General features: G+C 36.7%; 3 protein-coding genes and 1 non-coding gene across 6 annotated transcripts in view; 2 read left to right on the top strand and 2 right to left on the bottom strand.

Moving 5' to 3' along the window:
• Nucleotides 1-1,172: 1,172 nt before the first annotated feature.
• LOC127935214 (paired box protein Pax-3-like) lies at nucleotides 1,173-28,613 on the bottom strand. Of its 3 annotated transcripts, none has more exons than XM_052532906.1 (9): nucleotides 28,124-28,613; nucleotides 27,036-27,271; nucleotides 26,284-26,410; nucleotides 25,889-26,044; nucleotides 12,929-13,128; nucleotides 12,140-12,305; nucleotides 11,666-11,889; nucleotides 5,019-5,264; nucleotides 1,173-2,796 (listed from the first exon to the last, which is right to left on the bottom strand). In XM_052532906.1, exons 1-9 carry the CDS (start codon nucleotides 28,206-28,208, stop codon nucleotides 2,779-2,781), a joined length of 1,458 nt encoding a protein of 485 aa, XP_052388866.1. In that variant the 5' UTR covers nucleotides 28,209-28,613; the 3' UTR covers nucleotides 1,173-2,778. The 3 variants fall into 3 exon arrangements, with proteins under 3 accessions (XP_052388866.1, XP_052388854.1, XP_052388856.1); XM_052532894.1 differs by having other exon boundaries at nucleotides 26,284-26,413; XM_052532896.1 differs by having other exon boundaries at nucleotides 11,666-11,886; nucleotides 26,284-26,413; nucleotides 28,124-28,611.
• Nucleotides 28,614-40,711: 12,098 nt separating this feature from the next.
• Nucleotides 40,712-40,782, bottom strand: trnag-ccc (transfer RNA glycine (anticodon CCC)). Its single transcript has one exon. It is a non-coding gene; the product is annotated as a tRNA-Gly (tRNA).
• A 755-nt stretch (nucleotides 40,783-41,537) lies between these two features.
• On the top strand, nucleotides 41,538-59,907 carry LOC127935224 (fatty acid CoA ligase Acsl3). Its single transcript, XM_052532910.1, has 17 exons — nucleotides 41,538-41,776; nucleotides 46,387-46,610; nucleotides 46,717-46,867; nucleotides 47,689-47,889; nucleotides 48,709-48,886; nucleotides 49,913-50,022; nucleotides 50,144-50,282; nucleotides 51,403-51,553; nucleotides 53,213-53,336; nucleotides 53,515-53,586; nucleotides 53,846-53,985; nucleotides 54,112-54,284; nucleotides 55,248-55,326; nucleotides 55,462-55,649; nucleotides 55,978-56,092; nucleotides 56,192-56,349; nucleotides 57,164-59,907. Exons 3-17 carry the CDS (start codon nucleotides 46,718-46,720, stop codon nucleotides 57,319-57,321), a joined length of 2,136 nt encoding a protein of 711 aa, XP_052388870.1. The 5' UTR covers nucleotides 41,538-41,776; nucleotides 46,387-46,610; nucleotide 46,717; the 3' UTR covers nucleotides 57,322-59,907.
• A 9,672-nt stretch (nucleotides 59,908-69,579) lies between these two features.
• The window catches only part of LOC127935228 (secretogranin-2-like), a 3,090-nt gene continuing 580 nt past the window's right edge, over nucleotides 69,580-72,089 (top strand). The window contains exons 1-2 of the mRNA XM_052532917.1: nucleotides 69,580-69,706; nucleotides 70,327-72,089. The exon at nucleotides 70,327-72,089 is cut by the window's right edge and continues 580 nt beyond it. Coding sequence (XP_052388877.1) covers nucleotides 70,332-72,089 — 1,758 coding nt within the window. The 5' untranslated portion in view covers nucleotides 69,580-69,706; nucleotides 70,327-70,331. The remainder of the gene's footprint in view (nucleotides 69,707-70,326) is intronic.

Raw genomic sequence — 72,089 nt, forward strand, 5'->3', positions numbered from 1 at the left:
CCCATGTTTGCATATGAACCGTGAGGTTCACCAAACCAAGTTCCATGTCATCTGTTACTGCGAGAAACAGTCTCATGGCTTTCATGTTTTCTCGGTTGTTTTCTTTTTTCAAGTTTCTCTCCTCTTTCAGCTGTCTGTCTCAAAATGACGAGGGGAGGTGGGGAGTAACTCCTGCCCTGTCAGCTATGCTGTGATTGTCTACTGATTTCAAAGAGTGCCAGAGGTCAGAGGTTAAGTTGTCTCCAGTATATGTTATTGTGTCTGACACCAGGCTCCATGCTGGAAAAGCGAGCAAAAGAGTGGGACATCAAGATTTTGTGGATGTGAAAAACAAATGTTAAGACATAAAGGTGTGCTACATTAAATGTAATGTCCAAAAGATTGTATAAACCAGCAATTCCGAACCCCAGGGGATCTTTAAGCAGGCTCTAGGGGGTACTCTGAAAGATTTGAACAAAGCCTATATAAAAAAAATTATGACATTAAAATACAAACATATGGGCAAAGAAAAAAAAAGTTGATCAAATCTATCAGTAATTAAATCTTTTTTTCTTTTTTAAAATTTAATTTCATTTTAAAATGTATTATATTTGACTATACTATATATGAACCTATACAAAAAATATACACTCATTTGCACACATTGATACACAAGAAAAAAAAACAGCTGAAGATACCTGATGCATTTATGAGAGAGCGAAAGAAAGAAAGAAAGAAAGAAAGAAAGAAAGAAAGAAAGAAAGAAAGAAAGAACTGACTTTGTTCTCGTTCTCAGTCATGTTTGCATGGTTTACAGTGTTCTGCTTTAGTCATTAACCCCGTCCAGAGCTCCCTGGAGAGAAGGACTTAGTCATTAAAGAGTGTTTTTATGAAACTGAATATATTTCTAAATGAATAAAAAGTGCTCTGTGAAGCTTAAGGCTGAATAAATCTGATAGTTATTGTGAACCGTCATGCTAATTCTCCTAAAACAGCATTTCATGGTTTATTATTTTATACAGGTGCAGAATGATTTTTAAAATGTTAAACACGATCCAGAAAAATAATGCAATTTGTTGTTTATTCCCACAAGCAAATGTAGAAGGCTTATTAAAGAAAGAAAGAGGAAACGAGAGCAAGCAACAAAGATGGGAAAGAAAAAATCAATTTTTTAAGTAAAAGTCACGAAACGATAACCTTGAAAGCAATTTATTTATTTATTTTCGTATAAATAGTAAATAGTGCTGCATTTTACACATTATCCATCAACCATTATATGCAGTCGAGAATCAAAAACAAAACATGAAAGTATAAAACAACAAGCTACAAAATAAGACATGAACAATGTGTTACAGAGACAGAACAAGAACTTCATCTGAAAGGTGACATCCATCCACAATATGGAATGCTTCATCATCTGGAATCTTTTCTTTGCATGAAAAACAACTTAAGTTTAAAGACAGATGATTTTTTTTTTTGAGCAAGTGAGAACAGATGAGTGTTTTTGAGGTATTGAGTGTGTATTGCACTTTCCTTGGGTTTGTTTGTGGCCTGTGTCTCTCTGAATGTTCAGAATAGCATACTACCATACTACTAATGTTTCAGTATGCAGCACTATGTATATTGAATGCAACTGTTCTGCATGCAAAACTAGCTAGACGACCTTCTACACAATATTATATTCAATATTGCAATGCATTCGACTTGACTTTCCTATTCCATTGTAACCAATAAATCTAAGTATTTTATTTTTGTTTTTTCGACACGTCATCTGCCAAATCAAATTAGATTAAAAAATGCAACAGCATTTACAAGGTAGCATGCTACAATTTGAAATCCACTGCATTATTTTAGTATATACTGTAGTATACAGTATGCAATAAGCAGTGCAATAGTATTCTATTCTGAACTTCACTTCTGTCTCATAATAACAGGATATTTTGTGTGTGCTCAGATGACTGGTAATAAAGGGGTCTGTGTTACATAGCCTGTCTGCACTTCCGAGGATCACACTCCATCGTTTAAGCAGTTGAAATGCCATCAGACACTTGAGTGCATTCCATTTAGTTCAGCCTCTTTCTCTCTATGAAGAGGACCTGAGAGCGTTGTGTCGAATGTGAGCATGTTCTTGTCTATTTATACATTTATGTATGAATGAGAAATAAGGAAAGTTGGCACATCAGTCTTTTCCGAGCCCTTATTTCCTAAATATATCAACAAAATCAGTCTCAACCAAAGAGTCACCAGCAACCAGCCACTAAAGTGCGTCCGTCAGTGGACAGCTGATATCAGAGTATGGCGCCACACTCTTCCCTGCCATTCCATGCTGTTTATAAGCACAGACTCAGTCTTTGAGTTGTTTATTTGTCCTTTTTTGTCCTTTCCCTTTGTCCTCGTCATGTCCCATGGCTTGTCGTTCTTCAGGAAGGAGGCAGTAAGTGTCATCAGAACGTGTGATACCTGCTCCAGAATGGTAATAGATATATGGAGAGGCAGTTTCGTCCAGGTCTAAACTGTCTAAAACCCGTCTTCAGTCCTGGTCCTAAACCCAACCCAACCCCACCCACAATATCCCCCTCGTAAAAACAACTCAGTTGCACTTTGGACCCACAGGCGTCAGAGAGGACCGCCGTCACCGCTGGCCTCTCCTCAGCGCTCCTCGAGCGGGAGTTTGAGGAAGCATGGTCATTTTGGTCAAACATTCAAGAGGTGAAGGAGAGCTCAAGTGCAAGAGTTTACAGTCATCCATAGATCTCTTCATCTCCTTCCTGTCTGTCTTCATTCAGTCAATGCTGGGTTTCAGATAATGAAAGGCACCTGAAAGACATTCATTTAAGGTCAGGGTTATTATCTTTATCAGATAAAACAACTTATGAAACAACATTTTAATGGATTGAAATCAAATAAATATTACCGGAAATAAAATAAAACTCATTTTATTTCAGTTAGGTGCCAAGGCAGCTTTTCTCATTTTCGTTTAGTTCAAGTACTAAAATAACTACGACTGAATGAACTAAAATAAAAAAATAAAAAATGTCTGGACATATTTAAATCAAAATGACAGAAACACACACAAAAAAAACACTAAAACTTTCAAATTCAAAATAAAGCTTCATGTAATATATGGTTACACATTTTTATTGAATATATAAATCAAAACACATTTTAATAATAAATAAAAGACATATTTAAGAACTATATATATTTAGCAGATTTAGCATTTTTTTTAATGTTTTTCTTTTATATATATATATATATATATATATATATATATATATATATATATATATATATATATATACACACACACACACACACACACACACACACACACACAAAATTACATGAATTACATTATAGTAAGGTCTTGGAAGTCTACTAATGCCTCATGGTGGGCTCCGAGTGGGAACCAGTGACATAAGTATATGACTATATCTACATAGCCTTTGCCAAGAGAAAAAAAAAGAAATCAAAAGTTTGCAAAAGCGAAAGATGCAACAAAACACAGTACATAATTGAGCAAGCCAGTGTGTGCCAGTTCAACTAAAAAGACAGACAGAGGGAAAAATTAAGAGAGATTGAGAGAGGGGGAACGAAAAGAGAGTTGTCCTATATTTAGTTCTATATGGATCAGAGTCAATGATCAACAGCAACTACAGATCTGACCTGTCTGAAACACATGGTTCTAATATCTGCCCGCCATGGGCCATTCTACTCCTACACCAGACCCCCGCTAACTCCTCCACGGACCCCCAGCTCTGTGCTTACAGGGTGCGGACCCCAGCAAATTAATGATATCAAGATGCAGTCCTGGACTGGGCACTCGACGTGCAGGCCTGGTGTGCAAGGCCTCTGCTCCTCTCATTTCACTGCGTGTTTGAGTGGATCATGAACGATATCTTTGTTACCCAGAGCTCATTACATGGCTGGCTGACGGATGTCTGGAGCTGATGAGATATAGCTCATCTCACAGGGTCATGAAAGGGCACGGGTTAAGCATCATAAACCATGACAGTGTTTACCTGTGTGGATGCCCAATGGATTACAACTAACTAATGTAAACCCATGATTACGTCTCCAATTAAAAGACGAATACTTCACTGAAAATAATTTCAGCTGATGTTTAGATGATCGTGTTTCTCTACAGAATCAATGCAATTTTTCAAAAGTTTCCTGGCTGAATGGTAGTGGTTCGCACGATTATGGCAAGCTGTGGTGATGCATTCTTCAATAAAAGTGTCAAATGTAAAAATATATTATTAAACGAAACAGGGATGGATGTGACTAGTAGTGAAAGTAAGATTAAACAACTGTTAATGCACTTTTGGACTGTTGTTTAGAAAGTTTTGTGTGGTTGGACAAACAAAACATATTCTTAAGAATTTGAACTGCTCTTTATGAAAGAGATTAAAGTCATCATGAAATGGAAATTCACTTATCTATTTTCTAAATGGATTTCATTGATCTTATTTGAATGATTCATCCATACATATATTTTTATTTATTTATTCATAAATTTTTTGATCTTGTAATTTTCAATCAAAATATCATAACTCGACCAGACAGTGAAATGACAGACTTCTCTCTGGTGACTTATGCAGGGCTTCTCCAATTTTGCCTGCATAAATGAAACCACCCCTTTCTTACAACTGACTGCAATCAGATATGCCTTCATCCAATCAAAAACCAATGAATTGAACTACACGGTTTCTTTTCGATTAATCCATAAATTAAAATATAAAACTACTTTTTTATTATTTTTTTATGATTTATTTTTTTGTTTACTTGATGTACTAAAATAAATACAAGTAAATTTATAAATATTAATGACTAAAGAATAAAAAAATTCATAAAGATAGGCATATTATTTTTAAATAATTAAAAACACAAAAACAACAAAATGACTGAAAATTGTATTAAAATTAAAGTGAAAACAGAAAAAAAAAATCAAAATAAATAAAAATGGTGACAGTGTCTATAAAACACACACACACACACACACACATCAAATCCAAAAACTGAACTTTGCTGGTATTCACCTTACTCTGCCCATACTGGCTGTACTGGTAAGATGCCACGTGGTCCACGCTGTACCCGGGTGAACTGTAGCTGGAGGGGCAGTAGGACTGGGAGCTGGGCAGGCCTGACAGAGCCTCCAGTCTCTGAGAGGAGTGGCAGCTGGGAGCCATGCCTGTACTGGGCTCCAAACCGCCCGTCAACGGAGAGAGGGCAAAATCACTCTGAGGCTGGTGTGGCACTCCACCGGGATTCAACAGCCCCATCACCTGAGGAAAAAAAATAACACAACACTTTAGGATAATCTACTTTTTTAACAAGCAAATTGCTGAAAAGACCAATTAATTTCCCTGCTGTTCAAGCTGGTTTATGCTCGTCAGCTAATACAGGTACATGGCCAATTTTGCTAACAGAGTGAAATCAGAAAACCACATTTAATCATCTACATGCTTACAAATTTTTTTTTTCTCATTTTTTAGTTTTATTTCAACAATTCTTTTTTTTTTGTTTAGTCTGAGTTGAAGTATTAAAATAACTAAAACCAGCTATTTTATTAAATGTTTAGTCATGCAGATATGCCTCATTTTAGGCATGAATACTTTTCACATCTTCTCACAGCACAGTCCATAAGTATTCAGAACTTCTCAAATTTACTTATTTTTTTTACACATGGATTAACTTCCTCAGATCTATCACAATTCTTCATCTTCACCAAATAAAACAATGAGAATTCGCTTTTGTTTTAAACTCTGTGATGTGAAATGAACTCAACATACCAAACTGAACATAATGACAACGTTACAGTTTTTAATTCAATCCGTTAAGAAACCCCTCCTTTTATGAAACACCAGTGTGTAACACGCATCTGAAATGATTTGATGACAGCGAGTGAAGATCTCTCCAGCTCTCACACAGCGTCTCTGGCCGCCCGTGTCTAATGCACACAAGTGACAGACGCGAGTGTGCCATCAGTGTCTGTGAGCTCTCAGACGGCGCTTGATGGGCCAAATACAGATCAGTTCCCTCCTTCTGCTAATCATTAATCAAAACCAGCCCAGCCCAAAAAAATCTCCTGCACACCGACCCCATGAACAACCGACCGGCCCACTTTCTCCATCCAGAGTCCATGAGAGTCAAATTATTCCCCATCCTGCTGGACACATGGTTCTTTTTAAACCATTACCCGGTGCAACCAAAGAGGGGGAGGAGTCTGTCGAAAGGGGCTGTATTTCTTTGCCCGGTTAACATTTTCCTGAAAACAAGTCTAAGTGTAGTGTTGTGTGTTTGAGAAGAAAGCTTAGCAGATGAAAAAAAAATGAGAGTAAGAAAACAAAGGAAGAAAAAAAGCTTGTTTTATGGGGTTTTCTATCAAAGTTTGATGTTAAAAACCAATAGAATAAACAAAACATGGAATAAGTTTGCCTTATGCTCTGAGAAGATGAATATCAGTTGCAGAGAACATTTTATTATGTAGGTGAGTTTGTTTAGATTTTCTTTAGGGCCAAATTTGTCCTCAGACATAAGCTAAATCAGACAAAAATCACCCTATGGGGACATCTGGAGAGGTCCTCAATTGGAAAAACAATTCATTAATAAAATATTTTTTTTATAAAAAAAAAAAACTATTTTAAAGTGATGAAAATGAAGGATGCCAGTCTTAGATCTTAAATGACTGCCTCAATAGTATAGCTACAAAACATAACCAATGTGTATTAACATGATTTTAGAGTTGAAAACATGCTTAATAGTCATTTCTGTCCAAGGTTATATTTAGTTGTACAATTCAACACTTAAAACTCTAAAATTACTAAAAAAAATTATTAAAATGAAATAACACCCAAAGACTAAATAGAAAAGTTAATGTAAGTGTTTTTATACAATTATATACAATTTAAATGATTTTGTATGTAAAATGTTTATAAAATTAAACACATTATACAGTACATGATTGTAAGAATTTCAACATTTTAGCATTTAAATCCTACAGATCAGCCCCATTGACTTTCTTTTTTAAGCATCTTTATTTTATAAGGTTTATGCTTTTTAAAATCATCAAATTGAACTTTGTATATTTAGAAAAATACAGAGGTTTTACTCTGTAAATATATTTACTCATCTTCATTTCTATTACACTGCCATGCCTAAAACTGTAAAATGACTATAAACATGAATGAAAATGAAATAATACACACGTTCTAATAGAAAAGGTATTGTGGATGCTTTTATAATTTTAACATTTCTGCTTTAAAAGCCTCCAGAAATTGTTGACATTCACTTCTACTTTTTTATCCTTTTTTTTTAATCAGTGAAATTTTTTCTTGTGTGTTAATTATTCCACAAATGCTATTAAATGAACTTAACTTGTACTGAACCTGGAATATTCCTTTAATATAAAACAAAAGGCGTCTATGGTGTTTCCTCATTTAGCAAGGAAACCATGTGTGTTTGTGCGGTTAACACTTTTACAAGCAGTGTGAAGGGTCATGAAATTCCTTTTGGGGTTCATCTTCAACAGCTGTTCAGAAGAGAAATGGACTGAAAGCTCTAAGCACTCACAGATTTTCAGGAGCTTTCCCCACCTTGCAGATAACTCGGGGATCACACGAGCTGACAGCGTATATCATGTACAGCAGTGCATGTGTGAGTCACACGCTGATGTGTGATGCTTAACAAATGAAAAGCACATGGAGGTTAAACTCTCTTGTTCACCTCCCCATGGGGGGCCCGGGCCCAGCTACATGTGAGGTGAAAACTAAAATGTTCCTTCCATGTCGAGACCACAGACAGCAAAAAGCTTCCTCATAAAACATTTTCCCAGCCAGCACGTATACATATATATCCGGAGGAAGCAGCCCACATTCACCAGAGCTCAAAGAGCAAAAATGCATTGTTCTCAATTACATGTAACATTTTTATAGCTTTTCTAGAATATTTCAGATTAACTACATTTAGGAATTTTTGTGATAATTTTTTTCTTTCTTTCTTTCTTTTTTTTTTTTTTTTTTTTGCTGTTGATGTCTCACAAACTGATTGATGAGTTTAAATTATTTTATCAATTTGGACTATTTATTTAATTTCAACTCTGCCACTGCAGAAAAAAAATCTACATGTTACTATGAGCATTTTCAGCACTTTTTATTGAAAGGAGAATAGGCTACAGCTGCAACTAAACTTTTTTATGACTTTTTGAAGACTTTGAACTATTTGAGACAATGAACAGGACATTTTTTGGGGAAAAAAGAAAATCTTGAACCAATACATAGGTCAATTATTGTTCTTGTACAAGTAAAAAACATGTTTCTTTTTTAAACATGTACCATGGCAGTAATTTAGTACCCAAATTAATTAATACTGTAACAAAAGTATCGCTCATTGTGAGCTAATGCATTAACTAAGGATAACCAACGGGTCATTGTTGTAAAGTGTTACCAAAATGTATTTTTCTCTAAATATGCAAAAGTTCACAAGGAAAGGGTTACACTCTAAAACATCAAAAGTAAAAAACAGACACAGACACTCAAACACACACTTCCGTACACTCACAGACACACAACACACTATTATTCACACAAAAGAACTGACGTGGCTGTAACAATGTAGCAAAATTGAGCAGAAGACACAAATAAGAGGCTGAGATCAGATTGATTAATCTCTGATAAAGCATCCCTGTTAATTTGTGTTGCATTTTTGTAAAAAAAAAAAATGTTATGTGTAACAAAATGTCTTTCTCTGTGCTCAGGTTTGACTGTAATAAAATGTATGCCAAAATGGACAATTCAAAAGTAATGTAGAATATTATATATATATATATATATATATATATATATATATATATATATATATATATATATATATATATATATATATATATATATATATGAGGCTATATATATATATATTACATAGATTTTACTGAAAAGAAAAGTTACATTTCAGTTTTTTGGTCACATTTCAGTTTTTTGGTCACAAGTCCCCCAAATGAACAATGCCAGGGGGTTAAAAAGCATAAGCTTTGAAATAAAGAATTCTCTCCATGGATTTGATACGTATCAATGTTTTATGCTATTTCCATTTAATATCACTGTACTATCATATTTTTGTAATTAATAGATAAAAATAAAATATGTAATTATAAATAATCAGTTTCATTCGCTAATAAATTGCAATCCAATCTGCATGGACCAGCCTCCTCAGCACACCCTGAATCCAAGCTTATTTCAGCATACATTAAACCACAGATAAATACATAATTCAAACAATTAGCCAACAAAGTGACTCATTTGCATAAATTACACAGTGCATTATGGAGGGTAAATTCTCCCATTCCAATCAATTAAGAGTCCAGAGCTTCCCATAATTAGAATCTCAGACACTGAGAGTTCCAGCATCGTCATGACGATGAGAATCCCTGCCCTTCAACAACAACAAAACAGCACTAGCTGACCCTGTGCCAGGTTACAAACACACACACACACACACACACACACACACACACACTAATGGCAATAACAGACCGAGTGTGAGTATGAAAGCTACCTGACCTTTAAGTCATTCTTGACGCAGGAATGCTGCCTTAATGACTAGGAATTGGTTCTGATTACAAACCCTGCTGCTGGGGGCGCTGCGATTAGACACACTTCAATTAATACGTCATGTTAAATAACTTTGTGCAGTTCAATTAATGTACACAAGGCAATGGTCCAAAGGATTCTTTATTTCATATGGTTTACGGTTTTTAAAATCGAAAGTGAACTTTTGCATATTTAAAAAATAAAGACGGTTTGGTAACACTCTACAATAAGTATTCATTATTAATGTTAGTTAATGCGTTACATCTTACATTAACTAACAACATGCATTAGATTTATTATTTTTTGTTAATGATAGTTAATATACAAATACAGCTGTTCATTGTTAATCTTTTATTTTGATAATGTATTAGTAAATGTTGAAATGAACAATAACTAACATTAATAAATGCTTTAGAAGTATTTTTTCAGTGATAGTTCATGTTAACTAATGTTATAGCTTTCCAAACCTGTATGCTATTACTTTTTTCACTTAACAAAAAATTGGGAACAAGCGCTTTCAACCCTTGAAAAAAGAAAGAAATGTACCATAAAAGTGATTTATTCTGGAGTCATGCATTTATAGATTTACATGAGGAACAGACCCAAATTTAATTTGCATGGACTATTATAATACTTTAGAGGTGTTTTCCCGAGAATGACAACCATGGAAACAATGAACTACTGTTTAATCACAATGTTGTACAAGTTTGGAACAACATAAAGAGGATGAGTTTTTTTATGGGGCACTGTCCCTTTAACAAAAATGTTATTATTTTACCATAACATATCTAAACAATGGGGATGCATTTAGTGTTTTCCATCTTACTGGCAATCTTACTGGCTTTCATTGCTTTTTTGTGTGTTTTGAGAAAGAACCTCATTCTCAAAACCATCTTCTGTCTTATAGCCCCAGGGGCGTTTTCTATCTCAGCCATTCTATTTTTTTCCTCTGCTTCCATTTCATTCTCTCTCTGTCCATCTCTTTCATTCCATTTATCTGTATCACGCAGCACTCGGAGGGGTTTGAGTTTGAGGACAGCACCCAGAATGCCGCTCGTGTCTAACTACCGGATGCTTTGAGGCAGTTAGGAGCTCATTTTCTGGTTGTTAGCACGTTGAGCGCAGCAGGCGAGCTGACAGATAACAGCTGATGAGTGTGTAATCACAAATAATTGTCTTTCACTTCTCGTTTCCATCATCATCCTTTTAGTCGTGTCCTAGCCCTTCTCACACCTTCATTCTCACATTCACTCACATTGCCAATCTGCTTGTTGGTGTAAAAAGACAGACATTTTCCAAGTGTGTATACACTACTGGTCAAAAATTTGGGGTCAGTAAGATTTTATTTTATTAAATTTTTTAAAAGAAATCTGTATTTTTATTCAGCAAGAATGCATTAAATTGTTCAAAATTGCCAGTAAAGGCAATAAATGCTACTTTCTATTCAACAAAAAACATTTTATAAAAAAAAAAAAAAAAAAAAAACATATCGTGGTTTACAAAAAAAAGTATTTAGCAACACAAATGTTTTCAACATAACATTTTTTTTATGATATCTGTAGTATCATGTGACACTGAAGAATGCAGGAATGGCTACTGAAAATTCAGTTTTGCACCACAGGAATAAATTACATTTTAAAATATATTAACATTGAAAACAGTTATTTTAAATTCTAATAATATTTTACAAATTTCCACAGTATTTTTCATCAAATAATTGCAGCCTTTTTAAAAATAAAATAAAAAACGTACCTGCACTAACTTACGAGATGATCAATGATATCTTTAATTAGAAAAAAAAAAACACTAATTTATAATCACGTAAGAATTATGACTGGTTCATTATCATTTTGTTTTACACAACCATTTCTCTACCCTTTCTGAGACTGGAATATAAAAAAAAAAGTGTCTTTTGGGAATAGAACTTCAAGATTTCCTTGTAGGACCCTGTATGATTGCCTAACCTCTTTGCATGTAAACTGAGTAACAACGTCCCAACCATAACACAGACTTTTTTTTTGGAAACCTCTAGCAATCTGTCAGTTTATACAACCGTATACTGTATGCTCAAACTGTATGTGTTGTTAGATGATACTGACCTGTGATTGGAGGCTGTTGCTGATGGTGGGGTTCACTGGGTTTGCATGGCCCGGCGCGGCCACATAGCCATCCGAGTAACCAGAGAAGCCATGACGTCCAGAGGAAAGGCAGTAGGCCGAACTCCCATCCTGGGCCCCCGGTCCGCTGCCAAGCCCAGTCTGATGCACTGAGGTGGGGGGAAGAGGCTGGGGCCTGTGCACAGTGCTGGGCTGCTCTGATACTGCTGAGAGAGAAAGAGAAAGAGAAAGAGAAAGAGAAAGAGAAAGAGAAAGAGAAAGAAAGAGAAAGAGAAAGAGAAAGAGAAAGAGAAAGAGTCTCCATTGTCACATGATCCTTCAGAAATAATTCTTTTTTTCTTTTTTTTTTGGAAACCATTTTACGCATTTACATTTTTTTTTTTTTATAGAATTCTTTAATTATACGGACCCCAAACTTTTGAACAGTGATGTATTATTCTGCTTTACAGTTCTCACCTTGTGAGATGGATGAGGGAGGGTAAGGGCTGTCCGCCAGCTGATAGGGCTGAAGACTCGACATCGCAGAGGCTGGGAAACCACCAGGTATCAGGTGATTAAACGCCATGAGCTGATTGGCTCCTGCCTGCTTCCTCCAACGAGCCCTTCTATTACTGAACCAAACCTGCAGGACAAACATTATACTTATATTTAACACTCATACACTGACTGTTTTTATACCCAGCGGTGCCAAATTTAAAACATGACACATTTCAGTATGGACTTCTCATAACACCCCCCTTTATTCAGGAATCAGATTTGGCACCATGTTATTCCTATAAGAATGTGTTTGTGTGTGTCACGTATCTGAGTGTACACAGGCGCTCTTTGTGTGTTCAGTAGCGGAAAGCTTGTTTTTGTCTGATTGCGATCGAAATATCTGTGCTCATTAAAAAGCGATGACATCATGTCACGGGTTCTAGTTTAATTAGGTTAGAAGGACCTAATAATAGAGTTTATTAAAAGATTCTGTTTTGGGGGGTTTTCTCAGACAGAATACTAGAGTAAAAGCAAGAGGTCAGACGTGGCACAAAGAAGCCTGTGTTTATGCGAGTGTGTCAAGTGACTTCAGGGCAAGGGGTGCAGAGCTAAACACTGGTAAATTTAGTAAACCACATTTATATTAGTTTATGAGACTTACCAGAAAATGTGTGCAGAGTGATAATTTCTACAAAGTTACAGTGCCAGTAAGAGAAGGGGATATGGTCACACGATTAACAGGAAGTCAAAGAGTTTTTGTTAATGTACCTGTACTCGTGCCTCGGTGAGTTTAGCTCTCTGAGCGAGCTCTTCTCTGGTGTAAATATCAGGGTAATGGGTGCGTTCGAAAGCTCTCTCCAGCTCCTCCAGCTGCTCGGCCGTGAACGTGGTCCGACTGCGCCGCTGTTTCCTCTTTAATGGCAAACCCGGCTCTGAGTCCACATCTGAGCCCTCGTCTGAGTGGCTTGCTATAAAGTAAACATTAAAATGAGATTATTATGAAATAGAAAATAAATCAAGAACTATGCTTTCGGTATTGAGATATTTTCATTTGTTTCATCAAAGAACAAACTTTAAACGAATAGTTTATGACTTGGTCCATTTCGTACAGAAAGCTATTGTATTGTATATTTGGCTAGATAAATTGAACGCAATATTGTTGAAAGCTACTTTGTTTCCATTACCTCAAAGTTAAAGGCCATTATATCTAACACTTGCTCTTATCCAGCACTCTGTGTTTCATCAGCACTCGCTCATATGCAGGTATTATTTGGGGTGAAGGTGGACCGAGTGAGAGGTTCTTTCGTAGCTAATTCAGCAGAAGAGAATGTTCGTGTGTGTGGACTAAAGCTAAGGGAATCTGTACCCAGAGGAGGGGGGCCCTATCGAATGATTAGGCTCCTCAAACTAGCGTGACAGCCAGCTATTGTCCAGTAATACGCCTCGAAAGCCCCCGTCCAGAACTCGCCAACGCCACATCTGCTTCGTCTGACACTAGCCATCTCCTTTCTCTTGTTCGCTCTCCCTTAGATTTTCACCCCCATATGGTTAAAAAAAACACAATGTAAAAAGACACCCAGACATTTTACCGCACCCACAGACCCTTAAATTAAAAATGCAATCAAAACCATCCGTTAAATGTACTTTGCATTGAGTTTTAGGACAAATTCAAGTAAAAAAAACAACAACCAACAAGTACGGTATTAAGAAAAAAGTTAAATCTGCAATGTGCCAGTATCATTAATTTTCCTTTGATAATCTACATAAACTCATCTAATATGGTTTTACATTTGATATGTAAAACATTTGTTTCCTTTTTTCACAAACAGAAATTAATTTGGACTTCCCAAATAAAATGCAGGTGTATTTATCCTGCAGAGTGCAAGCAAGAGAAAGAGTGAGGAAGAAATAGAGATTCTGAGGTTTAATTAAAAGTGAAGAGTCAAGAAAAGCAAACCCTTCATTCTAATTCCTGGAACCATACAGGAAATGCTGCATCTCTCCGGGCATCTCACGAGAGTTGGAAAGGAAAGAGAGAGACAGGAAGGGAGGGTGACTGCTCTTTTACCACTCATTAATGTTACAGAAAATCTCTTTTCATGCCATTTTCCCCAAAAGTATGGACTATTTCAGTAGACAGCACCTGAAATGTACAGCCAGTTATTGAGGATAATGCATCTTTCTTCATAAAAACTTCATGAAAGCCCTCAGAGAACTGACTTGCAAATTAAATAAGCACATAAAAACATGTAATTGTCCCAAAACTAACATTCAGAAATCAAACCATCAAGTCAAGTCACTTTATGGTTTGGCTAAGTAAAACATCTCTCTTTTCATTTTTTTCTTCTCATAATTCCCTTGAGTTTTTATCAATACCACTGCAACAAAGTCAAATAAAATGAAATCACATACAAAAAAAAATCTAAATCGAAAAAAAAAAAGTAAATAAAAAACAAATAAAAAAGAAAACAAGTAAATAAGCCAGAGCTTCTACCATTATCACTGCAAGAAAGTAAAATGATACAAATAAAAAAGTATTTAGAAAACATGAAAAACAGTTAAATGCTTCAAATAAAATAAAAAGTAAATCAGTAAATACATAAAATAAAATAAAACAAGTAAATAAATTAAAATAAATCAATAATCAGCCTTTCAATAAATTTTCAAAAATAGAAAAAAATATATTTATATACTATAAAAAAGCAAATACAATAAAAAGATTAGTTAATAAATAATAAATAAATAAAACGTATTGGCTGCAAAAAAAAAGTCAAACGTTACAAAAAAGTAAATAAATAAAATATCAAAATAAGATTAAATTAAATAAAAAGATGAAAATAAGTAAGTCAGTCTATCCCATAACTGCTTGGAGTTTCTATCATTGATGCGAAAACGTCAAACGCTACAGACTGTAATCTGTAAATGACACTGTTGCATTTGTCTCTTTCTCTCTCTCGTGCTCCCTCTCTCTCTCACTCGCTCCATCTCTTTTGGGGAGTTATTTGGCAGTCTTTTGTTGGCCTGTTTAGTGAGAATGGTGACTGAGCTCTTTGGAGTCTGATTTCCACGCTCCATCTGTAGGTTCCATGAGCTCGGTCCAGGCAGCATTGAGGCCCCTGTCACCTGCCTGGCAGGGGGCGGGGGGGAGGTGGGCACAATGAGGGCTGGACGCAGGGCAATGGGGGCTCCGCAGGGGAACAGCGGGGGGCCACCCCCGAACCCTTCCTCCTCCACGGCCAGGGGGTTACAGAGGTGGAGGTGGTGGGGGGTGACGGGGAAAGAGCGATACGGAGAGAGTTAGGGGAAAAAAGGAAGCGAAGAGGGGGCTGATCGCTCAATGGCACCTGGGGGACTAGTTTAGTGACTACTGAAGGGTGGGTGGGAATAGCGATTCTAGTTTTAGATGATTGTCAGTCCCGGACTCGTCCATCATGTCCATACAGCATTGACGTATGCTAAACAGGCACTTCTCTCTCAAATCTATCGTTCCGTGATTTTTCTTGGATTTTTTACTTCACTGACATAGAATTACAACAAACAGCATCAAGTCGGACTAGAGACTCATTTACATCATAAACTAGATTCAACCTGAGAATCAGATCAGACAAAAATTGCTCCCATAATTCCCATAAAAAAAATTATATAATAATAAAAAAATTCAAAGCATTAAAAAATGTAAAAAGTATTTAATTTCATCTGAAGAACCAAAAGCCTGAAACCTCCTAGAGCAATACATTTAATATACACATATATATATACTTTTGTTCCTTTGTGAAAACTTTGTGAAAACACTTTTTAAATGGTTTAAAATGTCACTGAGAAAGTTTGAATTCTCAATGAAGACTTGCAAAGAAAAATATCAAATTATCAAAAGCCTAAAGTCTTGCATGGGAAAATAAATAAATATCCAAAATATATATATTATAATAATATTTTTAGTCTGGAATTGTGTCGAAACACTATTTCAATTATGTATTAACTTCTCAAATCAATCAGGGGTTTTCAATAATAAAATAAAAGGTCTTTTGAGCTGAAAGCATCCCATTCTGTTAAACAGCGAGACCAGCAGAGTCCCCAGAAGATTCCCAGAGATGCTGTCCATCAGAATTTCAGCAGGACAGGAACCACATACTGTGGCCACTTCCCACAGCATACCTGTCCCAATACACCACCAACCGCTTAATCTATCTATCTTCTCTCCCTCGCGCTCATCTACTCTGTATATCTTTGACTTTTGACAGAGGTTTTGTCTTTCATCAGCGGAACTCTAATTAAAATGGACAACTGAGAATCCAGCTACAGTGAATGATATGATGCACCAAGAAAAAGAGAAAGAGAAAAAGACTGAGGAAGCAAAATAGGTAACGTGGACCACATCATCTGCATAACACTAAGAGTAATGATATTATCCAATAGAATATCATTTTAAAACAAGTATGAAATAATGGATATGAGAACTAGGGGTGAAAACATTTGCTCTGACAAAACAAATTTTTTAAATTTCAAAAAAATTCATTTAAAAAGCATCATAAAACCTGAAATTACACTCAAAAAAATGCTAAAAATGTAATTTAAAAATGTATCCCAAAAGTTGGGTTGAGCATTTTTTAGAGTGTTATGATTTGGTTTGAATATTCTGGTATGATTCATTATTACTTTCAAAAATATGGAAAGTGTAACTGAGAAAAGTGTTGACTGAGGATCTGGATATGATGGAATTCTACAACTGCAAATAGGTATAAAATATTATTTTGTATATAACAAATAAATAACAAAATATTTTTATTATTAATTAAAATCAAAACAAAATTCTTAACAAAAATCACTCAGATTTCTCAAATAGTTACAAAGAAACATCAAGCACATTGAATTAGATTTGAAATATGAAACTCTTTTTACATATTCGAAAAATAATTTAAGCACTGTGATTTTACTTTAATGTGAAAGAGAAACTATTGTGTCTTTAATTAACCTGCTCAGCTTCACAATACTTATATATAATAGGTAAAATGTTGGAATTGTTTAAATACGCCATTAGCAGTAGGAGGTGTTGCATTTTTGAAGTCTCTAACCACAGGAAGAGTCACCAGTAGAACTTTTGTTATTTTGTGAACGTTAATTCATGATACCAGCGCATGGTGCCTCTCGCTCACGCATCAGATTTATATTCCTCTCACAAGTAGGACAGACCCCACAAACCTGCAGCCTGCCAGCTACACACAGCATTTATCAGTGCGCTCCAGAAAGAAGAGAGAGAGAGAAAGGGAGAGAGATGAGCGCTCTGCTGAAGGAACTCCGTAGCATTCGGATGGACGTTAAAGGGGTTGTGGTGAATTCCATGCATAATCACAGAGAAACAAGAGAAGGCTGAAAAACAGAAGCCAAAATGACGCAAAGCAAATGCATCTTTGTGCAAAACTCAAGAGAGTTTGCTGACTTTAAAATGATGGATTTGGAAACCCAAAGGAAAGCTATTGCTCAAAGTTTGCTAATTTCATAGCTCAAAAGATTTGATTGAGTTCTCAGAAACGGTTCATTTTTAAAGGGATACTCCACCCAAACATGAACATTCTGACATCATTTACTCACCCCTGTGTCATTTCAAACTTTCTGTCTTCTGCGGAACACAAAATAAGACACTTTGAAGAACGCTGGTACAACCCAAACAACATTGGAGCCCATTGACATCTAATGCATGGACAATATCTCCAAATGTGTTCCACAGAAGAAAGTCATGCGGGTTTGAAACAACCTGAGGGTGAGTAAATGATGACAGCATTTCTGAACTATCACTTTAAGGATCAACTTTGTATTAGCTGCTCCTAAGATTGTTAATTATTGACATAGAAGAAGGACTTAGAGAAACAACATGAATCAGATTAGATTTGTTAAGAAACATTTTTTGTCTGGTAACTTGTCAAATCTGAGCACAGCCCGAGACATTTTGAGGTCTGTTCTGCAACATGTGAGATTACTGGATTCTTTTTCCTCAGGAGAAACATCTGAGAACCTGGAAGCTCCATGTGCTGAAGCAATTGAGATTTTAAAGAGATCCTTTGTGATTTTTCTTCAGGAAAGTCAGGTTGGTAACTGTAATGCAAAACACACTTTGACAGGCAAAAACAAAGAGAGCAGATAAAGTGAAAGTAAACACAGGGATGTCCACAGATGACCATCTGGGCAGTTTATAGCTCCTGGTAGGGGAGAGTCTTCTCCTCCTCGGGGGCTGTTAAATGGTTGGGTAATTGAGCTCGTGACATGTGTTCCCCAAACAAAACAAAAGAGAGAAGAGACAAATGAAGCATTTATTTGCAGCGTGGAGGAGTGCTAGCCCTTTCAGCCTGCGCCCCAGCCAGCCACTGGTGAGTGAATTAAGGAGTATATAGAATCCCAGCAGATGTAGGGAGAAGAATGGTTAACGGAACGATCACGACTCCATCTGGGGTTGGCATTTTGTTAAGAGGGAGGAGCAGTGAGTCAGTCAACTCGCTAAAGAGCCAAGACCCCAGCAGCTGCCCCGAGAGAAACGAGAGCGAGACAGAAAGAGTGGTAGATGGAGAAAGAGAGAGACAAAGAGGAGAAGAATGACTCCCAAAGATCATTTTTAACTTTGCAGGTGGACTAACATGTGACTTGGACAGACTTTTGGACAGTATCATCCTTGAGATACTTTCTGGATGTTAACTATACATGCCTGACCAACTGCTAAATATGACTAAACTGTTACCATGGTACTGAAATATAGTACTATTGTATCAGGGGAAGAGATTTCTTTTGTGTGTTTCCTTTGTGTTTGGAAATAGGTGCACAATCCAAAAGTTATAAAAAGTGTATCAAAATGCCATGAAATTGCTCATATCTTTTTATTTTTTATATCACTCTATGATAAGTCAATATATAAATATACAATACTGTTCAAAAATTTGGAGTTAGTATGTTTTTAATAATGTTACAAGAACTTTCTTATGCTCTCCAAAGCTGTATTTATTTTAATCAAAATTCAGTTCTGAAATATTATTAAACATTTCAAATAACTGTTTTCTATTTTAACATAATTTTTTATGGAGTTTTTTTCATATGCTGCAAAGCTGAATTTTCAGCATTATTACACCAGTCTTCAGTCTCACATGATTCTTCAGAAATCATTCTAATATTTTCTGATCAAGAAACATTTCATTTTGTAATGTTGAAATCAGTTGTGCTGCTTAATATTAATATTTTCATGGGATTATTGGATGAATAGAACATTAAAAAAGAACAGCATTTATTTAAAACAGAAACCTAATAACATTATAAAAGCATTTACAGTACAATTTAATGTTTCCTTGCTCAATGAAAGTATTAATTTCATTAAAAAATAAAAAAAAACATTCATAGAAAATATAAAAAAATCAAATCAAACTAAATGATGGTTTAAATTCAAAATTCAAAATGAGGCTATTGAGTTCACAACTGTTGTATTAAAAAGAAATACTTTTTAGACCGACACGAGGACCATAAAGGAAAGATGCTGAGGCATTATGGGTTCTCTGCATGCTTTGCTCATTATAATGTCTGAACGCTACAGAGGTGCCTGTTGCAGCATGGAATCGCTCCTAACAACGGGACAAAGCCAAAACGCAGCACCCATGCAGCGATCACACCGCGGGAACACACACCACATGCTCCTAAATATATGAGTGCTCATTACACTGACATCACATTATACTAATGTTCTTGACTCATGATTTCCTACCAAACATGCACATGCTAATCTGACAAAATACAAATGCACCATCCATAAATTGGTAAAAATATAGTTTACTTACTCCTTACTACTTACGTAACACATTATTTTTATTAGCTACTTCCACCCCTAAAGTAATTACAATATAATATTGAAATAATATTGAAAAAGATATTAAAAATATATATAATATTGTGAATAAGTAAGAGTATATAAAAGTGAAAGTTTTACAAAGTTAATAAATAATATATTATATTTTTCTGTGTTAAAAGAACAGCACTAAGTGTCTACAAAATGAGCTAAATAGCACATCTAAAGCTTATAAAACCACATATGAAATGTATAGTGCAAACGTATAATGCAACAGTTCTCATTTGTCTTTAGTTTCAAAAGCATTTATTGACCATCATAGAGAGTCTGTTACCTGTCACACTGAACAAACACATTATCTTAACCCGCACTTCCAACAGAGAGGGAGTTTGCACAGCCACTGACCCAGGACTCCCCCTTGACCCTGCCCAGCCACATATTACCCACTCTGGGGTACGAATAAGGGTCTGACAGTCCCATGTAAAGCCATGCAGCCCTGACTCAGATACATTCACATTCAATAGGAACTTGGAAACCACACTAAGTGGGTAAAATATCTTGCATTTCAAAACACAAAAAAGGGGTTTTACACCCTAATTCCAAAAGAAACCCATTTTAAATGTTAAATCTGATGGAATTCGCATCAATGCAAGTTTTTTAAGCCACCAAAATACCATTCAGTCAACTTAATGGAATTATTGACATGAATACAGTTTTTTTGTTGAACCTAAAGCACATCTAAGAAACATTAAACAACCTTACATTTTAACTTTCAAAGGCTATGCTGAAAAGCATTTATGGTGAATTATGAAACATAAGGTTCACAAACCTTCACAACTAAGCGTGTAATGGATAAGAGGCGCTAAATAAAGCATATTTCAGTTGTAGTATTGTAAAACGACAGTTTCCTTGCAAATTTGACTTTAAAATTAGGATGAAAATAGGTGAAGACAACAGTTGAAACGCATTTGAAGTTCCAGTTGATGCCAACCACATTCTTTAAATTCTCCAAAACCAAATGAAACAAATCAGAAACAAATCAGAAATTGCATGTTTGAATTGGAAATTATGATTTTTGCTCTTCTAAGTTACGTGTAGTAGAGACAGCAAGTTAACAAAGGTCTACTGTAGAGCTGGAAGTCATGAGGCTGGAGCCACAGCCACTGAAATCTTCCAAACAACTAGATAGAGAGTGAAAGTCATGATTTCAGTCATGATTCTGCTGTAATTTCTTACAGATCCCCATTCTCTGTGCACTCTCTCCCTCTCTCACCAGCATCATTCGGCAGTTAAGAAGTGAAGTTCTTCAAGTTAAGTGATTGACAACAGCGTCTAGATCTTCTCAATTAACTGCCTCATTGTGAGTCTTTATGGCAAGGCCCCTGAAACCCTCGACCTCTCCTTTCCCCTCCTTTTCATCGTTCCTTTGCCAGAGTTTCACTCACTAAAACACTTGCAAGAAAACAGAGCACTCTATTCGGCGAGGAGCCCCCATTCTCATTGACCTTCTATTGCTCACTTTTTCTTTTGGACACTTCAAACCGTCTTTGAGAAGAGAGGACTGGAAGAGGAGTCCATCAGTCGCTAGGGGCTGGTCCGGGTTTGACCCCGCACCCCCCACTTCAAAGATGGTTTGCTTTCATTAATTGTCCTTTGAATTAATATTTGAAGATCACAATGCTGGTGCCAGCGCATAAAGCCGACCTAATGAAGCATACAGGCAGCATTCACTTGGAGATAAGCTCGGTGCGACCGTGTGCATGCGTGTTTTCTTCCTTGGCATGCCACTTGGAAATCGAATTGAATGACATCATGTGGAAATGATGCACAGTGCACAGGCCGTTTCTGAGAACGATGCGCGAATGAAACTACAACGGTGCTACACAATGACTTTGGCCAAAACTGGTTAATCTTCATTACCACTTAAAAACCTTGATTGATGTTCGGAAAACCCGCGCGATCCGTAACCTCGATAAACTTGTGTTTATTGAGAGACAGAACGAGAAGGGCGAAGATTGTTGAGTTTCGAGAAACAGCTGAATAAAAGGCAGATGATTGCTCCTCTTCACTCCCTCAGGGCCCTGAAATCATGACTGAGGAACATTCCAGCAGAGAGAAGAGCCCTTGTTTACTGATCAGAGAAACAGAACTCTAAAAAATGTATAAAACTAGACCCCCAAGAGCCAGATATGGCTATAGTTGCCCAGTTGTGGTCTAATTTTGGATGAATACATCTGGCTTTACTGTTCAGAGTACATTCGTGGTAGCAGAAAAAATCAATCGTCCCAGAAATATCTGTTTATTATTGTGTGACACAGCTGTCTGTATTTGTGGTGCATCTTTTGCTTGCTCTCCTCACTCTCCCCCATTTTCTACTGAGTAAGTATCCAGTCAGCAAAGCAGGCAAAAGCCCTATTTTATTTACACAAACAAAGTCCTCCTTGCTCTCTCGGACAAAGGCAGCTGAATCTTTCATGTGTTGTCATTGCTTGATTCTCTCTGTCCTCCTGGCTATTGGCCTGCTGGGAGACAATGAGCCCAGGAGAAAAGCAGCAGATTGTTGGAATGCAGCTCAATGAAACTAATTATTACATGTTGACTGCGTTCACCATGGCACGTCTGAAAGCACTAAGCTCATTCAATTGGCCTCCACGGGACTCCCTTTCAAAAAACTTGATCCCTTTGACTGTTTGTATTTCGGAGTTTTCTTTTTCGCCTGCCGTGAATGAGAATCTGCGAGAGAGGGGCCGTGGCTCTTTGATGACTTTAGTTACTTTTAATTAGCTAAATGAGGCTCGAGGATAGTCAGTTTTCCCAAAGTTAATGGTACAGGAAAAAGGAGGGGATGCGCTCATTGTGAGATAAGTTTTATCGATTCACATAGAACCATTCCAGCCACTAGAACGATCCCTTACCTTTTTTAAAAACTTTCTTTGGAACATTTCACCTTTTGTACAGATATAGAAGTATAGATTTAGATATTTGTTGTTTTCTTTATAAACAATTTTTTTTTTATTCTGGAAAAAAAACTACTGGTGATTTTATATAAATTATAACTTTTTACTGGAGTTCAAAAAGTCGAAATAATAAAAGTAACAAGCGTTACAACCAAAGAAAAATGTGACATGTTTGTTCTGAGCTTTCTCAGCAAACAGGTTTTAAGAAACATCTCTTGAGGTGTTTGCTCAATCCAGTATTAGTAAGCAATGGTCCTCAACACTGCCTTTTCCCAGACAAATAAATCTGAAGGGGCCTTTGCTTTGATCTCAAGCCTTTAAGGGGCCCAACAATAGGTTTTGAAGGAGCAGGGGCCCGGAGCCAACACACCCCTCTTACCCGACAACTATAGACTCAGCAAACACGTACTTAATCAATATTTGGCTAGAGAACACCCTCTTGATTCTGAAAACACCCTTTTGAGATTTTAACTGTGCACCGAATAGGAAAAAAAAACAACTCCCACAAGCAGGGAGGAGAGAGTGAAATACAGACAGCGCAGAATCAGCCCACTGCAAACGAGAGCGAATGGAGAGAGGAGAAGTTTACAGTGTGTCGGTGGAGATCAGGACTCATTGAGTTTTATGATGTAGACACATCTACATGTGAATAAAAGCCAGAGGTGATTGATCCTTCTAGGAAAACAAAAACATTAACCGGGCTTTGAAAAGGCTGTTTTCCTTTCTCCTTTCCCCTCACGCTTCCTTTCTTTCATTCACTGTTTTGTTCTGTCTTCTTTTTTTTCAATGCAGATATAGACATCTAAGTAACTCTGCTGCAAGTCCAGGTTTAAATGTACACAAATACAGCATAAAAAAATAAATAAAATTTTATGCTGAGGCTCATTTAACTGGAAAAAGTAAGCTGAACAACTAACAGAAACAAATATAGAGTGAATGCTGTTTAGCATATTTAAAAGTTACAACAAGCAAATAAGATGCAATTATGTCTGTGTCTGATTTGAAACCATCATGACATCATAATGACATTTTATTTTATGCAGCAAGCATTTTTTCAGTGCTTTTGCAATGTTGTGCAAAGTTCATATCAGTCAGCCATCTCCAAACAACAACAAATCGACAGTCGTTTGTTAAACTAATTACCAACTGATCTGTATTCGTGATGGCGGTGCTGGAGAAGAGAGAAGGAAAAGGGCAGTGAGGAATGAATGCGCGCCCCGGGCGGAGAGGAAGGGGGCGGGTTTTTGTCCTGAGATGAAAGTGGGGACTAATAAAGGGCTTGATTTAATCTACTAGAAAAGGTTTTCATTGCAATGAGTGAGGATAATGTGCGCCAATTGTAGCGCGGCCCATGACGCGGGGTGATGCGGCTAGCGCGCTCACAGCTCAGGGTTCCTCTCTCCACTTGACATCTAGAACAAACTCCTCTGCGCAAGAATTTCTGAACGGTGGGGGTTAGAAAAACGCGCTGCCTGTATCAATTTCCAAGTTAATACATATCATTTCTGGGGGAATGGGGTAAGCTATTGCCTCGAGGCTATCCGCTGTGTCGATGTTAAAATATTTTCGTGATATTTTTACACGTTATTTTGACATTTGAGTGTCACTAATTAAATTTCGCCGGAAAAATTGAGTTACTTTATTTTAAGTAAAATACTATTTTAGACGTGAAAGCGACTTTCGTGAGCAAGCGTCTGGGTAATCTTTCTTTTAAGCTTTTTGTTTCGACTTTCTTCGGGAGGTTCGTGATTTTTAAAAAAATTATAAGGAAAATGTAGGCTATTATACTTTTTATATTTATGGAAATCTAAAAAGTAGGCCTGTTAGCTAGGCTATGCGTTTAAGTTGAAATCATTAAACAAGTCATTCCATAAATCCACATATTTAAAGGAGAAACTTTATTTTTTATGGTCTAGATCTGAAAATTAATATACACTCTAATCAACAGGTGTTTCGTTTCTTTGCTTAAAACGTAACCATTAGGCCTAAAGCATCTTAAAATTAAATAATACCTCCACATGCTCTCGACGACGTTTTTTAGGGTGAAAGGGAAAATTCCAAGACATGATCTAGCTAAAAATGGACACATTATTCAGGCCTCGAAGTCTATAAAACACTTCTGAGCAGGGACTACGGTCATTCGTGAATAATTCATCTCTCATTGCCGGTTCATAATGTCCTCTCTGCGCCTTTTGTTGGACCGTTTTTTCTTCCTTTCTTTCCAAATTTTGAAAAGCTTGGAGTCTTTTGTCAGGACCAAGCTACTGCTAGGCCGAGCTTTGTCCTGGGGAAACTGAAGCGTGAGTCTCATGGACTCTTTCGCTTTTGTTTCCCAAGTTCATCCTCAAGTGTCCGATTGTGCACCGCAGGAGCGTCTTTTAGTGAACGCTATTCTTGGACAAATGTTTGATTTACTGATTCAGCCAGTTTCACTCCAGGGACGTCTCGTTTTAGGAGGTTAATCTCTGATGCTCCTCAATTCAGTTTCAATGAGTTTAAGGAAATACACAAAAAACGGAAAAAAAATATTATAGGCTACTGCAGACATGGGCCATTTTCCCAGCAATCTATTTAGCATTTGGTGGCAAAAGACTCAAAGTGAAACATTAAAAGCGATATCCACACGAAAAAATAAATAAATAAATCAAGAATAAATGTGCTTGTGACATTCACGCAATTTCTAACGTAGGCTACAGGCCTACGCTACTTTTCCAACAACATCAACAAAAATTATAATTTTATAATTATAATTAATTTTTAACAAAATAGCATTAAGAATAATAACGGCAGTGTTATAACTATTATTATTATTGATGAATTAGAAGTAAAACACATTTTATAACCTATACAAATATATGCCTAAATATTTTCTATCCACAATAAAATGTATGAGGATACCTGCTCATCTCAGTTCCGCATGAAAAAAACAACAACATAAAACTCGTCAAAACTTACATCTGTCGCCAAGAATCCCGTCGATGCTGTGTTTGGCTCTTCTTTCGTTTTCCTCGATCTCCCTTTTTTCCACTTCGTCATCATCATCATCATCATCCTCATCCTCATCTCCGTTTCCACCAAATTTACAGCGCAGCATGCGGCTGATGGAGCTCACTGTGTAGAGGCAAAAACGCTTCATCAAATTACATTATAGAAATCCACTTGTTGACTGTGTAAACGCTTGAAAATGTTAGGCCACGAGGCATTTAAAACGATCTTACACATATATATATATATATATATATATATATATATATATAGGGTTGTTGTTGTTGTTTTTTTTCTCCAAGCAACAGGTGCTGGAAGCAATATCTTTAAAAACAAAAACTGCAGATATTAATACATTTCAGTACCTGAGGGCACGTTATTTCGATCGCAGATTCCATCTTTCAGAAGTTTATCCCGAATCTCCCAGCTGAACATCCCTGGATTCTCTCTCTTGTATTCTTCGATTTTCTTGTCCACATCGGGAGTTGTGCTCTGCTTTCATTACAAAAGTGACATAATGATTACATTTTTATATCGTTATGCCATTTTATGAGAACTTACAAAATATCCACAAACGATTATAACAAGAATGTATAGATACGATCGTCAGTTTCTATTTAGTCATGATTATGTGAATATTCACGAGACGGTAGGCCTACAATTAATATGACATTTAATTCATTGTTTTAAGTCATAAGATATTAAACAAGCCAATAAAATCGGTCTTGAAATCTCTTAAAAATAAGTATTTGACGGACTGATGCCATAGAATAACTTTTTATTCTCTAATTGTTTAAGAAACAAATAAGCATTAGTGCTTTAGAGACAAATTAACTGATCCGAAGAACCTATATGGACATTTTAGAATAATACGAACAACAGATTTTATACAATGAAAATAGTTTATTGTGGAAATGATTTGCTGAACTTAAGGTGCAACACCATAGTCTGTATTGTGTACACTCTTTAAAAAATGGAAGTCGTTAAGTCAAACACCACACTTTATTTGCAAAACTCCATATTGAAATGTTAAACTGGGATGAGCTTTCTAATAAATTCAATAATAGCCTACAATTCAGCACTAGCAGGACATGAGAAGGCCTCGGTGATGTCCTACCTTGGGTTTGCTGCCACCAATAGCACCGGGCCGAATGGATCCCGTCTCCTGGTACCTGCATAAAATTTTGGACACGCATCCGTGCGACACGCGCAGCTGTCGGGAGATGACGCACGGTCGTATCCCGTGATGGGCCATCTCTACTATCTTGTGGCGGATGTGATTGGGCAGAGGGCGTCCGTTTATGAAGACTCCACCGAGCTGGTTCACGCGGCCCTGGCCTAACGGCGTGGAGACTGCAGTAAGAGAGGGGAAAGGTTGTGTCAGTGACTAACAATTTATATAACAATTTACTTATGCTAAAGTGAAAATATATTTAGTAAAGAAAGATATATTACCGCACACTCCCTTTTAAGTTTACGCGTTCATAGTGTGCCGTTATATCTTTCTTTACAAAATCTTTTTTCCATACTTGCATCACTAAAAGTTGGCTTTAATGCTTCGTTAAAAGTTAAAAATAATCAAAATTATGACAGATATGTTCTCTGCTTATAATGCAAAAATAACCACAACAACAATAAAACTAATACTAGGCCTACTACAAATAACTACTTTTAAACACTGGCCTACTACTAATACTAAAATGTCAATTAATAGTTATAATTTGCAGATATGTTACTTGTTGACAGAACATTTGTTATATTTTACATTTGTGTTTTATATATTTAAAAAGTATATAAAAGTTGACAAGTTTGTAAAATGTTAGCCTATATATAAACATATTAACAGTTAATAAGGCATTTTTTTACAAAATGTTAACGTTGCATTAAATACGTTTCAGTACATTAGACAACATTAAAGATTTCATTGTTAAAAAACACTTTTTTTTTTTTTTTTTTTTTTTTTTTTTTTGTGTTTTGTTTCATCTTGAAATAAAAAAGTCATTCGGACGCTGGTTGGAAGCTTATTTCACAGCACATCATCAGACAAAATAACCCAAGTTATTTTTTTATTTTTTTTGCAATCTAATTTAAATAGACTGTTTTAAATGTCACTTCTTTTCTCCAGTTAACACTAACACATATCAACTTTGTGAATACTTCTAAGTTCAGACTGTTCTTTCGTAAGCACAGGAACTAACACCTTACCCTCCAAGGAAAAGCCTCCTCTCGGGTAGTTTTGGGGCGGCATTGGGCGCATCATCCTGGAAATGCCCCCCGCTAATGCGGTCATATCTCCTTTGCAAGAAAGAAACGGGTGAAAGGAGCGCTTGAGAAAAAAAACTGACGTTATCCAAAGGAGAAGCACAGCTCTTCAAGTGTCAGTGGATTGCTGAAGTATCAAGTATTCAGCTGAAAACGAAAAGTGAACTTCAAAACGTCGCTGCTGATCCTCGGAAGTGAATCACGGATATCCAGGTCTTCAGTCGTGGTTTATCTCAGCGCAGTTTGTAAGATAAATCTCTCAGAGCTTCGTTCAGTTGTTGATGACACACTTGTTGTTGTGAATTGAAACGGTGATCAGTGGCGAAACATTTTATCAGTTGTTGAGCTGTTGGCTCCTTCTTCCCATCGACGGCTGTGATTGGTCGAGGAGGGAGGGTCCAAAGACTTGGGAAAGCATTCTGATTGGTCCAAAACCTTAAACTTTCTTGTGCTGTGACCTCGAGAGTTCAAGGGGATTTGTCACCGATAACACCCTCAGACATAAACGGTGATGCTGAGAACAATCTGGAAGATAATAGTGATGTTTTCTTCATGTAATTGAAAACATTTAAGTTTTATTCAATGCAGTGGTTTGGAGACGTGTTTACGAAAGCCCTCCAAAAGGAGACAATTTGGATGTCTTGCTTATTAAATGCACTTTACTAAACAAATACATGGTTAATAGAGGCTCTAAGACCTGAGATGGAAGTGTCAGACAAGGTAGACGAGTTGCGAAACACTGTCGAGTTTCTCCATTTTGCTTTCTTCTGCCCCATAAGCAAATTTTATCTATTGAACAAGAATCCTCTGCAAACCCATAACTTTCAAGTAAAAACCCCAAAGCTGCACAGCACAGAGGTATTTATTGTATGCATGTGGACAGTAGAGTCTCTCTGCAGAATGAAAGGAGCAGCTTGCGGGGGTCTCAGCAGGGAATGACGCCGAGACTGCCGTAAAAGCTGTCTGTGGAGACGAATACAATTGTGAAGAAGCGTTATTTATAACGCAGAGACATTCAGTATAGTCATCCATCCCACTCATTCTCTTGCATTACTCCGCATTTCTCTCACACACACACTCTCTCTCCATCTCACATTCAGATGCTCCTCCTCTGTTCCCCGCAGTCACTGAAGTTCCTTTTCTTCGCAGGAGCTCATTGAGAAACTCACGTCAGTCAAACGGCCCCCGTTCATTCAGAGAGAACCCTGATCAATCAAACAGAAAAACTATCACACTTTCAACTGTTCTACAAGAAGAACCCACTCTGAACATATAAAATGAGTTCAAATTCATTTTAAAATCCTTCAAATCTGTTGCTAAAACAGACTAGAATCTGACATGCACTGTCCGTCTGATTTCCAGCAGGTTAATCTGTCAAATACGCTGGCTGTCATTTTAGAGCTATCAATTCAGAGACGTCGACAGTTCAATAGGGGGTAAAATGGCCCTCTAGTCCTCTGGGATGTGCATGGGCATTATCGCATTGCTGTGTGCGTGTTTCGCGGCAGCGACGAATAAGCGCGTGTTATTGCCGTCCGCCGTCCCAAGTGCTCCATAAACGGATTAGCGCAGCGGCGTGGAGAGCGGAGCCCGCGCGCCACAGGCCAGGCGGCCCTCAGAACAGAGAAGCGCCACAGCCGCCCATCCTGACTTTAATTGACATCTGACCGCTTCTGCCGGATTGGCCTGGGGGACAAAACATCAAAAGTGATATGATTGCAATTATTAGAAATTTCCCACGTGAGATTCATGCCAGATCTATCTATCTATCTATCTATCTATCTATCTATCTATCTAAAACCCCATAAACATCTATAATAAACATTCTTAACTCAATATTCCTATTAAAATCTTTTTTTTTTTTTTTTTTTTTTTTTTTTGGATTTTTGGATTATATTTTTTATTATGTATTTTATTTATTATTTAAACGTTACAACAACATGATAGCGTTGATTTAGACATTGAGTTAACAGTATGCATTCATTTGTACAATAAACAATACATTGAAAAACACCATCAAAATGATTCCAATCTTTGTTGTTTTTTACATTTTCTAAAACAAATTGAGCCTCGGCAGCAGCAGCAGCAATAACAATTATTATAAATCAAAGAACACTTAACTTTTCCTCAGTAGCCCACTAATTCAGAGCAAAATTGTATATTTCACTAATTCTACAACTAAGTTTAAGGGTGAACACATCTTAAAAGCGAAAACGTTACATCTGTTATTTAATATGCATTGAATACACGCACAAATCTAGAAGTGATAACGTGAAGGTGCTACCTAATAAAAAATTTCAAAAACTGAAATAATTTCTAAGTGACTGGAAACCATCAAACTATTTCACTGATGTAGCCTAAAGAAGTTTTAAATCATAATAAAAAAAACAGCTCATTTAAAATTTACCATACACTCTTAAAAATAAAGGTGCTTCACGATGCCATAGAAGAACCTTTTTGTCTAAATGGTTACAGAAAGAATTATTTGACATCTGAAGAATTTTTCTGTTTCACATAATGTTCTTTGTGGCGAAAGAAGGTTCTTCAGGTTACATAAAGGTAAAACAGTGATGGTTCTTTAATTTAACAACTTTTGACTGAATGGTTTTTTTTGTGGAACCAAATGTGGTTCTTCTTTGACATCGCTTGAAGAACCTTTTGAACCACATTTATTTTTAAGAGTGTAAAGCATATCGTCGGATTCCTGAAAAAACAGTGTTGCCTGTTTGTATTAATAATACAACCTGCTTTGCGTAATGATCCCAGCGTGTGCTGAAAAAAGAAGTATGTGTGGCTGTTTTAAGAGAGAGGGGGGGATGCATCTTATAGCACTGGCACAACAAACTTTAATTAATTCTTTGCATTGCATATCTCAGAAACCCATCCTATATGAACAAATGTTTCGGGCGAACATGAGCTCTTTTCCCTCGCTTACAGTGCAATAAACACTATAATAATGTTTTCAGATTGAAGAATGTCTATTACTCACAACAGGCTCGTGGTAACTCGATATGGTCATAAAGTGAGTGGGGATATATGCGGAATGAGGGGAGACTCAGTTTGATTAACTTTAAAGGGATACTGGATATCCGTGTCAAATCAATTTCGGAGTGAAAGATCCAAGTCAGAAATTTTCTACATCGGTGGAAGAAAAGACATCATAAATAAAGAGGCAAACGCCACACTGGAGAAATGTAAGCGCCCCTGGTTTAGTTTAGACTCTAAAACCAAATAACCCTGGGATGTGTTCCAGAACTCTGGGAAAAAAATGCCATTATGATTAAACTCAAAAACAATGTTTTAGCTCTGAGGAAAGACTGCGAAACAGATTTAAACAGAAGCGAAGTGACTGAAGATATGGTTTGATGGTCACTCTCAGCAGTAGGTCGTTTCTACTCATAATTTACAATTTTATAATTTATAAACCCTTTTCTCATTTTCAAACTTCACATGTAAAGGGCCTCTTTGCTCCAACCTGGATAGGGGTCACACTCGAATATAGTTCTAAAATTGAAGCTTACACTGATGCATTATATTTTAAAAAAAAATCTGCCCACTAAAACTAAAGTTATATTAAACAAAGGTGGTGCAAATTAAAAGTTAGTTGTACTCTTTTCATTGCAACTTTTTGAAAAACATCATAATTATATTAAACGGATAAAAGATAAGAGGTGTACAGTCACAATGATACAGCAGGCGGGTGAACATGACACAGTGTGACACTAATCCAAAACTTTCTTACATTTTTATTTAATTATTATTGAGAGATGTATATATACATCGCTAGGTAACATTTTAATATAAAATATAATATTAATATTAACTACATCTAAATCTTCAAAAGTCAGCTTGTAGGGGTTCCTAACAAATCTTTTTTGCGTGTGTGTGTGTGTGTGACATGAAATAACAAACAGTTTATGGAAACAGCGCGAACTATGTATTTAACTCATGTAAAACCTCCCACCTCAATGTCTAATGCTTAAGTAAATATTTACAGCTCGAGCTGCTGTGGGAAACACATCGTTCTTACAGTAAAGTGACAAACTACTCAATAATACTTCTCTTCACAATGGAGTCTTGCTGTTGTGATGACTTTATTTACTTCCCAGGCTCATTAGAATAACTATAAAGGGATGGCTGTTAGCAGTTTCCTTCTCATGTTAAACGCGTTTAGAGTTCAGCTCACAGCAACACTTACAAGTACAGCCAACCATTTTGAGATGAGATACCGGTTGGTTGGTTTGTTTGTCTGTTTGTATGACTTATTATTCATTTATTCAGGCATTTATTTATTAATGTTATTTTAGAGAGGGAAAATTATCACTGAAGAATTTGTTTTAAAAGAAAACCAGAAAAAGTCATTAATTAAAATAATAATAGTAATAATAATAATAGCTAATAATAATAATAGTGTTAATGTTTAATTAAAGTGTATTATTATTATTATTATTATTATTATTACTCTTTGTGGGCCTATTAACTTACTTCTGACAGATGAAAATGCCAACTATCCCACCTTTAACCCTCATCAGTATTTGCTAATGAGTTTAACAGTCTCGACTAATGTCACACTGAGCCACTGTAAACCGTGAAGTGTTTGATGGTACTAATTAAATGGTGGCAATGAATGTAGTTAACTCAAGGCAATACAGTAGTCCTGGGATTCAAAGAAAATTAAGAGTTTTGCATGACACAGGGTAAATAAAGTGACCCAGTAAGAGGCAGAGTGCCTTTGGAAATGAAGCGTTTGTAGTGAGGGGGGCACGGTAATGTCTTCACATGATGGCAGGGGGACAGGGAGTTTATTGCCCCCGCGGTGAACCTTGGCCCTGGGGCCAGTGCTCCGGTATTATCTCTCTCAGGTGATCACGGCAACCAGTAGCGCTTCTCTCAACAGGTGGTAAGCCTGAGAGATATGAAGATTCAAGCGCTATTTAAGACTCTTAAAGTTTAATATACTTCTGTCCACCAGAGGGCGCATGAAACAAATAAGAATCAGTGGCCAAAAAAATAAAAATAAAGCATTCCTCTGTATAGATGTCAGTGTAGTCAGTAAGTGACAAAATATCAAAAGGAATTATGCTCACTAAGGCTGCATTCATTTGTGTATTTTCATTGTGTTGAACTCTGGTTCTAATGCAATGACATCTCTGGCTATATAATGTAATTATATGCCATAGCAGGCTTATACTTTCTTTTCTTTAGTTCTTCATAATATTCTCTCGACAAACAAATTCGTCACCAACAAAGAATGAAAAGTTGAACCACCCAACACTTACCTAAGATGAACAGAACATAACTGACGACTCATGCTGTCACCTTAATACACACACAAATGCAAGTTTTTAAGAAGAAAAAGAAGAGCACTGAAACTAGCTCGTTATAATTATTTATTTATTGCATGCATGCAGCAGCTATGTTAAGGTTTGCTGTAGTGTTGGGATCTGTGAGTGGGAATAATTAGTGACCTGTGTGTGATTTCAGCACTTCTGCTTTTCGGACAGCTCCTGCGCGCTCAACACGGGAGATTCACACCTCTGCACGTGACCGCGAGATACTTCTCTGCCTGTCCTTTCATTTAATCAGAATATAGGATAGTCTTAAAAGTTCAATAGATGTTATATACCCACGGTACATTTATACGGAATTATATAACAGTAACAATTTAAGAAACTACTACATCATAACGGCTGTCATACTCGAAAGCGGTTTTTTCTACAACCTGTCCTCGTTAACAGCACATACAAAGTCAACATCGCCACCTTGAGGTGTAAAAATTTTTAGCAATGTTCATGCTTCACAAATTGTCAAGTAGGACCAAGACCTTAATAATAAAAGTAAAATGAAATCAAATATTAAATAAAACTATCAAATGAAATGTAATAAATGTTATTTATTTCTGTCATACAAAGCTGAATTTTCAGCATCATTAGTGCAGTCTTCAGTGTCACAAGATCCTTCAGACATTATACAGTATAATATGACGCTCATGAAACATTTCTTATTATTATCAATGTTGAAAACAGTAATGCTGCTTAATATTTTTGTGTGAACAGTGATGCATTCTTTCCCAAAATTTGTTTGATGAATAGAGAGATATAAAGAACTACTCTTTTTGTAACAATGTAAATGTCTTGATTGTCACTTTATTTTCCTCAGTTTAATACGTTGTTCCTGATTTAACCTTTGATGTATTGATTGACTAAAAATATCTACTAAAATTAAGCGGAATCTAAATCTTGATAAGAGCCATATACATTTTTTTAAATAAAATAATGTATATATATATATATATATATATATATATATATATATATATATATATATATATATATATATATCAGCTTTTCCCCTACTTGTATAACCTATTGTTTGTGTGTGAAAGTGTGTTATCTGTTCATTTCAGTGTAACTGGCCAATAAAACTTCATGCTAAGTCTTAATTTAATTTCCAAATGACACCACAAAGAAAAAAAAAAGGTCTGTCTAAATAGATTTGTCTTTTCCAGACCAAAATATTCCACTCAACATTCCACTCAATTGCACAAAGGACCAAACACATCCGTTTAGTACCTTAATGTCTGGATCATATTAGATTGTGAATCTCAGTGTCCTGTGTTTTACCTCTGCAACGCTCCTTCATGAGGGCAAAGAAAGGCGTTGTTGGAGACTATCTGTGTTTTATTGAGAGCCTCGGACTGGGATGATCTCTCACTGCAAACACACATCCAGCTAAACAATGCTTGTCTTTCCACATCTAGATATATTGCGGAAATACAATTAATTGTAAACTGAACTGAGGTTACTGTGCCATACATCTCCATATGCCAGAGGTTAACATACGATTTTCAGCTTAAACATTATACAGAATAAAATGCATGACCAGTTTGTGTTCTTCTGCCAGTAATCATCAAATTTGATATACATATTACAAAAATAAAGGAGTTAATCTATGCGGTCTTTATTGCACATTCTGTCAGATGGTGGTTTTCTTACACACACAGAGAGAGAGAGAGAGAGAGAGAGTCCATTAAGAAGCTACTGAGGTCCTCACAAGATCAATGACAGGATAGAAGTTCCTGTCATTATCACAAGTTGTGGTGTGTTTTTCAAATGTCGAATGGATTATATTGATTTAAGCTCAAGTTTTGCATGGGGATTTACAGCACTTAGTTTTTAGTGATAATGCATGCACATTATTTCTGTATCAGCCATCATAAAGGGATAGTTCACCCAAAAATTTAAATTACTCAGTCTTGTCTCTTTCCAAACCTGTATGACTTTCTTTTTTCAGCAGAACACAAAAGAAGATATTTTGTAAAATGTTGGAAAACACATAGTTTTGGTTCCCATTTTGAAGAAAGTTGGTAACCAAACAGTTTTGGGTCCCATTGAATTCCAATGTACAGACAAAAAATTGGAAAGTCAATGGAAAATTTAACTATTTTATGTTCATCCAAGAAAAAAAAATATATGACTGGAATGATATAAGGGTGAGTAATGACAGAATTTTACTTTTGTGTGAACTCTTTAAGAACAGCATGTGCTTGATAGGGAAATACACAAGATGACAAAAAGAGGTTGCCTTTGTACTGTACACCTCAAAAAGTACAAAAATGTTAAAGCAAGTAGTCACTTATCAGAAGCTTTTCTTCAAAGCAGATCAGTAATATATAGACACAGTCCCCATGGAGCAAACTGAGGTTAATTGCCTTGCTCAAAGGCACAGTGTTGATGGCCCGTGACCAGCAACCATTCTGCTACAAGACCTGAGTGTCATCTGCAATGCCACAACATCTGTTTCATAATGGCATATTCTGAAAATGGTTGTTTTTATCACATGGCAAACAAAACTGATAACAGCTGAGTGTGTTTCTATCACGTCAGGCAAAATACAGTGCATTAGAAGTCTGGACATAGTGTGAAATTCCACACCATCAGCTTTAACATGCAAAGACACAAAACTTCAGGTGAAGGATTTGATGAGAAAAATGTGCTTCAAACTAAAACTAATTTCTAAAGGGAGAAAGACATGAATAAAAGAGGTTTTTACTTTGTTATTAGCAAATTAGTAATTCATTGTTTTATTTTAACAGATGACAATTAATATGCATACTTAAAAGTTATTACATATTTAAACATTTAGGGTCAGTAAGTTTGTGTGTGTGTGTGTGTGTGTGTGTGTGTGGGTGTGGGTGTGTTTAAGCAATTCTAAATTGTATTTACTAAGGTTATTTTAACTTGAAGTCTCAAAAGCCACAGCAAAGGCTTTTATAATGTTAATAAAAATGTTTCTTGAGCAGCAAATCACCATATCAAAATGATTTCTGAAGGATCATGTGACACTGAAGACTGGAGCAATGATGCTGAAAATACAGCTTTGTATCACAGGAATACATTTAAAAATATATATATATATATATAAAAAAAACTTTTTTTAATTGTAATAATATTTCACAACATTACTGTATTTTTGTTGAAATGATTGTAGCCTTAGTGAGCATTTAAGAAACAGTAATGTATTAATCAAAAAGCATCTTTATGTATATTCCCTGGGAATCAAACCTATAAGCCTGGTGTTGCTACTAGTTGATCTGTACTGTAAGCTACACTGTTAGTGTCCTTTTAAATACATAAGCAAATGTCTATACATGTATAAACAGAAAGCAGAAAGAGCATAAAAGAGAAGCTGTTTGGTCCAGCACAGATCACTGAATCAATAAAAAAAAATGCTATTCTCACGTATGTGCTAAACTAAACAAAACCATACAACTCTTGGTAATGCCTCTGAATCTTTCACAAAATCTAATGATCAACGTGTCATTAAAGAGGAGTTTAATCAAACAAAGTGTGCTCCTTATGTGTAGACTTATGTGTAGAAGGTCATCACAAACGCCAGCACAAGCCATATCAGTTTTGAGATCATGTTGGTTGACCACAGTGGACGCTCTCTCCTGGACGGCCCTCTTTTTGTGTTAATAGCCTGCCCGCCGCAGCCCTGAAAGAGATGCCAGAACAAAGCAGGTATTTGTTTCAAGGCAGTGTTGTTTTAGGAAGAGACTTAGAGGTCTCTAGTTAAAGTCACCCCCTTTTTAGATCACGCAGAATCCTCCTCGCTCCTCGGCTCGGCCTGGCCATGAATACAGCCACTTCAGTGCCCTCGGAACAAAAGGGCAGGAAGAATGCTGGCGACTGGGAGAGCGGCGAACCCACTGGGAGGGATGGACACCATGCTGGCTCAGACTGGGAGGAGGGAGTCTGTTTCAGCCAGTCTGCCAGGCTTAGAGTTAAAGATTACCTTTGAAATCTGCACCCCTCCTCTCTCCCTATAACTCTGCTCCTCTCTCGCGCCTTCGCTCACACCTGCGGGCAGGCATGGAGAGCGCTTAGATGAGTCCCGGAGAAGATCCTCTTTGATGACAGAGAAGGATCTTTTTGTTCTCTAATCCTTCTCTGCTCTTAAACATTTTAAGCCCAACTGGGCCTCAAAGAGAGGCTGTGCTGAAGCTCGGGGTCTCAATGGAGGCATTCTTCCCCACCCGCGCTTGTCCCGAACACAGAGGAATCTGCCCTTGTGCGTCTCAAACCGCTTGTTCAATTACAAAGTTCAGAGTTCCTCACAAGTTGGAAGTCACTACGCTTGACTTTCACTGCAGGCTCCTCCAACAATAAAGAATGTTTTATTAAGGCAAAACACCACAGGTGAACAGACTGAAATTTGAATAGATATCACCTCACCCCCCTTATTGATTAATCATATTACATTAAGAAAATTGTTTTCTCAAATGTTTAATACGCAAATGAAGTGTTGTCTTATTAAATATGCACACATTTGCACACAGAAATGTACACCCTAGCATCATGATGGCAGGTTTTACATATATCACAGCTCATACTGTATCTCTTCAAAAATTTCAAAAAATCTAGCCATTTGCATGATCATCTGAATAAAGCTTGTAGATGAATTTCTAAGTGTTAGGATTAGAATGGGATTCTGCCGTGGAAAAGCTTACACAATCTTACCAGTGAACCAACCTCCAGGCTGCTGGTGGAGAACAGAAGGTTTGTTCCCTTGTGTCGTCCAGCCAGTAATAAGCAAATCTGACACACATGACATGACAAAAAAGATGAAAGAGTTTTCAAAAAGATTTCATCTGCCCTCTAGCATCACACACACTGACCATCTCACACGATGACCTCAAAGAGAACTCAGAGAAAGATGATGCACTAAATGTGTTGCACTCATATACACTGACTTTTTAAAGTTTGTGGCCACAAAGACTTTGTACGTTTTTTTAAAAGTATCTTCAGAGAATTTGATCAAAAATATAGTAAAACAGTAATATTGAGAAATATTATTACAATTTAAAATAACAGTTTTTTATTGTAATATATTTTAAAATGTAATGTGTTGCTGTGATGCAAAGCTGAATTTTCAGCATCATTATTCCAGTCTTCAATGTCACATGATCCTTCAGATACTTCATTTTGATTTACTTCTCAAGAAACATTTCTGATTATCAATGTTGAGAACAGTTGTACATTTAACATTTTAAATGTACAATACTAATATTTAATGTACTTAATTGAACTTTTTTTTCACACACACAAAACTGACCCAAACTATTAAACTGTAGAATCACATATGACATTTAAAATTACTGTACTGAAGTTTTTTTTTTTTTTTTACTTTTTACAGCCTCATAAATATCCTGAGGCATCCTAGTGGGCATCATTTACAATCATACTAAGCTGACAATCATATGGAGCCACAGGCAGACACAAAAAGTGTACAAATCTGAAAGGTCACCGACATGTGTTCAAGTTTGAGTGTGTGTAAACAGACACCACTGAACATACGGAAAGAGCACTGAAGGTTAAGTGGCCATGAGAGGTGAAGTGGCTCAGAACAAACACACACACACACACACCTAGTAGTATGTCCTCCCATAGTCTTCTGTTGTTCTTAAATGAAACAAATCATCTATAACACCTACCTCTCTCTCTATAGTCTTGAGTTTGTGCTTTCACTACTCATACTGTTGCTAAATTGTTTAAATATTTAATTGAATCCAATAGTAAAGCTGGACACTAGTGCATATAAGGATATAAATATCAACAGCATAAAAAGCCACATCACATCTCACACAACATACGTTTTCTGCTCCTCTTATTCACAAAGCAAATACTTTTTCTGATCTTATGTGGATTCTGATAATTAAATAATCTAACTACACTGTGTGTGTGTTTTTTTCGCATCTAACTCACAATGACAAATGAACAGAAAGACATGTTTTCCCGCCATCATTTTGCTTTTTTTATCTCCTCATATTGAATTCATACTGCAAACGCACTTGCAGGAGTAAAATATACACGTTTTATGGCCTTTCCACAGAAAGTGACATAGTGTCACCGGTGAAGTAAACATATGTCTTTATAATGGCATATAGCTCCCAGTTGTATTACAATATGCAGTATTTATAAATAAATCTAAACATACCTTTGGTTCGGGGATCATGTGCAGCAGGTGCATTTCCTAATTACATGAACATAAAGTGAGCGACCTCTGCTGGCCTCAATCCTTACATCCTACAGCAGCGAGGCCTTGCATCTAAAGACATGTCCAAATGATGGTGCTGTGTGCCACCTAATATGAAGACAAGACTTCATATTACTTCTGTATACGTTACCAAAAATAAAAACAAATATATAAAAAAACTATTTCACATTTTACAGTCAGCGGTGATCCTTGGCATAATTATAAGAGTGTGAAAAAAAAAATATATATATATATATATATATATATATATATATATATATATATATATATATTGTGGGGACCAAACGTAAAAAGTTGTGATTTAAAATCCTTTTTAAACCTAGAATAAAAACAAAATATGTTTTATAATTTTAAGACTGAAAAAGAAATAGAAAAAAACTTCGGGACCCCATTGTACAAGTGTTTACTGTGCATTGTGTCAATATTTTTATTTGTAATTAATTTATATTTTTTATTTTACATTTCTTTTTTAATTCAGTGTATGTTGCATGGTTTTGGTTTGTTTGTTTCTGACAGCCAGAGCACCTTATAATTCCACACACCATTTAATAAGTGTATAAATTATATGCATGTCAACTGTCAACAGTATTGTCGTTTGTTTGTTTTTGCATATTTAAAAAAAAAAAGTTGAACTTTGACTATAATTCTGATTCTGCATGAACATTTAGTAACTGATATGAAATATTATTTATTGACATGACATATTTTTTGGTGTAATGTACTAGAGGCTACTCCCATCTAAAACCAACTAAAATTAAAAAATTAAAATTATTATGAAGGTTTTATGACTTTCAGGTAATCAAGACATGGTATCATGGGGGTTGTATTATAAATTAATTTAATTAATTTCATGCATCACAGCCGGTTTGCGTTAATGCAATCCACATATAAACTACTGAGCAGAATTGTTTTTTAATTTTTTGTTATATAATTTCCTATGTAATTTGTCAATTGCTCTATTTTAAAAAGCAGTGCGCCGCCCGGGAATCGAACCCGGGTCGCAAGAATGGGAATCTTGCATGATACCACTACACCAGCGGCGCCTATGTAACAAACTGGGAGAAATCACATCCTTCCCAAGTTACCTGAAATCACATCCTTCCATTCAAATTTTAACACCTTTGTAATATTATTTAGACTACATTTTCAGTTTACATGAGGGAATATTTGAACCTCATATTCACAGAACCGAAGAATAGGAATCGGCTTTAGCGACATCGCTTTTATGAATGACTCATTCTTCTAAACCAGATATTTTCAATCGTGGATCGAACCGATACACAAATCCAGTCTGGAAAATGTGTCAGCCCCTAGTGAACAACTCACTGATTCATTAAACTTTCGGCCACGTCCGGTGAGAAGAAAACGATATATTATTCACCCATGAAATATAAATACATTTTAGTAGTAAAACGTTTTTAGAGCACGCCACGCTAGGGTGTCAGTTATCGTGGTGATGCAACGAATATCTGAATCGCTTTTTTGAACCAGTTCTTTGAAATGAACTGTTCGAAAGAATAAACTCGCGAAATGACTCGAACTTCTCCTGCCAGCTGTTCGGGGCGCTGCAGCGCTGCTCTCATCGAGTCAACAAAAGAACCAATGACGCTGTCCATTCTTACACATCACCATTTTCCTCTACCGCTACAATTTGCTTCACAGGGTCTCAGTGGTCCGAAAAATATAAATACATAAAACAAATATCAGTGTAATTTTATAAAAATCTAATAAATCAGCCAAATCGATATTGACCGATGGTAACCCAGGTGTGATGTCACGCCAGCATTCAACACGCGCCACCCGGCGTCAGCCAATGGGAGCGCGGAGAAACCGGTCCCTGCCATGACAACGCTTCCATCACTTCCGGGCTGAGAGCGACGGCCGGCGCGAGTCAGTAACCGCAGTATACACCGACCCAGAAAAAATAACAATCAGCGCTCTGTATTGCCTCATCAAGCTGTTCTATAATACATTTTACCATTTACAAAGGATGTTGTGGGTCTAACTGAATCAGTGGCGTCATCTTGGAAGAATAAGGTGAGTGTTTATTGTCTGTTCGGTCTCGTGTGGTGCAGATGCGCGCGGAAAGCGTTGATTTACATGTGAAAGAGACAAACGCGCAAAGCAAAGCATCGTGCTTGTTATTAACTTACTCCGGTGTGAAGACGGTTTGCATGCTCTGACACCTCACAAACGGAGGAATGTAGGATATGTATGACATGGCATTAATCTCTTGATACCGATCATCTCTCAGGCCTCTTCTGCTCCCAGCCTGCAATGACACGCGCATTCATATACAAAATAGCTTGTGCTTTTTAGCTATGATCATACACCTCTCTCATTCTCCATACACCTGCATGCACACTAAACACACAGTCTCACATAAACAAACATTACGTTCACATTTCACACCCCATCAGCTAAGATTCTTTGTGCGATGGAAAGGCAGATGCGCATATTTTGCCACGAAGAAGATGTTTAGCTTGAATGAGGACGCAAATGAGTGTGCTGGGGGCATGGGAGTGCAGTTTGTTCTGGGTGATATGGAAGATAGTGGGTTGACATGCTTTGAGATAATCCTGGTGGATTATGTGCTATCAGTTGAAGGCCAGCACTAAGAATAAGTGTCTGCGAATGGTGACCATGCAGGTTAGGCAGTAGATGACTGGAATTGAACTTAAAAGTGAATGATGATGAGAAGGTTTTCTATGTTAAGGCTTTAGCAGGCTAGATTTATGCATGTATGTTAAAGGAACACTGCATTAAAAAATACATTTACCGACATTTTTCATCCACATGCATAGCATATTTATGTCAAACACACCAATCATTGTAATTTCTTTAAGAGTAGCCTCTATGTATTCTTTTAGGCACATCAAATCTTTATTTCACTTAGTGTAAACATGTTTAACCGTGTTCTTCTGTGTCTGGACATTCTAATGAAGTCCAAAACGCACTGGTGCTTAATAATGGAGGCTTCTTTCCCTCAGTGGAAAGCAAGATATTAAGCAAGATGCATATTTAATGGCATTTATTTCAGAAACACATTGCAAGCAGGAAAAGATGCATCAAGCATGAAAACAGTAGAGATGTCAGTGTGATCGTCAGGTTTGTAGAGTGCACAGTGATGGTTTATACTGTACCGCCACTGGAAACATGATTTACACACTTAAGAAGCATCATAGATTGTGAGTGTTCGAGCATTTAGCAGTTCTTAAGTGTTAATTGATTTGCTTTCTTCATGAATGTCCCGGTACAGAAGTGCATGACTAATGACTTCCATTCTCACACCATGAGCACGAGGTGATGGACCAGCCGAACAGGTACGATCACACCCTTGTTCCTCAAGTGGTGTATAAAGGGGATTATGGGTAATGAATGGTGGGGCTCTGATTAGAAATCCTGGTAGGTGTGTCCTGAAGATATTCCTGTTCCTTCACTTCTGCAACCGTTGTCTGCGTTTATGTGCGGGGGAGTTTGATCACAAGAGGAAAAGGGAAGAGAACACTTTCCAAGAACCCATTGCTTTCAGTTGAAGCCTCTGTTGTTAGTAATTACTCAACCAAGCCCCCTTTACCGGTTCCTCCTCTCCGTGTTAAAGCGGACACATTTGTCACTAGCCTTTAGTGTGCTCAGTTATTCACACACAAACATGTTGGTTCTTGCCCGTGCAAAACTCAACATCACAATGCTAGGTTGTTGTTGAGTGATCACCAGGGTGATGCTGTTTGGTAGTGAAGGTGTCCTGAATGGTTATTTGCACTATGCTATGCAGTTTCTAACATGTCCTGGCTGGTTGATTATTTCTCTGTGTAAGTCAGTGGGCTTTTTTTCCACTCATAAAGTTGAATAAAGCAAGCATGATTCATTTTAGATTTTAAAGCATTACATTTACAGGTATTACATTAATGCAGGTGATCTGTTTGCAGTGTGCCCTTGAGCAACACACACTCTTTCTTTCAGTTCTGTGTTGTGGCAGACAATGCAGGTGAGTTTGGATCCGGTTGCTCAGGAGAGATGATATTTAATACCTGAGTTTGACTGACCGCTTCTCACATGACCATCTAATAACTACCAACTGTGCCTCATTCAAGATTTCACAGTATTACCGGTTGTTACAGTATTTTTGATTAAATAAATGCAACCTTGGTGAACAGCTTCTTTCAGAAACATTTAAAAATATCTTATTGATAAGATAACTTTTGAACAGTAGTGTATATTAAAATAATTTTTAAACCAATGTATTCCTGTTGGAAATAAGATGGATACTTTTTATGATTGACAAACCTCATAACGTATATTTCATACGGTTGTCCATCAGAATATTTGTTGATAAGTGATTAGGCCTTTACATAGGGGTCAAAGCCCTCATATGTTAATGTGCTAATGGTTATGACATAACTGATTTCTGAACGACCTAGTTTTTGCAGCTTAGTTTCTATAAATGGTCCGTGTGGAAAAGGGAGAGAGTTGTGAACGTTAGAGTCATGTCTTCATAATACACGTCTCTTTAGTCTGTGACATTCCTCTGGCCGGAAATGGTTTTCACGTCCATATGCAACTGGTCTCCAGGCGAATATGTCTGGGATTTCTTGGGAGTCAGGGAATGTGGTATCCGTTATTGCTGCTCCATACTCAGCCCTTTCAAACAGCTTGAGGCCAATGGCTTTACCATATGATGTTTATCACAGCAACATTCTGTAGTTTAAAAAGTCCATTTCCTCCTGTTGCAATATTGGAATTTCAGTAAGATTAGTAAGAAAAATCATTTACTCACCCTCATGTTGTTGGAAACCTTTGACTTTTCTAGTGGTCGACCGATATGTGTTTTTTGACAGCTGATGCCGATATCTTGGAAAGCAGAGGGGCCGATATAAAGCCGATATGATTTAAAAAATATATATATTATTATTAATATTCAGGAAATTTGAAATCATTTGACAATTAATTTAAAAATAAATGTGTAAAAGAAACATGCTAATACTTTAGAGGACAGTATTTTTCACACAATCATGCTGGATACACTTGACAGGATCTCACAGCTGGATTCGACTAAGTTTGCAAGGTTTGTGAAATGAAATGTCCATTAGTCATTCAAAGATTTGTTTAAATTATATAAATGCATATTTGCTTAATGCTTACAGCAGATGAGAAAGTATTATAGTGTTTGCCTTTCTTTTAGTAATATGCCTAATATAAAAGCAATCGTTCTAATACTTTCTGTATACATTAATTCCTTTGTTTAACCGTTCAATCGGATTATTAGACAGACTTCTATCCATATTAGACAGAACTGTTAACAACGACGACGAACAAGAGGGAGAGTGTGATTACTGATGCACTGCCGCTCTCAGCGCCATCAATGTAGAAGTCCCGCCTCTAACTCATCGGCCAAGCAGAAAGACTTATCGGCCAATGCCGATTTGTGAAAAATGGCAAATATTGGCCAATATATCAGCCTTGGCAATATATCGGTTGACCATTAGACTTTTCTTCTGTGTAACATAAAAGAAGATGATTTGAGAAATGTGAACAATTACAATACAATAGAAGTCAATGGGCTCAAATCTTGATTGGTTCCCAACAGTTTTCACAATAACTTCTTTTGAACTCTTTTTTTTCAAAACCCCATAGTTGACTCTTGATGAAATGTTCTTTAAAATATTAATGTTATCATTTCAGGGTCTCATTTGCTATCATTAAGTTGTATTCTATATCATATGTTGGCATTTTATGGGCCACCCTGATTTTTAGAAGTTAGGGTTACTGCCTCTGAACCTCTGTTGTGATGGAGTCTACAACTGCAGCTTCAAGGTGAGCAGGTTTCTGCAGAGTAGATGATGATATTTGAGAACCTGTATATCCTGGATTTTCATTTTGATCTTCCTCCAAAGAAATAAAAAGTCTGCAGCTTGTATTTTTCCCCGCAAGAAAATAGGAAAGAGCTTGTTTGTTTCCTTTGCTTTTTCTTGTACAAGAGTGCTGTGTTTGTCTGTAAAGCGTGCATCTTCCCAGAGGGGTTTAGGGGGGTTGCACTTGAGAATTATTGACCCATTTCGAACATAATTTTTAAGTTCAACACTGCTTATTCTATCATATTGGCTACAAGTATATCAGATCAGTCTTTATTTGGGGATTTCAGAAATTGGCCAAATATCTCTGTTTGTATTTCATGTTCTGGATCTGCTGGTCCGCCCCCCATCTCTCCCCTCAACACACACATGCATTCATAAGCACATCCTCCTCTCAAACAGAACACTGTTTAAGTGTGAGATTCATCCTTCCAGAGTGACAAAGCCTGTCTTGTTTGTCTTCTGAGCTCACGCGTTCACTGTCTGCCAGCCATGCCCAGTTAAATCACATTGACCCTGTCAGAGCCGTGACATAGTGGTTAACACACATGCTTATATGGGTTGCATAAGTTTGAGTCTAGATAACATAATTTCCTAAATTGGCCCGTGTTATTTAAACTGTTTTAACAACTAAATTACTGTTAAAAACTACATTACCCATGATTCTGCAAAAATGTTCCACCGATGAGGGAACTGAAATTCGCAAATCGCACCAAAGAACTCTTAGCGCCCTCTCACTCCCATGAAGCACTGTGAATGGCGTGAACACTCTTTGCTGCTTGTATTCCCCCACAGGGAAAGCGCATCCTTATTCCCAAGAGGCTTTGCACACCATCAGAGCAGGAAGCAAGAGTGGAAAAAGAAATGGAACAGGAAGTTGGCCTCTTAGCCAGCACGTTTGACAAAAGGCAGTAGTACAGCCTACAAGTACCATCTCTAAACACTTCAAGAACGCAGAAGAACTCAGTACGAAGAGGAATACTATCACATACTTGGAGGAACGTAAAGAACAGCACAAAGTGAGTGGAGGACAATAATCCAAGCTAAAGCTAGTGTGGTTCTGAGGCCGGTAAATCACAGTCTTCTCTTATTTGCTCATCCTCCGATCTCTCGTTCCTCTTTTAGGATGAAGTTGAAGGAGGATATGTCTCCTCTCCTGCTGCAGCTCTTTCGATCGGTGGTCTGGGTTTATTCCGTCATCACGTTCCTGCCCTGGTACCTGCTCACCGGAGCCAGTGAGAGGCAGGCCCGTGCTAAACGGGTCAAAGCACGCTCGGTGAGTACAACAGTAGGAGTAATAGATTGATAAGAATAAATATTGTGAAATATTACAATTTTAAAAAACTGTTTTCTATTGTAATAGGTTTTAAAATGTATTTTCTTTCTGTGATGCAAAGCTAAATTTTCAGCATCATTACTCCAGTCTTCAATGTCACAATTTACAAGAATTACAGCAAAAACCAGTTTGAACCAAGAATATATATTTTTATGAATATTTGAGAAATTGTACGTGAACATTACCAGAGTGAACTCCATTGACTTCAGTGGACTGAATGAAATCCCTTTGAACACAACTGCTCAAAATGGTCTAAATTTATGAACCGTACTCATTCAAAACCTCATTACTCTGAAATTTGTATTGTAAATGTTAAGTGTAAGTGAAAGTACTGTTAGAGGTCTTTCATGACGCTACAAATGATGGAGTGTGAATCTGAGAGGTGCTTGAAATAAAATAAATGGTGCTTTAAAAAGTCCTTGACCCTGGTGTTCGTGAAAGAGTGGGAAACCTGATTAATATTTCAATTGTAAAAATGTTTTAACTGACCCCTCACTTTGAACAGTAGCGTACCTCAACACATAATACATACAAAGACGATAATTCAACTGAGATTATCATGGATTTGAGTCACTTTCATTAGTGATCAACATCACTCAATAAAATTGCTGGTTAAAAAAATGATTGAGAGAAACAAATGTGATAAATCAGGTCACAAGCATGTTTGGATTTGGACTTTTTCCCCATCTTGCAATAGTGAATAGTGTCACACATGTCCAGATCTTTCCCCATGACCTCATTTTGATCTTCTGTCCTGTCAGATAAGCGGGAATCCGGCAGGTTCGTACCGGGCTGTGAACAGCCAGCAGAAGTTGGTGTCCCTGCTGCATGAGGGTGTGGATACTTTAGATAAAGTATTTGAATACGCTGTAGTACACTTCCCTCAAAGAGACTGCCTCGGCACTAGAGAGGTGCTGAGCGAGGAGGATGAGATGCAGCCTAACGGCAAGGTCTTTAAAAAGGTGAGAGAGACACACACACGGACTCGTATAGTCACATACTCTCAAGGGCTTTGGTGATTCTGATTTATTGAATCCAGTCTGCAAATCTAAAAGCATATTCAAATTGCAGTATATCCACATTAGTTGCTATTTTATGATGTTACCATCAGCACAATGTCAAGATGCTTTCTTCTTAAATTACATAAAAGAGCAAGCTGTCAGTGGCATGTGACATGCACAATTTTTGTTTTGATTTTGTTCCGATTGATGAATCTGAACGCTACATGAACGCTAAATAAAGTGTTTTAGTTGAAGTGCGTGTCACAAGTTTCAGATCGGAATAGATTTTTTTGTGCACACTGCACATATATATAATTTCCCACTGTTTGCACATAACAACCATTCTCCTTCACAGTTTCTTTATTTGTTTTAAACAGCAGAATTAATATTTGTAATTTGATGACAGTGAGCATGTAAACTGCTGTGCTGCTTATATATATATCATGCAGTAAGAACACCCTCCCTGCACCTAAACCATGTGTCTGGATGAGAATCTGAATCGAGGACTAGGCGGATGTTGTCCTGCTCACACTGAGTGAAAGGAGCTTTATTTTTTTTTCAGGGTTCTGAATTCTGGTCCAGATCCAGAAAGAACTCGCTCAAACTCTCTTGAACTTTCTTGGAAGTTCAGTGGCCGTCTCTCTCTAAAAACTGTTTTTATCTCTGGCCTGTTGTTGTACAGAGCTGTTTACGTGAATCTAAAAAGAAGTCACATGCTGCTGTGAAAGCTGCTAGGAATTTTAATACAATGCAGCTCTGCCTCTGTCTCTCTCTCTCTAGGTGATTCTGGGCGATTATAACTGGCTGTCGTATGAAGACACTTTCCATCTGTCTCAGAGGTTTGGTAGCGGGTTGGCTGCACTGGGCCAGAAGCCTCTTTGTAACATCGCCATTTTCTGCGAGACTCGTGCAGAGTGGATCATAGCGGCGCAGGCTTGCTTCATGTACAACTTCCCCTGTGAGCAATTAAATCACAAACACAGAGTATTGTTTGCTGCATTATGCTGACTAGGAGAAAATGCCAGGCCAAAAATAGCAGCACTACTAGCAACTGTAGTACTAGATGAAAGACCACAACACTGTTTTTCACCATTCAAGCACACACACATGCATACTGCAGGAAACCTGATTCACACAGGCTCTGGTTTCATCACAGTTCACGTTGAATTAGTGCATCTCAAATCATAGATGCACTATGATGTGTATCTATAATTTAAAAGATGAATATAGTACATCAAAGCTATCAGGATTGTTTTTTTTGTTTTGTTTTTTTTACTGTCCGTCTGTGCATGCTTTTTTAGTCTGATATTACCCTGTTGGGAATTACAGAAGAGAAGATTAATAACAGTCATTTTACTGTTAAGGAAATTAAAGTGATTATTTTAGTTATAATCAAAAACTTGGCTTTTTATTTTGCAATACAATTTGACTGAATTTGTAATTTATTTTATCTGAATTTTAACATTTAAAAACTTATTTATTATTATTGAATTATGATTGAATTATTTTACAGTGCAAATTTAAAGAAATAGCAATATATTTTATTGATATGTTTTATATTGCTATAATAATAATAATGTATTATTATTATCATTATTTAAAGAATTTGGGGTTTCTTGATGTTATTTTGAAATACTCAGCTTTTTATTTTACAGTTACATTTTATTGAAAGAGTAATTGTTTATTGATTTGTTTAGGTTTTAACATTCAAACGAAATAATATATTAATATTATAAATTATTGTATTTATTATTCTATCCCCTACTTTATTTTACAGTACAATTTAATTGAAATAGTACTATTTTTATTGATTTTTTTCGTTTAAATCACAAGTATTTTCGTACTGTTGTTCATTATATGAATACTGTCTTATGTAGAAATATGAACATTTGTGTGTGGCCTCTTTCTCTCTCTGTCACTCTTTTATATTTAACGGCAGAGTTCTAAATCAAATTCTAACTGATTTTCTTTCTCTTGGTCTCAGTGGTGACTCTATACTCTACACTGGGAGGAGCAGCTATAGCTCATGGTCTAAATGAGACTGAGGTTACACACATCATCACCAGCAAAGACCTGCTGCAGAGCCGCCTCAAGGTGAAACTCCACACACGCTATATATAAGACTCACAAGACGCCAGAGGGCCATCCGCGATCAAGAGCTGCTGTCACACATGCTCTGAATCATTTGCTCTCTCTCTGTCTCTCTCTCTCTCAGGCCATTCTGATGGATGTGCCCAGACTCAAGCACATTATAGTGGTTGATAAGAAGCCAAAGAGTTTGCCTGATCTACCCAGAGGCATCCTGGTACACAACATGGCTGCTGTGCAAGAACTGGGAGCCAAACCTGAAAATAGTAAGTCTAAAGTGGCATGCTGCTTTATTTGAAATGTTTACATGCATACTGTCATATTTGCATATGATTTCACATACTACTTTTAGTTTTTAGCATTTACCAAACATTCCAAACATAGTCTCGGGTTTCCCAAAACAGACAGGCTCTGGCTTGTCGACGATAAAAACAGCATCTTTTGTTATGTTTTGAAGGGTACTAACACAATAAGGACCGAAAGAGATGTAAACACAGTTTGTTGGGAAAGAACGACAGCGGGATCTTCCTGTCAGATGAAAAGAAGAGTTTTGAGGGCATGTTGAGAGCCTACACGCACAGCCTTTGTGTCAGATTAGAGCAAGTGTTTAGAAAAGCCCTCTGGAGATACGAGAGGGAGATGCTATCACTATTAGAGCAGGTTTTCTCTGTTCAAAAAGACGTTAGACATTTCTCCGGAGAATTAGACCTTTTATGTGTTGCCCGTCTAGCGCTCACACATTTGAGACAGCGGGATGAATGAAAAAAAAAATGTTTCCTCAAAAATATTAAGCAGCACAACTGTTTTCAACATTGGTAATAATAAGAAAAGTTTCATATTAGAATGATTTCTGAAGGATAATGTGACATGACAAAAAATTGCTTAAATTTATATTACATTTTAAAATATTAAAATAATAAACGGTTACTTCAAATTTGAATAACATTTCACAGTATTGCAGTTTTTAACTGTTATTTTTGATTGAATAAACGCAGCCTTGGTGAACATATATTTATATAAATAAAAATAAAAATGTATAGTTGACTTAAATATTAATTGTTAATATTAATATTAGGTTAAATATGATTCAGTGATTTTAAAGTTTTTTTTAATGTTTTTGATCATTCAAGATGAAGGATTTCACAGCTTTCTGTTTATTAGACTAGAGCACATTCACATTAGCCTGGGCAGATGTCTGACATTTTTTTTGGACTGAAAGGTTAACGCAATGCAAAAAATCTTGGCAGCAAAGTTTTCTATTAAAAAAAAAGTTAGTTTTTCCTCCTTCAAAGTAGTTCTTTTAGAGCAATTCTGTTTGGAACGACACAAAAGCATGGGTGCCTGCCCCTGACGAAGGGCTGTGAACGTGTGCTTCTCTGTGTACAGTAATGGTGTCCCGCAGACAGCCTGTCCCGACTGACATCGCAGTGATCATGTACACCAGCGGCTCTACAGGCATTCCTAAAGGAGTCATGATCTCCCATAGCAACATCATCGCTGGCATCACCGGCATGGCTGAACGCATTCCTAACCTGAAGTGAGTTTCTCTTGACACACGCTCCTGTCTCACTGTCTCTCCGTCACTCGATCTGTCTCTCTTTTTCATATTTTCCAGCATGATTCTGTATAGCCACGGATTTTAATTGTTAAATACCTAATTTCCATTCATCATTTTTTTTATTGGCAGTACTGAATAATAAATTAGCATGTCCTACTAATTAAGGTTTTAAAGCAGAACGCTGGTCATGGCAATATGTGACCCTGGAGGACAAAACTGGGATATATTAAGTCGCTGGGATATATTTGTAGCAATAGCCAAAAATAAATTTTAAGGGTCAGAATTATAGATTTTTCTTTTTATGCCAAAATCATTGGGTTATTAAGTAAAGACCATATTCCATAAAGATATTTTGTACATTTCCTACCATAAATATATCAAATGTTAATTTTTTGATTAGTAAAATGCATTGCTAAGGACTTCATCTGGACAATTTCAAAGGCAAATTTCTCAATATTTTGAATTTTTTTGCACCCTCCGATTCTAGATTTTCAAATAGTTATATCTCGGCCAAATGTTTTCTGATCCCAACAAACCATACATAAATGGAAAGGTTAATCATATATGGAAGCCAGTTTCTGCTTTTTAAAAAAGGTAATTGCAACTTTATCAATTTTGACTTTTTATCTTGCAATTCTGAATTATAAATTTATAAACTCTGATGTATAAACTCACAATTGCAAGTTGTAGTCAACATTATTAGATATAAATTCGCAACTATGAGGGGAAAAAAGTCACAATTGCAAGATAAAAAAGTGCAATTCTGAGGAAAAAAAAGAATTGTCTGTTTATATAATTTTGACCTTCTCAGAATTGCCCATTTAAATCTTGAATCGATTTTATATCATGCTATACTGACTTTATAACTCAAAACTGAATTTATATCATGCAATTCTGAAAAAAAAAAGTCATAACTGCGAGTTTATATCTCACAATTCTGAGAAAAACTCTGAAAGTTTGTATTATACAATTGCGAGAAAAAAGTCAGGATTGTCAGATTAAAATTCGCAATTACTTTTACCTTTATTCAGTGGCGGAAATGTGCTTCTATAAAATAAGTTACCTAGGAAGCAAACCTGTTTGAGGTTGTTTGTTTGTTGAAAGAAATAACAAAATTATTAAGCAGCACAATTGTTTTCAACATTGATAATAAGAAGAAATCAGCATATTAGAATGATTTCTGAAGGATCATGTGACACTAAAGACTTGAGAAATGATGCTGAAAATTCAGCTTTGCATCACAGGAACAAATTCTATTTTAAAATATAACAAAATAGAAAACAATTTTTTAACATTTGTAATAATATTTCATAATATCATTGTTTTTACTGTATTTTTGATCAAATAATTGGAGCCTTGGTAACATAAACATTTCTAAACAAAATGAACATCGCCAAACGTTTGACTCCTTCTGTTCATTTAAATTTCTAAATTCTCATGAAACGTTGAACCACTTTTGATCATACTGAAATCAAAGTTCATGTAGGTTTTGTTAATGACTTATTAAAGTAAGTTATAATGACAAACATTTTGATGTTTTCTGCGTGACAGAACACTGGCCTGCCAAATCGTCTGAAATGTTAGTTTAGATGTTGATAAAGGATTTTCTGTTAGTACTCTTTCTGTTTATCGTGGCAGTGAGAATGACACCTACATTGGGTACCTGCCTCTTGCTCATGTCCTGGAGCTCAGCGCTGAGCTGGTGTGTGTGTCACATGGCTGCCGGATTGGATATTCGTCACCTCAGACTCTTGCCGACCAGGTACAAACACACACACATGAGTCATGCTATTGTGGCGTCATTACCCTGTCAAGCCCTTTACAATCTCTCAGTACTTCAGATTGCCAAAGCATTTTTATCATGACTACAGACAATGATAACACAGCTCTGTATCTTGAAGAGAAAAAGATCTCCCAATATTTTGTCCTTTCTCCCACAGTCATCTAAAATTAAAAAGGGCAGCAAAGGAGACACCAGTATGCTCAGACCAACACTGATGGCAGCCGTACCTGTAAGAAACCTCACGTTCACACAAACACACAGTTACATATACAGTTGCATCACAATAAATTAGAATGTCGTGGAAAAGTTCATTTAATTCAGTAATTCAACTCAAATTGTGAAACTTGTGTATTAAATAAAATCAATGCACACAGACTGAAGTAGTTTAAGTTTTTAGTTCTTTTAATTGTGATGAATTTGACTTTATTTTTTTAGATGCACCTACAGATCGATGTGAAGTATTTCTCTCTCATTATGTCCATGTTTAGGAGATTATGGACCGTATCTATAAGAATGTGATGACTAAAGTTGAAGAGATGAGCAGTGTGCAGAAAACTCTCTTTGTTCTGGCATACAACTACAAGATGGAGCAGATCTCCAAAGGATACAACACGCCGCTCTGTGACAGGTATACTGAATGCTGCTTATTAGCACATTAGCAAAATGATTTCATCTAAAACTCACTGGGGTTGTCCGGGAGCCGTTCTGTTTTCTCTGTTATAATTAGAATGTAAAATCTCATCTTGTTCTGCAGGCTTGTGTTCAGGAAGGTTCGCTCGTTGCTGGGTGGTAACATGCGTGTGCTGTTGTCTGGCGGAGCTCCTTTATCTGCAGCTACTCAGCGTTTTATGAATATCTGCTTCTGCTGTCCTGTGGGACAGGGCTATGGCCTCACCGAGACCTGCGGAGCCGGGACCATCAGCGATTGTAAGCCTGAGATTCACTGAGTGAAACTAGGTCCAGCGTTTTTATTATAAAGTAAAACTAAAGTAAAATGATTCAGTCTATTCTTGGATTTTTAGTTGTTTTATTAGCAGTGCTTCATTTTATGACTGAATATTAAATGAACATTTGACTTTATGATAATGTACACCTGTCTTTAAAGGTGCTTTTGTTTAGTTTAAGAAATGAAAAACATTAAAAGCAGCACAACTATTTTCCACAAGAATGATTTCTGACGATCATGTGACACTGAAGACTGGAGTTATGGCTGTTGAAAATTCAGCTTTGGGTCACAGGAAACTATTTGAAAATATATTGAAACAGAAAAGGTTTTATTAAAATTGTAAGTATTTAACAGTGTCCGTTATTTTACAAGACAGGTGTTTTTATTGTAAAATAAAATTAAAACTATTTTTTCAGTAATTGAAATAACACTGGAAATATAACATATAAAATATTTTAAATATATAAATATTTTAATATAAATCAATTAGTAATAATAGTACTAAAACTAAAAAGCCAAACAGACATATTGATTCAACAAGAACATTTAAAGAACAGAAAAAATTAAATGCAATTCAAGCTATTAATAAAAACCTATAGTAGTATATAAATAATGGAATAATGTGACTTTCACTTTCACTTTCAAAAGTGCAGTATGTTACAGGAAAGTAGTTAAGTCAGTACTTCAACTTGAAGGTGTTTATTCTAATTTAATTAGTTTAAAATAATTTATTACATTTAATATTTTTTTTTTACATATGTCATAATGTTCTGCTCTGAAATATTTCCTTGGCTAGAAATTTGCTTTTTTTTTTTTTTTTTTTTTTTTAAATCTAGCAATCATTAACGACTAGGCAAAAGTTATGGGAATATATGAGTCAACAGGTATGGGGACCTTGTGATTATTATATGAAATCAGTGCTTATACTGTGTGTGTTTGTCTAGTGGCTGATTACAGCACTGGACGTGTTGGAGCTCCTCTGGTGTGTTCTGAGTTCATGCTGAAGGACTGGGAGGAAGGCGAGTTTGGCTTTTCTACCATCAACACTTATGTTGATGTTCATTGGCTGCTGTTGGTTTTTCTTTTTCAGAATTAAAGTATGATGATAATTGAAATATTATTAAATAATGTTCTTTATTTTTTTTTGGCCATAGGTAGCTATTTCAGCAAAGATAAACCAAACCCACGAGGAGAGATTCTGATTGGTGGTCCCAACGTTACTATGGGTTACTATAAAAATGAGCAGAAGAACCGAGAGGATTTCTTTGTGGATGTGAACGGTCAGCGCTGGTTCTGCACCGGAGACATCGGAGAATTTCACCCTGATGGCTGCCTCAAGATTATCGGTGTGGAGAGACAAAATATCAGAGCTATTTAAAATGATAGTTCCCCCCCAAAATGAAAATTCTGTCGTCATTTAAGCACCCTCCATTTGTTCCAAACCGGTATGAGTTTGTTTCTTCTGTTGAACAAAGAAGAAGAAATTTTGAACCAAAAAGTTGACCATAATGTGGAAGTCAATGGCTGCCATCAGTTGTTACGTACAGGTGTGGGACTACTTGATGGTGTTTAAATGATGACACGATTGTCAGTTTTGGGTGAACTATTCCTTTAAGAGTTATCATAGTAATTTCTACCTATGTTTCTCTAACTGGTTGTGGCATGTGTGTGTAGATCGTAAGAAGGACCTGGTGAAGTTGCAAGCTGGTGAATATGTGTCTTTAGGCAAAGTGGAGGCTGTGCTCAAAAACTGCTCGCTCATTGACAACATCTGTGCTTATGCCAACAGGTGAGTGAAAATACACATGGCCACACAAGAAACATGCACTCATAAATGATGTATTGTGCTATAGATGAGATGTATAAATCTTTCCTTCTCTTTACACAGTGAGGAGTCTTACGTAATTGGGTTTGTGGTGCCCAATCAGAAACAGTTAACTGCCCTTGCTGAGCGTAAGGGCATCAGAGGATCATGGGAAGAGATCTGCAACCATGCAGAGATGGAGAAAGAGGTTCTACGTATCATCACAGAGGCGGCTATAACAGGTCTGTCAACAGAATAACAGTTGTCTCTGTTTTGGTTTTTATATTTGGCCACAGCTTTTTGATGGATGCTGAAATGGATTGATGGGAAGATTTCTGAATTGCAATGCCAACGTCAAACTTGTTCACTGTATCACCATTTTTACATATTTTATGTAGATTTTTACAATATATCTTGCCATATAAATCTAAGAATAACTATAATTTTGGAAAAAATTACTTTTATTCAGCAAGAATGCATTAAATTGATCAAGGGTGATAGCAGCATATTTCGATTTCAAATAAATCCTGTAATTTTGAAATTACAGGATTCATGTTTTCCACAAAACATACTATATAAAACAACTGTTTTCAACACTGATAATAATCAGAAATGTTTCTTGAGCAGCAAATCAACATCTTAGAATTACTCCTGAAGGATCATGTGATGCTGAAGACTGGAGTAATGATGCTGAAAATTCAGCTTTGCATCGCAGGAACAATTTACACTTTAAAATATATTACAATAGAAAATTGTCATTTTAAATTGTAATAATATTTCACTTTTACAGTTTTTACTGTATTTTACTGTATTCCTCTCTTTCTCCAGTATTGTTGGGAAGTCTAATTTATTTTCGATGAATTGGCTTGTTTAGGCAGTTCAATTCACAGATATGGGACCAGTAAAAATTAATTAACTTAATGCGTGCGTGCGTGCGTGCGTGCGTGCGTGCGTGCGTGCGTGCGTGTGTGTGTGTGTACATGTAGCTTAGCGAGCTAAAGTTCCCAAAACCATAAGGCTCTGAATGTTAAATCAAATTTCCGTTCTGATTCACAGGTAAACTGGAGCGCTTTGAGATCCCAAAGAAAATCCGTCTGAGTGCCGAACCCTGGACGCCTGAGACAGGCCTGGTTACTGATGCCTTCAAACTCAAACGCAAGGAACTAAAAACACACTATCAGGACGATATCGAGAGGATGTACGGCGGCAAGTGAATGAAGCCAGGTGGTGTTGTGTGGTGGTGGTGGTGGTGGGGGAGGGAGGGGGGTTTAGGACACACCATATACCACAATGCCTATATATGAAAAAAACGCCCCACAATCCTCTGCCTTCCTGCTCCCTGTGATGCTTTGCAATCCAAATAGGGACACACTTGAATCTTCATTCAGTTATGGATTGATGAGAGGGAACAGAGCGACCTGCTATGGTAGGCACTAAATAACGCACTTTTTTCTCTCATACGATTCATGAGTGAGTACTAAAAGACAGACGACACAACCTACAGACTGTGACACTTTTGGACCCCACCCACTTGCTTCTCTCTGATTGGCTCTCTTGGATAGACACGCCCCCCTCACCCCACCCCCACATTGTTCAGCAGGCGGATGCGCTTGATCTGATCTGAAATCTCATCAAGAGTCTATGCAGGGAAACGTTTTGTAATTTGGCTGTATTTTTTGTTGCTCTTTTTTTGTTAGTTTTGTTGTTCTTCTTTTTTTTTTTTCAAAGACTTGTTTTGGTTTGAAACCGCTTCAAGATTTGGATCTAAATTGAAAGCTTCTCTTAACTGTATCTGTTACAATGTTACTTTTTCTGGAACTTTGGTACTTGACATTTTGTTACTTTGAACTTCTGTTGTTTACCTGTTGTTTATCCAAAGGCTGTTACTGTTTCCCTGAGTGAAATGAACAATGTATTTTAGGTACTAGTGCACACTGAGGACCGTGTACCTTGAAAGAAACCTAACAATCCAGACCAGCAGAGACCAGTATTACACCGGATATCGGTTCTGATGTAACAAAAGCTGTTTTGGATAGCAGTCTTAAGTCAGAGACATGCTCTAATACTACAGAAAGCTTATACTGAGGTTGCAGAAAGTGTTTTTTTTTTTTTTTTTTTTTTTTTTTTTTGTCAGGGTGACTTTAACAATAATCCAGACATGCTCCAAATTGTGCATTTCTATGTCAGGGAGTTGGCGTCAGGTCTGCATCTGAAAGATTCACTCCTCGTTCCTCTCTGCTTTCCCACATTCCTTTACTCACAGCTACAGGGTTTGCCGAAGAATCACATGGGATGTATTGCTCCATATTTACAGCGTATATTTCTTTGAACTCTGTTTTTGTCTGAATTTGTAAAGCCTTTAAACATATTCCTTTGTGTTACGTGGATGTTTTGCAAGGGAGAAAGTGTTGCCGTGGAGTAGTTTGGGTACCTATTTGTTTCTTTTTAATTATATTGTGATATTGTCATTGTATGAAATTATTAGTGACTTTAACAAAGAGGAAGATTATGAATTTGAATGTGCAATAGACTTGTGTATTCTGAGATCCAACAAATGAAATGCACAGTCCAGTTTCAAGAGCATGAATGTCTCCAGCCTCTTCAATGTAACAGAAGAGACACATTTATTCTGCTTTCGACTGTGCAGATCACTTCCATCATTCGACAACTGATGCATTATGATTCACATTTGACTTTGCATGATTCAGGAGATGTAAACCAAACAAATAAGCTTCGGATAAGAACATGTTGTATCGCTGACATTGATAAATGTGGCATTTGCAAAAACGGGGCAAAGGTTTCTAAATCCGTACATTATTTATATGGAAAAAATGTAGGGTTTTTAGCACAACATTTTCTAGATGAAAAGGTCAGAAGATTTGTTTTATGTTTTCTCGATTGCTTTAGATTAATCTTTGGTTCTAAAAACACTCCAGCTTTGCCGTCACAACGTGATGATCTTTGCTGAAAGTACTTTGTTTGTGTTTTATTATAGTTTTTGTTTGTCCTAAAAGGAACTGAAGGCAAATGGTGTTCCTAAACTAGACAAGTCTGCCTTTCTTGTGCTCAATGGAGAATATCGATTGCCTTTTTTTACACAGTGGAAATTAAAAGTGGTTTATAGGAAATTGTACTTCTGTTCATTTATTTCTGTCTTCGAATTCAGGGAGTGACACATCCCCCCTCAGAGCTGCTGAACTGCTCACCTTGATTGTGCTTCATTTACATGCTGCCATGTCATTTGTTCCAGCTTCAAGCATCTGGCCAATCAGCTGTTAGTCTAGAGAGAGCTCCACCTTCTTTTCGATTTTCTGAGCCTAACTGTAATCTGATTGAGGTATTCACCTGTCAGTCATGTCCTTGGCAACAGTTAACTGAATTTAATCACAGTGTTCGGCTGTGGAACGCTTATGCCGTCAACAAGTCTGTGTTTAACCGTATCCTTCTTTACGTTCTTGATGTCCTTGATGTTTAATGGCTACAACACAAGCCTACTGAGCTATCTAGACACACAAAGAGGATGTTTGGTGGATGAATTCTCTCTCCTTCTGTCACCCGCTCTGTAAATATGACTCTTATGTAAGAAATTCATAAAGGTAGTTGCTTTTAGTAGATGTACATTTGTAATATCTCCATTAAATATGTTTTATCTTTCTTACTGACGAGGTTTGGGGTATTTTCTCCTATTGTGTGAGTGGTTGCTGTCTTACGAAAAGCCGGTAAAAGCAAACAACTCCTTTATTTATTTGTAATCTGGCCTTGGAACCATGTTATAAGGAATAAAGTTTTGTGAATTACAAGGCGTACATTTTTGAGTATTTACTTGTGCCTTTATTTTCAGAAAAAGTTCTGTAATCTTCTGCTTTGGATAAAATAAGGGAATTTCTAAGGGTTTTCAATTTCATAATAGTGATCAAAGGTCATATTTATGATTTAAAATAATTGTATCTATCTGAAGTTGTGTATAATTAATTGAGAGAATTACGAAGTATTTCAATGTAATATTTAGTTTAATATTAAGGTGGATCTCATAACTGTTATTCACCAGTAGATGTCAGCATCCGATAATTTACCCTTGAGAGAATCACACTGAAGTCTACTGTACCTTTAGCATTGTAATGTCAAATAATATTAATTATTATTTTTGTATAATAATGCGCGTGAATGTTCCTTTTTACAACTTGGAAGACTAGCCTTTGATGACGTCAATTTGTATTTTTTATTTTATTTTTTAAGTAAACATTTTTACAAGTAATATTACCGAAGATTAGCCATATTCTAGAGTTAAAGTTAACATAAAAAAAATCTAAATTGATCCAATTTACTTTGAAATGTCAAATAATTATTATTATTTTAATATAATAATATGCTTCAATGTCTCTTATTACAACTCGGAAGACTAGCCCTTAAAAAAAAGATATAAAAATATATGTATAAGCAATATTTACTGAGATTTGCCATATTCTAGTGTTAAAGTTAACATAGAAATCAAAATTGATTCCATTTACTTTATTTTCCCAAATTCACGTTGAATATCTTGTTCGGTTTAAATAAATGTAACGTTCCTTTTTTAAAAACAAATCTCCATTTTTTTTTATCAGAATTATGCAAATGCGAGAGTTCAGGCACATTTTAAATACATTTTCCTAAATAAAGCATGTCTCACTGACCTTACTCAACTGACATCGGAGTTTTTATTTAGGTGTGGTATATGATGTGTGTGCCGTTTCAAAGCACGTCTGTACAAGACTAGAGTCAACGAAACAAGTCAGTCCTTAAGACAAGTATCGGTGGCCATGGAAACCAAGGCCATAAGCCGGCAGCGACTGTCTTTCAGAGATCATCAGGAGGTAGAGATGGAAGGAGACAAAGACATTCTGAGAAACTTGGTGATAAGTCAGTAGGCTACAGCTTTGTCAAAGAAAAGACTGTCTGTGAATGGCATTTTTAGAAGATGTAATGGAAACATTAAATCAAACATTGTTCTTTTAATTAAAAATAATTAAGTCAAGCGCTGCACACAGCTGTGGATCAGGAACAGATTCCTACAAAATGACTCAGCCGTGCATCCTTCATACCACATCAGACCTCACATATGGCTTTCAAGAAACACTGTGAAAGACAGATGGATGGAGGACAGATAGACCGAATCACTGGCTGCAAATCAGCCGACAAGCAAGAGAAGGAATTTCCATCAGAGGATCCGCTGGGAGCTTGTGGGAAACATGGATCACTTCCAAACGCATCATGATTCTCCCAGTTTCAATTTACAACTAATTCTCAGAAGCCTCTTTCACTCTCCCTCCCTCGAACTGCATGGATTATTTTGTAGTTATGACGTGCACATTTTGTTCAAATCGGCCCTTAATGAATATTGTGGCATCCACATATCAACTTTTGTTCAATAAAAACAGTCAATATTGTGGTTCCCTGTCAATTACTGGCCCTAAAAACCCATATATACCTAAAGTTAGGTCCACAAGAACATTTTTAATATACTTCATTTTTTTATTAAATCATATTTGTAGTAATAAATTTGAGAAACCAGTTAATTTAGAGTAAAACTGATATAAGACTGTCTTAGTATTTGGTTTGTCCTCTTTTGCTAGAATGACAGCATAATATTAAATATTTCCTATTTCTAGTTTATGTTAGATATTTATTCATTTTGTTTACAAAAATCTAAAACATTTAGAACATCTGTTCATTTACAAACTTAAATCTGAATCCCAGATGTTGGACTCCACTGTACGTTACAAAACATGTTATTGACAATTATATCACCAGTTTACAGAACGTGGTTTGTTTGTACAGACTCTGCAGTGATGTGAAGGTGTGTGTGTGTGTGTGTGTGTGTGTGTGTGTGTGTGTGTGTGTGAGACTGACTGGCTGGCTGTCAGGATGTGTTTGCTGTTCTCCATCTGTGGCGCTGGCAGTGCGCGATGAAGAATGACACATCAGAAGAAAAGCAATAAACAAAATAATCATCAGGAGAAGATGAGGAAAACCTTGACTGACACCTACACACAGACCAACATAAATGCATTCATTTATACACACATTTAACACACACCCATGGACACATCTACACATGAGTCATTGCTGCTTATCCTCTCTCGCTCTCTGTGTCAGTTAAATTTAGTATGTTTTATTGGCATGACAAACAACTGTACACTTGTTTGCCAAAGTGTTATCAGCTTTGATGTGAATAAAAAATTATAATAAAAAAAAAACCATTATAATACAGAATAGCAAAGGGAATAGATAGATAGATAGATAGATAGATAGATAGATAGATAGATAGATAGATAGATAGATAGATAGATAGATCTCTGTCTGAGCGGATGTAGAGCTGGATGATTTTAATGAATAGAGAGACTCCATCTGAGCCGGCTATGCGAGCAAAGGTCATTTTCCTGTGTTTTCTCCTCAGTGCTCAGTGTATTTCTCACAACTCTGATTCATTAAAGGTGTGAAAACTTTCGGGGCTCCTTTTCATGTATTCTATCAATTCTAGCCATATCTGTGATGTTCTGTATGAGGAATCTAATTCGCACAATCTGCCACAATAATTGGTGTGTGTGTGTGTGTGTGTGCTGGTTTGGTGTGGGCTGGTGGGAGTCACAGTCCGTCTCTGATAGAGATTCACAAAAACCTCAAGCATACAGGATATCTAATTCTCTTACCAGTGTCTAATGCTTCTAATCAACTCAGTGTTACAAGAATTCTGAGAAAAGACTGAACTGCAAGATATACTAAATTCAGAACTTTGATTTTCTTTATCGCAATTCCGAGAAAGATTCTGATTTTATCTCTGAATTCTGAGTTTACATCTCACAATATTCCCACAATTCTAAGAGAATAAGATATAAACTTAGAGTTGCAAAAATTACAAGAAAAATTGCGAGATATATCTTGCAACAGTCAGGTTTCGTGTAGGTGGTATATTATTTTTTCAAATGCGATAGAGCATTAACCATTAAGCGCCAATCACCAGACATTTCATTTCCAAACTGCCACAAAAGGTACAGCAACCAAAATAATAAAACGTTGCCTGATTCACATTCCTCTGCTTTGAATGAAACTGAACATGCTTTTTGTACCACTTACTGAACATTTTACTTTAAAAATTACGCAAAACATGCAAGAAGAAACATAATTTGCAATGTAATTTGTAGAAGCTTCACCACAGGCATGTTTTTCCAATGAGCCTAGGTAAAAAAAAAAAAAAAGTAGTATTGTACTATTGAATGTTTTAGATTTGGTCTCAAAGTTTTTAGACATGACCTTGATTGCATTCCATTCCATATTGCATGAATGCCTTGTAAATATTGGATTCAGTGGTATAAATTAGCCCCTAAAGTGACACTTTGTCATTTAATTAATAACAAAATATCAGACCAGGTTGCATGTAAACTAATGATGTTCATACTGATGTTCACTTCAATCTGCATTTAAGCCATTTCTGTGATTAATTTAATTGGTCCCAAAATCTTTTTGAACTCAAATCCAGTTTAGCCTTCTTGATTAAGCTGGATGAACAAAGTTATGCTTCCAAAGCCTAGTGAAAAAAAACGGGATCTAAAACACTACATCCATATATGCTGGTGATCAGCAAAATTAGTCTTTTCATCAAGGTAACATCAATAATATCAATGAGGCTTAAAAACTGCATCATCTAAAGATATAATTTAAAAGACTGTATCATCTCCTAGAAAGCCTTGAAGGTTCTTGAATGCTTTAAAAAGAGAGAGACAAGGAGAAACTTATTAGGGATGATGTATTAGAGATAGATGTGAAAAGCCTCCGCTCCACGCACGTAAGAGAACACGTCATTCAGACTCATGAGTCAGAGGAAGGTGAAGGAGGAGGGAGAGAGAGAATGAATGAAGGCGAAAGGGCTAATAATAAGACTAAAGATGATCTGGAGAGAAAAAAGAAAAGAAAATGTAAATAAGATGGTTTTGGATCTTGAGATATATTTATTAATTAATTAAATTATAAACATTATTATTAAATAATTATTAAAGTACAAAAAATAAAAGCATAAATAATAATAAAATAAAATCATACATTTGTATTATTATTATTATTATTATTATTATAAAATTAAAAATATAAAAGTATTACTATACAAAATAAAAAAAATGTATTTCATTTATAATATATATATATATATATATATATATATATATATATATATATATATATATATATATTTTTTTTTTTATTATTATTATTTTTTTTTTTTTTGTAATGCTAGAATTGTACTTAAGAAGACTGTTATGGCACCTCTGTGGAGATAGGTATCACCTAGTCACTCTGTTTTCCTGTGGTGTGGCAAAAACAAAAACAAATATTTTAACAAAATATCTCCTTTTATGATCAGTTAGAAGAAAATGTCTGAAGATATGGGTTTGGAACAACATGAGGGTGAGTGCATGATTTCAAAGCAGTTAGAATATGGCAGTAACAATGGGTTTGATTCCTAGGGAATGTAAAAACTGACAACAAAATTGAATCCAAATAAGTATCTGCTGAATACATTTACGTAATGCAACTTTCCCTTTAATTAAGCTGCTTTCTTGAATGGTATATATAAATATATATACCTTGGTATATATGGTATTTACTCGCTCGGTTAATAAGGCAGATTTAGTGAGTTATATCTGTGAAAGAAGTGAAAGAAGGAGACCGATAAAGAGGAACAGAAAGAAATGACAGCTAAACAATAGTCTTATCCTTATTACAACCCAGCTGCCACACACAGCCTCTCACTTCAGCACTTACAGAACAAGTGAACAAGAGAGATAAGTGAATGACATAAAGCAGAAGATCACCGTAGAGACAAGAAGTCAAGCCAGGTAGAAAAAAGAGGGATGGGGGAGAGATTAAGGGACTGAACCGGCCTTTAGATAAGCATAGAGACATTATAGTGCCTACCAAAGACCAATCACAATTAGATCTCCTTAAAGTCAACATGAATACTGACCTTATTTACATCCTGGTCTTATGTAATAATGTGCTGCACCTCTGAAATGATTTTCCATTTCAGCTGATGCCACTGATCTTTCTTATCTTGTCTATTTTCACATGGAATTGCGTCATGTTATGGAAATTACATTTCCCACTTTCTAGTATATAAAAGTATCCTTTTAAGTATACTTTAAGTATAACAGCAGCAAACTTTGAGTACACATACTTAACCTCTGTGAAATTATACTGAAAGTTAACTTTTAGGTACACTGATAGTTTACAAATTAAATGCTTTGTACACTTTGAAGTATAGTCTCAGTAAACTTCTAGTTTAATAGTTTTATACTGCAAGTATACTCATAAGTTTTCTGTAAGTGAATTTTACATCATACTTTAAGTATACTACTATGTCCCTATTTAAGTTTTATTTGTATATATTTTGTTATGAATATCTTAACATACAAAACATCCAAAGAAAGAACAGAGTATCTGCTTGTAAACAAAAACATTTGATTCTAGTTTCATGCATTCTTTTTTTTAAAACACTTTAATGTGGGTAAGTTTCATAAAAAAAAATATTTAAAAAAAATAACATTTTGAACAAAATCTGAAAAAGATATGAATTGGATTCAGAATGATAATCAAAATGATCAACACCCCAAAGTTTGACTGTTATTATTACCTCTTCATCGGTCTACATTTTATTCCATAACGTTACATTTTTGATGATCGTGATCTGTTGTTTCTTCTTCTTCTTCTTGTTTTTTTGGGAAATTCTGTGCAGAAGATGTGTACTGGCGCCCTCTACCGTATAACAATGAAAACACGGATTCTAGGAGCACAAGTATAGCTCAAATATATATAGAAATGTATCCAAGTATAAGTCAAGTATACTTGACTGGTATACATAGGGGAGCTGGATCCTAACCCAGTGTCCAGAGCCACGGGTAAGGAAACTCTCTGCATGGATGGCCAACATCACAATGCTCACACATAGATTTTAAGAAGCCATTTTCATGAAATGTCTCTCCTTTTGATATAGCATGAGGTGAAAATGTTCAGTTACGTCAACATAATCCGTGGTACAGTTTAACTCTATGTAGCTCATCTTAACCTCTCAATTTACCCTTCACTTTTTTGGAAAGCCATATTTTGAAAGCAATTTATTTTAGATCCAAAATGATTATTCCCAAGGATACACCACATCCTGGAATGTATGTACCTATTTAAATAGGATGCATTTTGTCTGCTCGCTTTAAACACATTGTGCGTAAATACTGGCTCAACTCACCCTGCTCTCCCCTATGTCTTCTGAGTTATAAAAGAGCAAACTATATTAGCCATTCTGCTGCAAGTGTGGTTATACTAATGCATAAAAACAAACATCTCTGATCTATGAGTCATTCCCACACACTTTACTACCTGTTATATTCTCTCCATGACACACACACACTGCTAGGTATCGAGGGCCATAGCCTGTTGGTTTCTGTTGACTCTGGTATTACAACCCTTGATTAAGATTCCAGGAACCACACAACACCGCTGTCAGTCTCCCCAGCAACCAGAGGGTAGGAGAGATGGAAAAAGACAGAGAGAAATAGAAAGAGGCAGAGATAAGGAGATGAGGATCAGCATTAGGGATGCAGAAAGTAAAAAAGAATTAATTGACAGATAGATTTCATTGCTTGAATTTATTAGAATGACAGCAGAGAGACTATGCAGCCCTCCCTTTCTATTCTCATTGACATTCATCCTCTCCTCCCTCTCTCCCTCCCTCCATCCGCCATGCCGTCAGCCCATCCCAGCACACTGAACACAGCTCTGATGCTTTCATTGAGCAGAATCAAATCAACAGCCTTCAGAACAGGCCAAGCATATAATCTTAACCCAAACTGTCAGTTTACAGAACCCAAAAAAATCTTCTGTATTCCAAAAGGTTTTTCTGCTGATTAAAGAATAATTCAACTTACAAACGTTTGTCAAAAGCAAAAATGCTACAAAATGCACATCAAATTATATATATATATATATATATATATATATATATATATATATATATACATATATATATATATATATATATATGATGCAGGGCAGTGTAATATATGGTTTACTCTTAACAAGTGTTAAGCATTCATGCTGATGCTTTAAAATGTATGATGTTTAGCAGACCTTATTTTAGCCACTGGTGACAGGCAAAGAACTACACTTTAAAAAAGCTCAGTTTCATTTGAAAACATAAAATCATTCATTCTTGCTTTGCTCATTAGACCAAATTAATGTGCAGAATCCTGCTTACACCAAGAGAATCCCTCGTCAAGCCTCCTACACATCTCTCATCAAATCATCCGTCACAGTCCACGCACACATGACTGTAACCTCCTGCTGACACCTCCACAAAGCCTATTTATAGCCAACTCCAGCAAGACGTGTTTCAGAGTCATCTCTTCAGCATTGTTTTCCCCCATCCACTAGCTAGTCCCTGCTAGAACAATCACCACAGCAACAGAGGGGATGCTCTAATATCATTAAAGGGAGAAAAACTAGAAATTCAGTGGGGTGTGGATTGATTTCCTTTTAATCTTATTGAGAAAGCTTTTCAGAAGAACTGCTGTGCTGAAACCCAGTGCTCCTCCTGTTTGCTAATGGAAGTCAGTATATATGTATTTTCATGAATCAAGAAACAAAAATAGAAATGATGGTTTGGTTTCACAGCCATGGAAACATCCCATAATGCACACACACAGGCTTATGACTCATCTGACCATGTGACTGCTCCACTAACGTCAGGAGGACCTCTCTCCCCAGAGTGCAGTCAGCTGACTGTGGGTTATGAGTCCAGAATAAGTATGTGCTAAAAACAATATGCAGACAAACCGCAGAGTGCTTTAAATAAAGAAATAAATGCGCTGCTCTGATTCTGGGCTATAGGGACTAACATGTCCTTTTTGCTGCAAAGGGCTCTCCAGAGTTTAATAAAAGTTCTTGATGTTAATTTACAGCTTATTCAGACCAGCTTATCGTTTTCTTTTTCACAAAAATGCCAGTTAAATGTACACATTGGACTAAAACTTTGAGTTTGCTCACACAGGGTATACCAAAATTGGGACCCACCACCTTATTATTCTTGTGTTCCCTGTCAAAAATGACCAGCCCACAAAACAATTATGGTATATTATTAGCAAATATTGGATTCAGTTTTTTTATCAACTTGTTTTCTTTCAATTAGCACAGGTACCGTATTTATTTTTGGAACTGATTGATCCTAGGCCTCATTGATCGGCTTATGTGCCTTTGCTTTGGTGCTAATGCACCTCAGTTTTTGGCTGAACACTGGCAAAATGATCAACAAATAATGGTGTGTTTTTTATTAACAAAAAACTGAGGTGCATATGATCATATCAATGAGGCTTATGATCAGTCAGTTACAGAAAGAAATATAAAGCCTGTGGTAATTGAAAGAAACAGCCATACAAAAAATACTGAATCCAAGATTTGGTGATAATTTAGAATATTTCTTAAAATGTGTAAATTTTTAATAGGCCAGTCATTTGAACACAGTCACAGTAACATGAAATTAGGGGATAAAACAATGGTTCCGATTAGTGTATTTATTTTCAAGACAGAATAATGCAGGGCTGTCTGAGTAGCATGTCAAAAATAGCTTAAATAGGTCCAAGTGAGGTGGTTTTTGATAACAGATTTTTTTTATTTCCTTTTTGTACTAGGAAACTACAGCTAAAAATACTACAAATAATGTGCCTGTTAAAAAAAAAAAAAAAAAAAAAAAAAAAAAAAATCAAAAGATGAAGCTTTCTCTGCAGAGACTTTTTGTCTGTGTTCCAGGAAAAGTGATCAAGTACAAATGAGTGTAATCTTGGCACAAATGTCACTAGGGCACTAGCTGCTGACAGGCCCCACCGCAGGATCTAATAGATGATCTGGACTGAAGGTGTCTAGGGACAGTGGAAGAGATCTTTACCATAGGCCTTCTCCTCACAGTCCTGCAGTGCATTTGAGCGTGTGTGTGACTCATCTCCTGACGATTTAACTAGTCCGTGATGCTTGTGTGTACAGAAATAAATAATAAATAAATATTGGTTTGTACAACGAACATCATGATAGTAAATGAATATGTTATTTCCTCAAAACTCTTTAAGGGGCTTCAGAATCATTCTGCATTTTTTTTTATATACCTTTTTTATAACATCGGCAGGCAGTACCAATTTAACAGTTCAATTGCATTATATATTAGACAATACATTAACTGTAATGCAAAATAGTTTCTGTATTTAGGCAGAAACTATGGTAAAATTCTGTAATGAAAACGTAGGTATTGTTGTTCACAAAACGCACTGTTTTTTGTGAATAAAACACACCTAAAACACAGACCGTGAGGAAAATGCATTGCAAGGGGTTCAGTTTCTCAGAGAAAAACGTTGTGAATGGTTACGAATGCATGCACATCCTCGCTATTGCGTGAGCATCGTGACGCACTGGTTAGGTGCCGCCTCATATAGCGCGGGGAGCTGTCCGGTGCTGAAACACAACCGAAGCGCATTGAGGCAACACGGAGGACATGCTGTTCACGCTCATTCACATTCTCTGAGCTCTACACAAAAGGTACGGGGGCTCATTTTCATTTATTTTTTTTTTTTTTTTTTTTTTTGCATTCACAAAATGATGCTCAGTGAAAATAATAACATATTCGCTAGTCTGCTTTGTGAGAAAGAGCTTTTGTTCTTCTTCTTTCTGGCTTTGCTTGCTTAGATACCATCACTCATCAGCAGCACATCTCATCTCTGGTTTATCTGCTCGAATCGTCGCGAAAAGATCAGTGAAATGTATTCCAGCTAGGTTGATTTTATATTTATTTTTTAATCTTGATTTGTTCTATACAAACATACGTGAAAATATCAATAGATCTGTTCTTAGAGATCCTTAGCCACAAGTGAAAGGTTACCTTGACAACAGGCGGTGACTCATCCGGTGCTGTTGTCGTTTAAAAACATGTTATGTTCTGACTAATCTCATTGCTGCTTGAGCGCTCGAAGTGTCTCTTCTGCTCGGTCTGGGAAACAATTTTGGATTGTAAAGCAACACCAAGAACTGATTTCATTGTTAGTCTAAACTCGAGCAGAATTTTAGGTACATTGCATGCAATTTGTTTTTAAACACCAAGGATGCAACATAAATAAAAAGACTCCTTGGGTTAACTATTTTTTGTGCTTGTTTATCTCTAGGCAGTATGATGTTGTCACAACCGAATCTGTCCGCCGGAGGGGTGGCAGTCCTGCTCGTTACCCTCCTCCAAACACTAACTGTGCAGGGCGCTTCTGTGCGCCACCATCGCCTGAGAGGTGGAGACCAGGGTGGCTTCCTTGCTCCCAGCCCCGATATGATCAAAGCTCTGGAGTACATTGAAAGCTTGAAGCAGAGAGCCGATGGATCAGAGAATCCAACAGGGGATTACGACGAGGTGGACAAATTCCGTTTTCTAGTGCAGCTCGCCTCCTTACAGGATGAGAATGCACCCACGCGTGAGGACGCCACCCGTTGGCCTGATAACAAGGTGCCACTGTGGGTTCGTTCTCTGCTGCGGGTGCTTGAACAAGCTGGAGAAACTCCAGAAAGCCAGCCAGCCCCCGGAAACGAGCGGCGTTCTCACAAGAGCAGACGCCCGATGGCAGATGCAGAGAGCCCTGCTGGAGACTACGGAGGCTTCGTGAAGCCACACAAGAAGTATCCGCTGATGTTTGAGGATGAGGAGAACAGCAGGGACACCAAGCGGGCGACTGAGGATTTGGATGAGCAGTACACCCCTCAGAGCCTCGCCAACATGCGCTCTATATTCGAAGAGCTTGGCAAACTGACTGCTGCACAGAACAGGAAGCGAGAGAACCAGGATGATGAAGACACCGAAGATGATGAGGACCTCTACAAGGTTAGGAGCCTTGCATACGAAGACGTGACCGGAGGGGAGGAATGGGTGCCGTTAGAGGAGCAGCTGGAGACGGAGGAAGTAGTTAAAGGAAGCCGTGAAGAATACGAACGAGGGTTAGGAGACAACAGAGAGCAGGGCGAGGTCATTGAAAGACGAGCTATACCTACAGAAGACGATGATGAGAACTCAGACGATGACACAAAACTTGTGGATTACTACCTGTTGAAGGTCTTGGAGATGACAAACCAAGCTCAAAAACGGGACCTGATGGAAGGAAGGAGGCGGCTACTATCCCAACCTTCTCTAATTGACCCCAGGGCAATCAAACAACTGCTGTCAGCGATTTCAATGAAGCTCCAGGTACCACCTGAGGACCTGGTTGGAATGCTCTTCATGGAGGAAACCAGAAAACAACAACGCCTTCCCGAGAACCAGCTGGTTAGGAAGCCCAGCCAACCTCGGCACAAGAGCCGGGTCATCAAGTATTACAATGGTCGACAGCCAGAGGTCACAGTGAGTGAAATCCCTCCAGATGTCAAGACTGAGGACATACTGAAAGTCCTTGGGTTAGGGAATCTGGCCAACAAAAATGCTAAATTTTCGTTGTTAAAGCAAAGGCCCTACAAAACAGCCATGGCAAAGTACTTCAACCCCAGCGGAAGACGGGGAAGCTTGTTCCTGTCCGAGTTAAACAGAGCTCCAAGCAAAAGAAAAGATGATTACGATGATGATGCTGTGGATGAGGATGAAGAGTCGACCTTCCTCGCAGCCAAACTCCTGACTGAATACCCCGACACCAGCTCGAGTGATCGCAAGAGAGCGATTGATTCCACCATGAACGGGCTGTTGCCTTATGAGTTGTATGAGGAGGCCATGAAAGATTTCTTTGATCAGGTTGATAATGGGAAAAAAAGCACGCCCACCAAAAGAGACACCCAAGGGAAAGAGGAGTCTGAGGCGCCCCAAAAGCCACCCACTCAAGATTCAGCACAGGAAACCATAGATCAAACCCCACCTGTGCCTGGAACAGAAGAGGGTAAAGAGTATCATGGGAAAATGGTT

This window comes from Carassius gibelio, chromosome A2, assembly GCF_023724105.1.
Source record: "Carassius gibelio isolate Cgi1373 ecotype wild population from Czech Republic chromosome A2, carGib1.2-hapl.c, whole genome shotgun sequence".
In the NCBI taxonomy this organism is placed as follows: Eukaryota; Metazoa; Chordata; class Actinopteri; order Cypriniformes; family Cyprinidae; genus Carassius; species Carassius gibelio.

Excerpts from the sequence above, each read along its gene's own strand:
- LOC127935214 (XM_052532894.1), bottom strand. The coding sequence starts at position 28,208 with ATGACCGCATTAGCGGGGGGCATTTCCAGGATGATGCGCCCAATGCCG. Across the intron at positions 26,414-27,035 it reads TTGGTGGCAGCAAACCCAAG|CAGAGCACAACTCCCGATGT; the intron begins GTAGGACATCAC and ends TTGTAATGAAAG. Across the intron at positions 11,890-12,139 it reads TCCCTCATCCATCTCACAAG|CAGTATCAGAGCAGCCCAGC; the intron begins GTGAGAACTGTA and ends TTTCTCTCTCAG.
- LOC127935224 (XM_052532910.1), top strand. The coding sequence starts at position 46,718 with ATGAAGTTGAAGGAGGATATGTCTCCTCTCCTGCTGCAGCTCTTTCGA. Across the intron at positions 53,587-53,845 it reads CACTGATGGCAGCCGTACCT|GAGATTATGGACCGTATCTA; the intron begins GTAAGAAACCTC and ends GTCCATGTTTAG. Across the intron at positions 55,327-55,461 it reads AAGGACTGGGAGGAAGGCGA|CTATTTCAGCAAAGATAAAC; the intron begins GTTTGGCTTTTC and ends GGCCATAGGTAG.